Consider the following 56,767-nt stretch of genomic DNA (forward strand, 5'->3'; position numbering starts at 1 on the left):
TTTCATTTTTGCATGAACACCGCATACGAATCCGAGGGATTCGTCTCCTTCCGCATTCGATGTTGGGCCAAAGCCCAACGAAACAACATTTTTCTTTCGTTCCAGCCCTGTCCGTAGTCCATTCTAAACGATAAGAGCAGTTCTGGGCCGAAGCCCAGTAGCCCATAAATTACAGCAGGCCAATCCACAGCAATACCAAAAAAGACTGCTGGGCCGAAGCCCAACAGCCGAGAGATCCAACAGCCCCCAAAATGGGTTGGGTCCATTTAATTTGCACTTTCTTATTTCATTATCATTTGATGTGTATTATGTGACTAACTTTTTATTGTTGTTCTACTTTTAGTTAGATGAATTCGGTAAGATTAGTGGCTTAGTTTAGTATAATGGGTAGTCAGTTAAAGAGGACTAACAATTAATTCTACGAGTTATTCTTTTCTTTTCATGTTAAAACTATTTACAAACTCTAATACTTATTTGGAATAATTGATTTGCAAAATGGCATGACTATATATTTTAAATAAAGGGAATCACATTTTATCATAAATGTTTCAAAACGTCACTAATACGCAATTATAAGTATATTTTTAAGTAACTCTTCAAGTTTTGAATCAATCACGCATATTCTTAATTAAGCATAGTTGATAAAGATACTAAAAAATAGATAAAGGAAATCTATTAACTATTTTGTATTTTTATTCATAAACTGAAAATCAATTAATACCTCATTACTTAGTTCAAATATTTATTAAAACATTGCATAAATTCGCATCTTCTTCTACTTATATGTAAGTTATCATGTTTTGTAAACTCCATTCTTATTATGCTACTTCCTTTAAAACTATGAGCAATTATTATAAATTTTATTCTAAGGTTTCCCTTTATACAAAGCATTGACCTTATTTTTAATAGCTTTATTATTAGAAGTCTTTTATAAGTCTTATTATAAACAATATTTTAAATATTCTTCTACATAAATTATTATATTTTCTACAAGTCTTATTTTTCTTTTAAAAAAAATAACATCACTATTCTCATGCAAAGTTTTAACAACATTTATAAGTCTCAACATTTCCTTTGTGAAATTATTATATTTCTCTACAAATTAGTTCAAGCGGTATTATTATATTTTTTTCTGGAACCTTAGTAATATAAGCAAACCATTTTTTCTTAAAATTCAAACACTATATTCAATCTAATTAATTAACCTAAGTTTGGTCGGATAATCGTAAGTTAACGGATTCTAAAGGATGCCTAACCCCTTCCCTTTAGGATAATATAGAGCCCTTACCTAGAATCATATTGGTTACGCAGACTATTAATTGGGGTTTAGTTTTAACTTCGCCTTAGTTAATCTCTAGGTGTCCTAATTCACCGTTTAATTAATTAGGTGGCGACTCCTTAAATAAATAAACAGGAATCACCAATACGTCATACTCCTAAATCGACCCGGTTAAAATGGGGTGTGACAGCTTGGCGACTCCACTGGGGATTTTAGGCTCTTAACCATAACAACTTAGGTTAATAAATCATTTGTTGGATGATTTGTTTATTTTGCTTTATTTTGTCTATATTGTTGCTTTATATGCTTTTAAGTATTTTTATTCCTTATATGTATTTTCTGTGTAATATGTTATTACTGCTTTCCTTAAACTGACATTCCGTTCATATTTCCTCCACTTTTGGAAAATTCACACTATCACACGTACACGCGAGGTGTGCTTAGCGCACCCGCAAATTTCTTCATAGAATCCAAATTTTAAGGGAGTTGGCGCATGCGCGGGGGTGCCCGAATAACGGGGACCGCGTAGCCTTCTCACTCGAGTAGTCCGCTCGGGAACCTTGCGTCTAGTAAACCCACTCTTAGTCTACCTAGGGTAGAGCGAAACCAAAACCTTGTAAGGACATGCATCATTTTAAACCTAGGAAGCTTAATACCCTTGGTGTATTAAGTTCATTAGTCAATCTTACCAAATGTCGAAATGAGTCTATGACTCTAAGTGACACTACTCACTATCTATGTGCATTATTTGAAGGACAAATATGTGGAATATGTGGACCTAATACTCTATAGATAAATATTTCAAGGAAACTGACATTTTGTTGCAGGTTGCCGTGGAGCATTAATTAATGCCGGAGGTTGAAGACAACCAAAGGAAATTAGTGAAGTTGAAGTATTAGATATCTTAGGTTGATTTTGGGATGTATTATTAGCATGTAATAATTTTTATTCTTGCAAATTACTTTTAGGAGGAGTTGTGGAATGATACATAAAAGACATGTTTGTCCTTCAAATATTCGTTAGGCCTACCTCTGGCATAAAGAGGTCCCTTATTATAGAACGCGATTTATTATGTGCGATAATGTGTTTATGCAATATTATGTCCTTACCGTATACTGACTCGTTTTCTTTTTTCTTATTTTATCTTTTTTCTTTTAAACTTATTTTCAAAATAAAAAAAAAAAAATTGACTTGTGCTGAAGGAGAACTGACGGAGTATCCATATTTCACACGATCTAAAGCCAAGAGATCAAACTCTGACTCATCACTAACCACCTGGTTAACTAAAAAGACTCGTTCTAAAATGGAGCAAAGTTTGATCAATGCGACCACTTCATCTGATCCATCTCTTAGTTTACCGATCACAAGTAATCTCACATCCTCTAATGAACCAGAAACACATTTGGAGATCAATCCTCGTCTTGAGCAATAGTTGCTGGATTAAGCCACATGATACTTCAAAACCGGTCATTTTCTCAAAATCCGCTACATATAACTCCATCTCATGGGGTTCGTTAAACTTTGCCTATGCCAGATTCTCAAACCAAGCAAGTTATTTTACCTCTTCTCGACCAGCTCATTCCGAATCAGGCACCCACCTCATAATGCGGGTATTTTAAAATTCAATTTAGGCAACCCACATCGGGTTCGACCCTCCCTTTTATTAAAAACAAAACTCAAAAGTTCTTATTTTGATCACGAACTACGTCTGGCCTGATTCCTTTGGGATACGTAGGCAACCCGAGGCGGGTTCGGCCCTTCTATCTTAAAATTTTTATCTTCATTTTGTCCAAACATTTTGGTTCCTATAAAATACATAAGGATTTTTATACAAGACTTGGTCTTCCCACCGTTTAAATTCATGTGTCTCAGTATCTTGAAACTGGGATAAATTTTTGAAATCGGTCAAATCACTTTCAAAATTTTTCATTACAACTTTCTCACTTTTCGATTGTTTAGAACCAAGTGTCTTAGTATCTTGAAACTGGGACAAAGTTTTGAAGTCGGTCAAATCACTTTCAAAACTTTCATTATAAGTTTTTACTTTTCAATTGTACAGAATCAAGCATCTCTAGGACTGAAACTGGGACAATTTTTTAGAAGTAGCATAAAAGTGGTCTTAAATAAAAGTCCATTCATATTTCTAAAAATGTGAGTAAATTCAAAAATCGAGTCTTCTTAATCATGTTACATATTAGAGCCACTAAGTATTTCCTTTCAAAGTCATCTAAATCTCATTACTTTTATTTTCAAAATACATTTTTTTTATAACTGAAACTCCCCGGCAAAGCAAGATATGTGGTGAGACATCGAAGAACGCGGACGCGACCGAGACAAAAGTCAATTCAAGGGCCAAGTTCCCCGACATGCACAAGTCAACCAATTTTCTTTTAAACTCACAATTTTTCTTTGTTGAGACAGGTCCAATTAACATGAACACGGTGCATGTATTAAATTATGGGCGTGATCAAAAAGTTAACTTTCTTCAAAATGCAAATATTCTTCAACGTGGATGCAAAGGTAGCTTATGCCGAACGGCGGACATCGTTCCACTCATCACGAAATTTCGATTGCAACAGGGGACACAAGTTCATCTTTTCATCCAAGGGTTGTAAGTATAATTCTTTCAGACCCAACTATTTATTCTTATCACTAACAATTGTTTTAGCTCGTGACATTCATCGATGGGTCGAATACATATAATCATGGACACTGACCTTGATCACCTGTTATCGGTTACAATTCCTCAATTTCGACATCATTTCATACATATTCAAATCATTATCAAATTCTTTTAAAATGAGGGATTAAGATGTGGATATCTTTTTACAATACTATTTCTAAAGTGGACGTGGATTTACATTTACATTGTGGATGCGAGCATGGAAGTGAAAATAGAATTATATTACGGAAAATATACCTACAATTGTAGAAAGTGGATACAGATTTACGTTTTCGAAAGTAAAGTGGATTTATTTTGCGCCGTATAATACGGATGTGAAAGTAGATATAGGTTTGTTTTGCACCGTATAATACAGGCGTGAAAGTCGACGTGGATTTATATTTTGTACCGTGAAAAATGGGCATGGATTTACATTTTGCACCATGGGAAGTGGACATGATTAGGCGCCCACCTTAGAATGCGGGTATGTCAATTTTCAATATAGGCGCCCACCTTAGAATGCGGGTATTTCGATTTTCAAGTTTAGGCGCCCACCTTAGAATGCGGGTATTTCGATTTTTAATTTAGGCACCCTCCTTAGAATGCGGGTATTTCAAAATTTAATTTAGGCACCCACCTTAGAATGCGGGTATTTCAAAATTTAATTTGGGCACCCACCTTAGAATGCGGGTATGTCAATTTCAATCTAGGCGCCCACCTTAGAATGCGGGTATTTCAATGTCCAATTCAGGCACCCACCTTAGAATGCGGGTATTTCAATGTTCAAATTAGGCACCCACCTTAGAATGCGGGTATGCCAATTTTCAATTCAGGCACCCACCTTAGAATGCGGGTATTTCAATGTTCAAATTAGGCGCCCACCTTAGAATGCGGGTATGTCAATTTCAATCCAGGCACCCACCTTAGAATGCGGGTATGTCAATTTCAATCCAGGCACCCACCTTAGAATGCGGGTATTTCAATGTTCAATTCAGGCACCCACCTTAGAATGCGGGTATTTCAATGTTCAAATTAGGCACTCACCTTAGAATGCGGGTATGTCAATTTCAATCCAGGCACCCACCTTAGAATGCGGGTATTTCAATGTTCAATTCAGGCACCCACCTTAGAATGCGGGTATTTCAATGTTCAAATTAGGCGCCCACCTTAGAATGCGGGTACGTCAATTTCAATCCAGGCACCCACCTTAGAATGCGGGTATGTCAATTTCAATCCAGGCACCCACCTTAGAATGCGGGTATGTCAATTTCAATCTAGGCACCCACCTTAGAATGCGGGTATGTCAATTTTCAATTCAGGCACCCACCTTAGAATGCGGGTATTTCAATGTCCAATTCAGGCACCCACCTTAGAATGCGGGTATTTCAATGTTCAAATTAGGCACCCACCTTAGAATGCGGGTATGTCAATTTTCAATTTAGGCACCCACCTTAGAATGCGGGTATTTCAATGTTCAGTTCAGGCACCCACCTCCGAATGCGGGTATCTTATATTTCAAGTTCAGGCACCCACCTCCGAATGCGGGTATCTTATATTTCAAGTTCAGGCACCCACCTCCGAATGCGGGTATCTTATATTTCAAGTTCAGGCACCCACCTCCGAATGCGGGTATCTTATATTTCAGTTCAGGCGCCCACCTCCGAATGCGGGTATCTTATATTTCAAGTTCAGGCACCCACCTCCGAATGCGGGTATCTTATATTTCAAGTTCAGGCACCCACCTCCGAATGCGGGTATCTTATATTTCAAGTTCAGGCACCCACCTCCGAATGCGGGTATCTTATATTTCAGTTCAGGCGCCCACCTCCGAATGCGGGTATCTTATATTTCAAGTTCAGGCACCCACCTCCGAATGCGGGTATCTTATATTTCAGTTCCGGCATCCACCTCCGAATGTGGATTCAACTTTCGAAACAGGGGCTGCAAGTGTAACTTCTCCAACCCTGTCTTATTTACATATATTTCTTTATTGCTAACAATTGTTTTTAGCTGGTGGCTTTTGAACAATATCGAAGTTGGCATCACACATCAAATCGTGGAACTTTTTCTTCGGCAGCGAATTGGGGCAATTTGTCGGGAAGGATAATAAAACTTCCCGACACGGGTCAAAGATCTACCTCGAACACTCGTCTCTAATCACAAGTATTCTTTTGCAATTCAATCTTCAGAATTCTCAAGTTTCTATCACAATACCCAGTGTTATCATAATTCAGCACTGAGACAATATTTTGCAAGTATCGCGTCAATTGGGTTCACGTGTCGTAATTATCCCAGAACTACACTCGACCTGATTCTCGTAAAGCCCGAGATATGTATGCAACTCAGAGACCGGAGTCCGGTCATAATCCTCTCAAGTTTCCTTTAGCCGGGACAAAATAGGCTACTAAGTCAACGTCTTTGCCCGACAACTCTTTTCATCATTACCGGGCAAAGAGGGACAAGTTGTTGACACCCAATTTTGTCCCGTCTCTCTGCCAAAATACCTATTTTTAAGCTTCTAATATTTTTGGAAAAAAAATAAAAAATATATATTATGTTTACTATAATTATTAGCCTCTTATCAATACCGCCATTGTATCATTCTATCAATTATTATTATTTACCGTATTTTATTATTATTATTATTATTATTCACAATTTTTATCATTTCGGCATTTTACCAGCTTACGCGCACGCATCGCATTTATCTTTGCATAATTAAATAAAAAGTATTTATTTTAGTGCGGATTTTCGAAGAAAAAATAATATATATTATTACACGGCTATCATAACACCATATGATCTTATTACCCGAGTCTAATAATCACACATTTTTTGGTATTAAGTAATATTTTGTCACCTTCGGTATATTCATTAATTAAATGGGTCTTTTATTCAAATTTAAAGCCAAACTATTTCTTGCACTCGGTCCGCATTTTGACTTACCGGACTCCAAATTAAAGCCCGATTGACTCTTGGTAATTTTAGGACTAGTCCATATCCCTTGTCTCAATTTTTTAGAATAATCCATGTTTAATTTACTGGTCCGTTCTTTTAATACCCAGTCTAAAATTTGACCCGGTCCACAAATGGACCGGGTCCAATTCATTTTTCAGCTGAATAAGGAAACCCTTTTAGGGTTTCCCCATCACTTTCCTCCTTATCACCGCCGCACCCCCTCCCTTTCTCTCCCTTTCCCTTTCTCCCTCTTCCACCTCATCGCCGTCAATTATCACCACCATCACCACCATCGTCACCTCTACACCACCATCTCCCCATCGTTCTCTTCCTCCCCTTCATCCTAAAACCTAGCCGCCGCACACCCTTCCCACTGATTCTCTCTCCCACGCCTCCACTACACCCCTGACACCCCACTTCCCTCTGCTCCCTTCGTCTCCCATCTCCCCCACGTTACCTTCTGTCACTCCACTTCACCTTGTCTCCACCCACGCCTCTGACTACACCACGTGACCTCACCTGCCATATCCACCACGCCTTCCTGTTCCCCACGCCACTGTTGCCCCCACTTCGACGCTGTCCCCGTTTCCTCTTTCTTTTTTCAATACAAAGGTCAAAAGACCTATAAATGGTGGTAGGGTTGAATCGAAAAGGGAGGATTTTTGGATTCACAAAGTTTCCCAAGAACAAATTTTGTTTAGCTGCAGAAATCCCCTAAAGTTTTGAGTTTCTTTTAATCGCTTCAAATTCACGTCTAAAATTATCAAGTCTTCATCAGTTTTTAATATCGTTTGGATATTCATTCGAAAACAAAAGATTATTCTGATTCCTTTTTGTTCCCTGCAACTGATTCGAGTCCGAGTAAATTTGAAACCAGAGTCTCAAGTGTTTCGAGGTGAATCGAAGACCCCCGTACCCACTTCGCTGCACCCGGAGAAGGTATTTTCTTTCTTTTAAATTGATCTAGTATTTGATTGGATGTTTGAAACTGTTTGTGTGATCTGTCTGTTAGTCATACTTCAGTCCCGTTTGCAGTTATTTTGGTCGTGTTATACAAGTTTAGTCTGGTTCAATTGAGTTTATGACTATTTTAGCTCTATATGCTTGTTTAAATTAATCCTTATGCTGCAAGTTTCGCCTTGTTTGCTGGTGTGTTATTAGATTGATCACATGTTAGTATGAACTAGCTAGTTTGTCCATCTAGTTCGTATGCATTAGCCTTATGATTCAGTTGATTTAAACAAGTCTATCTGGGTTATGCTTTGATCTGACATGTTATCAGGATAGCCCATTATTTCTTGTTTGATATTAGGTTGGTTTAAGAGTGCCGTGTTAGTTCAGGTGGATCAGTTGTCAATGTGTTGCCTAGTTTGATCTAGTTCAGCTGCTCTCGGATTAAGTATGGGTTATATTAGCCTAGTCATTAACTTGCTGGTAGTTTTATCGTAGTCGTTAGCGTGTCTGTAGCACTTCATACTGCTCGAATTGCATAATTGGTCCAGCATCAACGTGCTTTGTGGCCTGAAACTATGCTAGTAGCTAATTATGTGTTGGCTAAGATTATTATAAACATGTTTCAAATTATGTTCATGTCCTGTTCAAATATGTTTGTCCAGATAGCTTTAGGTTATTAATATTTTTCATATATGTTTCTTTGGCTTATTGGGTTTTGATTCCTGTTTGTTAGGGCATCAGCATTTGTGTAGTTCGACTGCTGCTTAATGAAGTAGCTTGACTTAATAATCATTTTCTGGGATTTCTAACAGACTATAGAGTTTAGTTTGGCTATGTTCCATGTGTAGGAGATGTTCTTCCAGCTCAGTACTTAGGATGAGGCAAAATATGTTTTAAAACTAGTTTCCTTCCTTTTCCTTAAACTAGAACCCTCCTCTTCTCCCTCATATCTTGGGTGATTTCTTTCGAGACTTTATCTGAACATTATGAACTTGTATAAATGCTTTGTGATAACATCATGTTAAATAAATCATGGATATAGATAAGTCCTGAGGACTGCTCTATTGATGTATGACCCATTATAGTGATCCTACTTTCTTTTAAGTGGATCTGTTATGCATATTTTAGTTTCATCGGTTAATCCTGTCGGAGTGCTTGAATAATGATTCCATAACAATGCTGAACTTGATATATATTTGGTTTGATTTATGGTATATGGTAAGGTGTTTGTTAAAATGACTCATGATTAGGATTTGTTTGTGTTTGATGGAATCTGCTCTATCTTAATGAATTGGAAGTCTAGGAATTTGTATACAGGGGACTGTTTGGGTATGGACAAATGTTTGAGTTAGAGAATCCCTATCTCTAAAGACTCCTAATTTTCTTAAAGTGATCTGTTTGTCTAGTATATATCGCTCGTTATGTAGGAAACGTGATTGAATACCATGAATATGAGCTAAAATGTGATTGAATACCATGAATATCCTTCCTGAATTCAGTGGATATTCGTATGCCATGTCTAGGCCTGATATGTGTTGTGCACTGCCAATACATTTAATCTATATTCCGAGCACCTTCAAGTGAATGAATTAGCAGATCTACTACTGTTTGAATTTTTGTGCATTGCTGCAAGTATATTTCAATTGGTTTATGTATATTACATATATTGTTGGTATATCCCTATTTGAAATAGTTATGAATATGTATACATAGTGTATACATAATTCGCTGATTGTTTTGCAAGTCTATATTTCATGTGTCTTAACATCATTTATTGATCATCTACTAATCCTTTTCCCTTTCATTTTTGCATGAACACCGCATACGAATCCGAGGGATTCGTCTCCTTCCGCATTCGATGTTGGGCCAAAGCCCAACGAAACAACATTTTTCTTTCGTTCCAGCCCTGTCCGTAGTCCATTCTAAACGATAAGAGCAGTTCTGGGCCGAAGCCCAGTAGCCCATAAATTACAGCAGGCCAATCCACAGCAATACCAAAAAAGACTGCTGGGCCGAAGCCCAACAGCCGAGAGATCCAACAGCCCCCAAAATGGGTTGGGTCCATTTAATTTGCACTTTCTTATTTCATTATCATTTGATGTGTATTATGTGACTAACTTTTTATTGTTGTTCTACTTTTAGTTAGATGAATTCGGTAAGATTAGTGGCTTAGTTTAGTATAATGGGTAGTCAGTTAAAGAGGACTAACAATTAATTCTACGAGTTATTCTTTTCTTTTCATGTTAAAACTATTTACAAACTCTAATACTTATTTGGAATAATTGATTTGCAAAATGGCATGACTATATATTTTAAATAAAGGGAATCACATTTTATCATAAATGTTTCAAAACGTCACTAATACGCAATTATAAGTATATTTTTAAGTAACTCTTCAAGTTTTGAATCAATCACGCATATTCTTAATTAAGCATAGTTGATAAAGATACTAAAAAATAGATAAAGGAAATCTATTAACTATTTTGTATTTTTATTCATAAACTGAAAATCAATTAATACCTCATTACTTAGTTCAAATATTTATTAAAACATTGCATAAATTCGCATCTTCTTCTACTTATATGTAAGTTATCATGTTTTGTAAACTCCATTCTTATTATGCTACTTCCTTTAAAACTATGAGCAATTATTATAAATTTTATTCTAAGGTTTCCCTTTATACAAAGCATTGACCTTATTTTTAATAGCTTTATTATTAGAAGTCTTTTATAAGTCTTATTATAAACAATATTTTAAATATTCTTCTACATAAATTATTATATTTTCTACAAGTCTTATTTTTCTTTTAAAAAAAATAACATCACTATTCTCATGCAAAGTTTTAACAACATTTATAAGTCTCAACATTTCCTTTGTGAAATTATTATATTTCTCTACAAATTAGTTCAAGCGGTATTATTATATTTTTTTCTGGAACCTTAGTAATATAAGCAAACCATTTTTTCTTAAAATTCAAACACTATATTCAATCTAATTAATTAACCTAAGTTTGGTCGGATAATCGTAAGTTAACGGATTCTAAAGGATGCCTAACCCCTTCCCTTTAGGATAATATAGAGCCCTTACCTAGAATCATATTGGTTACGCAGACTATTAATTGGGGTTTAGTTTTAACTTCGCCTTAGTTAATCTCTAGGTGTCCTAATTCACCGTTTAATTAATTAGGTGGCGACTCCTTAAATAAATAAACAGGAATCACCAATACGTCATACTCCTAAATCGACCCGGTTAAAATGGGGTGTGACACTAGTTCACATAATCTGCTGAGGAAAAAAGCAAATGGGGACTAGCATGATAAGAGAATATGGCACAAGAATTTCTCTTTGAAAGTCAACTTTCACCTATGGAGAGTCATCAAAAATAGATTGTCTGCAGATAACAACATTGGAAGGTTCAAAATTCACGGGCCTTCCACTTGCTGTTGCTGCACTGTCCACAAAATAAAAACAATTGAACATCTATTTGGCCAAAGTGACATAGCTAAGGAGCTATGGACTAAAATATGTCACCCTTTGGGAATCAAAGTTCTGAACATCCCCCTCAGACAAATGATGGTCCATTGTTGAAGATTAAAGATTAAGAATCTTGTATCAATGCTTGTCAAAGGAATTCTCCCTCAGGTGATTTGTTGGGAGATCTGGAAATTTAGATGCAATATCAGGTTCAATTTCATTAAGTTCAACAGTGCTATTTCAGTTAAAAACATCTCATCACACATTTTTCAAATCACCAACAACCATTTTCCTCTACTGAAACCAGAAACTGATTGGTATGTTTTCGCCAACAAACTAAACAATAACTACTCTAAGTTGACTATCAAGACTGTCAAATGGTACCCTCCCCACCTGGTTTCATAAAGCTGAATAGTGATGGAAGTTTCAAAGGGGATGATTGTGGGGGAGGTGGTTTCATCAGAAACCACAGAGGCAACGTAATTCATGCTTATAACATTAACTTGGGTAAACTGACCATCAATTAGGCTGAGGCAAAGGCGCTACAACATGGTGTACAATGGTGTTTGAACATGAGAATGGAAAACTTCATTTTAGAAGTTGATTCCCTTCTGTTAGTCCAAACTATTCAAGGTAAAATAAAACCACCATGGAACATCTCTCAAATAGTGACTTAGATGCAAAACATGCTAAATCAAAACTTGTTCCAAATCAAGCATTGCTTGAGAGAAGCTAACCAGGTAGCTGACAAACTTGCATAGGTCAGCCACACTTATAGTGATTTAGTTTCTTACAAGTAATTCAATGAGTTGCCAGATCTGTGAAAGGTATTCTAAATGTGGATAAATGGTGTCTCCCAACTATCAGAAGCAGAATTAAGAACAATAACCAATACCAATTTGATCCTCCTTGACTTTTTCCTAGACTGTTAGGTTCATTAGAAAATCATGTAATACAGAAGGCATCAAACATCAACTAAAGAGAGATGTTTGATGCTGACTGTACTTAGGAAGCATGAATCATATAGGTATCTCATCCTTCTGTATAGGAAGAGTTCTTCCATTTCCTTATTTATTCTTAATATACATTTACATATTTTACTCTAACTGTATCTTTTTCTTTTTAACTACAATGGATATTTGTTTCAGTTGTGTATTTTTTCTCTCTTCAGGTCAAATCTGTAAAATTTAACTGAAACTCTACTATTTTAGCCAAATAGAAAGATAATTTAGCAAAAGTAATAGAGTTTTAAATGGTTTATAGAGAAAAAAAATATGTGTATTTGTTCGTTTCATGTAATGATTATTTATTTTGTTGAGTGAAATAGTAAAATACTTGGTTAGAATTCTTTTGTTTTTAGCCAAAATAATGGAGTACAAACTCCAAACAGCCTCATTACCCGTCAAAAGGTGGAGGTAAGATATGCATATACTCTACACTCTCCAGACCCCACCTGGTAGGATTATATTGGGCATGTTGTTGTTGTTCTTACTTAGATGCAATAATTATTTAATTTAATTGTGTATTTTTTCTAGACAAATTTTTAAAAATAACTTAATTATAATATTTTTATCTTTAGTCAATGTTGTCCCAAGTTTTTACAGATTGACTAAAAAGATGATCTAAATAATTGATGGATTTAAAAAGAAAAAATACATATTTTATTTTAAAAAATCAACGTCGAGAAAGAAAATCACGTAAAAGTACATGGGTCACACTTTCATGAGTTGAGAGTTGCAACCTTCTAGGGAATCAAAATCTTGAAATGTCATTTTTAGGGAGGTAATTAAGCCATCGGAAGATACAAGTGTGCATTAAACAAAAGTGGTCAAGTTCATAAAGGTCCCAATTTATTCTGCCTTATTTAAATGATATTTTTGTTTTTAAAATTCTTACAAATATAAACACAGCAAAAAAGAACTCGCTCTTATCTATATGCTCTTTTTTTCCTTTTTCTCTCTCATCCTCCTTTTACGATACCATGATTCATTGTACCTAAACTAACAAATAATATGTACTATTTGAGAATAATATAAAGAAAGAAAGCTCATAAAAACTCTACTTATGAATGCACCAATTGTTAAAAGCAAATCAGAAAAGGTTATAATTAACATGAACTCTAGAAACATACACGAGAGGTTGCAAAAATTGTAACTCTTAGATTTAATGTGGTTCATTGATTTGAGAGAGAAGAAAATTCTCATTATTTAAGCAAATTATCTGACTTGACATATATTAATTATTATAGTTATTTAAAATAGGGCAGTTAATTCGGTAAAATTTATGCACAATTTAACACTATATGTAGAATAAAACCGGTACTACAAGTTTTGCCCATCTAGCAAATTTGTGTACAACAAGACATGTTGGTTTTGCTAGATTTACTTATCTGACAAAATTTGTGAATATTTTGACAAAACAGGCATATTAACAAACTTAATTTTTTGTAATTATTATTTAGACTATTTAGTGCAGAGTCTATCTTTTCGAAACTTTTAGCCTAAAAATCATTCTATTTAGGGAAAAAGCTCAAATATGCCATCAAACTATCCGAAATGGCTCATCCACGGTACTCGTTAACAATTGGGTTCATTTATGCCATCGTCGTGACACATTTGGTTCATTCATGCTATTAACCATTAACAGAGTCCTACTATTATCAGTTTTGGTTAATAAAATGAAGGGTTTAGATAATGTCACGTGGCAAAATCTGGTAGTAGTAGTAGAGTTCTGTTAGTGACTAATGGCCGAAAAAGGGCCTAATATATCCCTCATTATACTTTAGGTCCAAATATACCCCTGACGTTATATTACTGGTTCAAATATACCCCTCCTCCATTAAAGTTGTCCACTTTGAACATCTTATCCTACGTGACACTGATATTTGATAAGGTGGATGCCATGTGGCATTGCCACCTCATAACCCCTAACCCATTTTACCCCTCTCCACTTCCACCACTAAAATATCCACCCCTCCACCATCATTGCCACTATTGTTGTCATATAGTTAGAGCTCTAGGAAAAATTGTCCTTTCAATTCTCTTTTAGAGCTCTAGAGAAAATTGTCCTTCCAATTCTCTTTCTATATATCTATCTTATACTTCAGATATCTCTTACAGTGGCGGAGCCACATGCATCTAAGGGGTGTCAACCGACATCCCTTCGCCGAAAAATTATACTGTGTAAATACGTAAGAAAAACTTTTTTATGTATATATACTATGTGTTGAACCTCCTTAATTTCGTTGTATATTTAATTTTTTATATTTTGACATCCTTTAGGAAAAATTCTAGTTCCGATACTGATCTCTTATACTTCATATATGTCTTGTTGGGATTGGAGGCGGGATTGAAGGATAATATGGAGGTACAACTTTTCCCTCCTTTACTCTCAGTTTCCTTTATGCTGGAGGCATAACATATGGTTCTGTCTCTCAACACCATACGACTAATTGGTTTTTTTTGCACGGATCGCCCTTCTTTTGGGGTGGTCTTTAAATTTTGTCCCTCATATTTGTGGTCTTTAAATTTTGCCCCCCATATTGCTGGTCTTTAATTTTTGTCCTTCGCGTTGCAATCCTGAGCTTCGCGCAGAAATCATGAGGTTCTGGGTTCGAACCCCCGCTCAAGCATAAATTAAAAAAAAATCGCAAGGCAAGGTTTGGGTGGTGTGTATGCCGGACCAGGCATACACTTGTTAAGAAATAACCAAAGTTATGCCGAACCCGACATACTCATGCCTTATGGGCAGACTTGGCATAAGTATGCCGGGTCCGGCATAACTTTGGTTATTCTTTAACAAGTGTATGCCGGGTCCGACATACTTATGGGTAGACTTTTAGTTAAGTCTTAACTAAAAGTCTTTTCCTAGTTATGTCTTATGGAGCAGACTTTTAGTTAAGGCATAACTAAAAGTATGCCCCATAAGACATAAATTTTCCTTAAGACATAGAGTTTTCCTTAAGGCATACATTTTGCCTTATAAGGCAGAACTTATAGTTATGCCGGGTCCGGCATAACTTTAGTTAATCCTTAAGGAAAAGTTCCGCCTTATGGAACATACTTTTAGTTATGTCTTATGGGGCACACTTTTAGTTAAGGTATAACTAAAAGTTTACCTTGAAAATTAAAAAAAAATATATATCTCAAGGCAAAGTCTGCCCCCATCGGCAGACTTTTGGTTAAACATAACTAAAATTCTGCCAGTGGGGGCATAGCGAAATTCAAACTCTGTCTTGCGATTTTTTTTAAAATTTTTTGACTGAGTGGGGGTTCAAACCTGGAACCCATGGGTTTTAGCCGAAGGGCAAAATTTAAAGATTACAAATATGAGGGGCAAAATTTAAAGACCACCCCAAAAGTAGAATTGCCCCGCCTAATTTGTAGAAAGCCCAACTGAACCGATGGTCAAGTTTGAATCTTTTGAGAAGAAGTATTTTTATTAGTTAGAAGGCAAAAGTCATAAATTGACCCTTAAACTATACCCCAAAAGTCATTTTCACACTTAAACTTTAGTAGTGACCTATTACACACCTAATATATTAAAAAGTGATATTAATTACCCCTCCGGACACCCAAACCCAAGCGCGTGTGTGCTAAATTTTTTGTGCGCGTGAATAGTTATTTATTACGCATTAAACTTTAAAAAAAGAAGGAAAAATCATTAAAATCCAAATCCCTCCACTTAAACGGTCATATTACCCTTTACCGATACATCAAATATACCCGATACATCAAATATTAAGAACCCTAATTTGTGTCTCCCAAATTCGGGAAATCTGCCCCAATTCGAACTCAAGCTCAGATTTTTGAAGCAAAGGTAATTCTTGTCTCCATTTTTTATTAGTTCCTGTCCAACTAATTTCCCCTTTTGTTTTCCATTGTAAAGCTTCTTATTCTACATTGTAAAGCTTCTTGTTCTTCGGTAGGAACTGTTTTTTTCAATTTGTTATTGTATGTTTTTTTCATTTTTTTGTATTAGTTCCTGTGTTTTTCCGTTGTTTTTTCCGCGTGTGAGTAGCTTCGTCTATGCCTTTGGATTTCGGGTAATGAAGGTTCCATAATGGCTAGATTTGGCTTGTCTAAAATTTGTAAGGAGGAAGATGATCATGAGCTTTCTGAAGTGCGATGCAATCATGGATTTTTAGTGCCTTTGATGACCTCTTAGACCCCAAGGAACCGGGTAGAAGATATTGGACTTGTCCATACTATGGTGTAAGTGATTTTTCATCAAGAATTGAACTTTTCTAGTTGGAAGTTTTATGCCTTTTGCCTATATTTGATTGATTGTAGGTTGCTAGATCATGTGATTTTTATTGTTGGAAGGATGATGAGATTGATCCACGATCCAAATTTGTGATTCCTAAACTAGTGAGAAGAATTGGTGAACTTGAAGCATCATTTGAAGCTTCCGCAAAAGTTGATGACAAGCCTATTATGTCTACAAAATCTGTAGAAAGCAAAATTGATATGCAAAGCATAGAGATTGAAATGGATAATTTTGAGAACAAATTAAGAAGATGAAAGAAAAGGAGAAGAAGTGGAGAGCAAGCTGGCCAAGTCCAACACAAGGGAGACAATACTTTGGATTGCCTTGTTGTGTATTGGCATTTTAGTTTTAAGTTTTGTGTTTCAAAGCATGTACTTAAGAGGTCATTACATGAAGTTTCCCTAAGAGGTTAGTGTACTTGTTAGGTCTTTATTAGAACTTGTTGGTGGTATTGGTAATGCTAATTAGAACGTCGTGGGGCTATTGGTAATGTCTATTAGAACTTCTTGGTGGTATTGTTAATGTTTGGTTTAGTTTGATTTTTGGAACCCTTAATGTTTGGTATTGGCAAGTATGTATCAAAATTCGGAAAGCGGAAAGTAAAGAAATTAGGAAATAAAACATAAATAAATTACAAGCCGATAGAAATTTCATACATAAACTTTAAAAGTGACAAACACGGAGATCTAATCTATCACTATGATCCCCCTCTTTTTCTTAACAATGACGACTACGCGGTCCCTGCCTTGACAGGCTTGGAAAAACAACACATTCCCTGCCCTCAATCCGTTAGCACCAATAAATTGTTTCCAGCCTTGGGATAGACACGTCTATGCACCAACTTTGTACTTCATATGGTACGCGTGATGGTCATCGAGAACAACAGTTTCGTGGTCAAAGTTTGGAAGAAACTCCAAAACGTTATTAGGAAGGATCTGCAAAAAATACACGTTATTACTCAAACTAAAACAATTGAAAATAAAAAATGATCTCGTCATTACGAAATTAACACTTACGAAGTCATCATTTTCAATGTATGATCTCGTTAACGTTTTCTCGAAGTAAGCCAGCATTTTGGACTGAAGACTCATCTTAGAGTGAAGGCTAGAATGGATGAGAGTTTGAGTGAAAGAGTTTTGAGTGAAAGTTGGAGAATGAATAATTAATTGTGAGTGAATTAGGCAGAAAATTCATCTTTGTAACCTAAAATTCTGCGAAACTCCTTAACATGGTCACCCATCATCTCTGAAATCACCTTGTTTTTTGCTCTCCTACATACAGTCCTCCCAACATAAAGATCCAACTCCTTTTTAATAAGCTGCTGGAACTAAAAAATTCTAATGCTTGGTTGTTCTTTTATTCTCTCATTATAGTGACTGGCTAAAAATTTGGAGTTGCAAAGTTTGTTTCTATTTGTAGGTCACATTTGTGAATTGGATTGTAGTTCTTCACCACAAAATTGTAAGTCCTAGAGTCAAAACTGGCAAATAAAAGCCAAGGACAGCCCTTTGTACACCTAACCCTTATCCTTAAAGGTTCATTAACATGTTTTTCAATAGCAACATGTTCAGCAACTGCATACTTAGTAACAGCAGCCCTAAAATCATCAACACACTCAAATTGTAGACCTGTTTCCCATGTAACCTTCCTGCAAGTTTTATCAAACACAACTCTTGTTTTTACCTCCCTTCTTCTTGCTTTTGTTCTTTGTTCAACTACTTCTCCATTATCATCAGTACAGTCATCTGGATCAGTCTCAAAGCTAGCAACTTCATCAGAAGGGTAATATGGCTCATCTCCAGCCAACTTGCCTTCTAAACCATCTCTAGTACCACCTTCTTATTCATCAAACCCCACATCTGCTCATTTTCTTCCTGTTCCTAACTTAACATGTGTAGGAACAAGAGGTCTTTCACCCCTCTTCCTTTTTTTTCTTCTTTCCATCTCTCTTTTCCTCTCTAAAAGCCCTCAGCTCCTCATCTATATCACTCCCACTAACTTCTACTCCTTCTTCTTGAACAAATCCTTCTAGACCTGATCCTAATTCATCTCTATCAGACTCATCATTATCAATTCCAATTCTGTTTTGTGAAGAATCAGTAGTGGTAGGCAGTACAGTGGGAGGACTTGGATAATTAAGGGTTGTCGTAGGACTAGCTGGAATAGGGGGAATGGATTGGAGGAGTAGTAGGTTATTGAGGTGGAGTTGTATTTTCTTGGATAAGAGGAGAAGTGGGAGGATCAGTAGTTTGGATAGCCTCATCAAAAGCTGCATTTTGCACATCTCTCACATGAGATGTTCCCTCACTACCCCCTTTTTCAAAAGATACTCTACTTCCCCCCCCCCCCCCCCCCCATCCCACATGGGTTGCATATTATAATAAGAGTGGGGCCAATTGAGCTCTTCAACCATGTGATATACAAATGCCTACAAAATATCCCTATGCCCCAAACATGCTGCAATTCCCATTGTATCCCTATCTGATGTTATTGGTATCAAGGGTAAACTTTTAGGCAATCTAGCATAAAGTAAGCATCTCCTGGGTCATAGCCTAAATCTCTCACACAATCCATCAATTCAAAGTAGGAAAATTTATCTATGTCCACATCATAAATATCAGTAACTTCTCCCCCAACATATCTTTCTTTACCTTTACCCTTTAAAAGTCCACCATGGTAAAATCTCAAAGTAATCAGTTCGAAAGACATTTTACAACCTGAAAATTGTACAGTTCGATTTAAGAAGTAAAGTCACACACAACTACGTATTACAACATATTGGACATATATAAGCATCAAACACAGTAGAATTGAAGAAGAAAAAAAGTCTAAAAAAACCTAGTTCTAGTCGCAATAAACAATACTAACATTATACCACTTTTATAAACACAATACTACTTTTTTTAAACATATTCAAGCATTTACCATGACATTTACACAGTATAATCGATAAACAACTAAACATGTAAAAAACCCTAGATGTAGTCGATTTACACAAAATAAAGTAAGAGAACAGGCTAACCTTTTAACAAAAGAGCTTTATCTAGTCGTGAAATATGTGTGATCTTCACGAAAATCACCAAAAACACCAGTGCAACCCTTAAATCAGTAACCCTAACTTCGATTATAGGTGTAATAAAGAGATGAACTCAACAAACACAAGAAAATCCAACAAATATTGTCCAGATTGTGTTGAATCTCGTCAGAAGTTGAAGGATTTCATATGGATCAATTGGTACGTAGGGTTTTTTTAACGGGAGGGTGAAAGAAAGAGTACATTAGGTGTAAATCGGGTGTGGTAAATGAAATGGAGGGTGAAACGAATCAGGTTTGGGTTTAATGGATCGGGTCGACGTAAATTAATTCATTTAATACGTGGCAACACGGTAGGGCGAGTGACTACCACGTTTTTATTAAAACTTGGGTTTGGGTGTCCGGAGGGGTAATTTATGACTTTTGCCTAGTTAAAACATGTAAGAATGGACAAAACCCATGTTACAATGGAATTTATGTATATTGTATATATATTTGTATTGACTATTCAAGGTTAATTGAGTCCCACAAAGCAAGTAACATAATAAATTGGTACAATGAACCTAAATCAAACGACTTCGACATATCTGAAGAATAAGATAGATATATACAAAAAGAATTGGAAGGACATTTTTTTTCCAGAGCTCTAACTATATGGCGGTAAAGGTGACAATGGTGATGGAGGGTGAAAATTTTAGTGATGGAAGAAGGGAGGAGTAAAATGGGTTAGGGGTTATGAGGTGATAATGCCACGTGATATCCACCTCATCAAATGTCAGTGTCACGTAGGATACGATATCTAAGGTGGACAACTTTAATGGAGGAGGGGTGTATTTGGACACAAAGTATAACAAGGGGTATATTTGGCCCTTCTCCGGGCTAATAGCATATATGACCCAAAATGATAACGGCGGTGACATTTTTTAGCCCAACTATTAACGAGTAACATGAATGAACCTTTTCTGATAGTTCGATGGCATATTTGAGCCTTTCCCGTATATTTTATCTTATACCAAAAAAAGGAATTAAAACACAATAAAAATTTATCTACACCCAGATATTTATACAAAACTGCACTTCTTTACCATAGTTAAGTAATAAATAAGGTAAAAATGTACATTAGTTCATGGCAAAAGTCATAGACAACCCCCTAAACTTTTTCACGTATTCTTTATGGCTACCTAAACCTAAGCTTATTCCAATTTGCCTACATGGCACCTCATCTTTGCTGCACTCAAACTGGGCGCGTGAAGGGCATTTATATATTTACAGGCCAATCAAAAAATGACATGTCAACAAATTAAAAAAAGCCAAAATCTGAATTAAAAAAAAAAGAGGAGGGGGGGAAATCCCCTTGTCTTCCCCAATTCTTCACCGGCCAAATCCCCTCGAAGAACTCAAACCTTAAATAATCCACAACACAAGAAGAACAAAAATATCAAAATAGATTTCCGTTGTTTCTAATTGTACCATGGTTGGATTTCTGATTTCCTTTGCAGTTACAAATGCGGATTTTTGAGTTCGAATTGCGTGAAGTTAGCGGGATGAAGACATTTGGTATATATAAGTTTGGGGCTAGCCCATTGTTTCCGGTGAATGGATCAAATGGAATGGAGAAAAAGAATGGGGAATGGCTGGATAGATGGGTAGGGGTGTAGAAAAAAAAGTATTTTTATTTTTTATTCACAATTCAATTTTTGAATGATTTTTTTTAGTCTAAATTCCACGTGTCCTCATTTAATTCGTAGTTTTGCACATCATTCATGAGTGGACTACACTCTCTTTATATTTTTTCCTGATTGTCAAAATGGTGCTTAGGTGGTATAAATTCAAAATAATATAGGTGTCAAATTAAAACAAGTTTAAATTTAGATAGCCATGAAGAATATGTGGAAAAATTTAAGGACTGTCTACGACTTTTGCCTTAATTCATTATAATTTGGTGATGGAAGAGTATGCAAACACATACATTATTGGTTTGCATAAAAGTCGTGTACCGGTAAGCATTTACTGAGAACACCCTGGCTAGGAAAAAATTCCTTTTCTAAAATATTAGAGAACAAGCTTCTTACACTTCTAAATTAAAAAATAATAATCTTAACTTAAGAGATTTAAAAGTTGCAAGGGATTATTAATTTTAAACACGAGGTTTTAAAAGGAAACCGAAGAGATAATTTATATAAAGCACGAGAGATTATTAATAAATTGCTAGAGATCAATTTCTTTAAACAGAGGAAATGGTTTCCTGTGGGCACTTATAATTTGAATGGAGAAAATGACTCTTTCAGATATTTTGTGTGTTATTTTCAGATCTCTTACGTATAAAAATGGAAATCTCTTGTACAATAGACAAAAACTAAAATAAAAATAAAAAATTAACATTGAAGATTTTAAAACAAATCAAAAGAGATAGTAGTTTATATGAAAATTGAGAGATCATTAACAACAACAACAACATACCTGGTGTCTCCCAGAAATGGGGTCTGGAGAGGGTAAAATGTACGCGGACTTTACCCCTACCTTTATGGGTAGGGAGACTATTTCTGATAGACCCTCGGCTCGAGAGAAAAACAAGATTCGAAGCATGACATAAAAAAAAAAAAAAAAAGTAAACAGATACAGTAGTAGACAGACAGGCAAAAATTGAGAGATCATTAGTAACTGAAAACATTTGGAATTTAACGAGATTATTAATTTTGAACACATGAAATCTCAGTGTGTACGGTAAAACCGGATATGAGTCAAACCGGTGAGACGAGGAACCGAAGGAAGAAGAGGACGAGAGCATACATGAAGACTTGTATTCCGAATCGGAGGAACGCTTGGACCGGAGCTAAGCAGAGGCACCATTTGGTCCGGTTTTTTCACCACCGGGCCGGTCGAGGCCGTTAGTCCGATTATCCGTGGTCATTGGTCCGGTAGAGCCGTTACGCGTGAGCCACGCGTCGGTAGCGTCCTGCCATGGTCAACCACCAACCATGCGTGTGTCAGTACGACTTGCCTAATCCGTTCAGAGTTGTCCTTCTCTGTACCTTTTAATGATTTGTATTGTATGAGGCCCATAGAGGCAACACTATAAATAGAGGTCATCCCCGTCCTTTGAGGGGGTTGGCTTTTTCATCTTCCAAGAACACTTGTAATAGAAAAACATATATGCAATCTCTCTCAAATTGCAGACTCGGTCCGTAACAATTATTTCCATTTCCATTGTGCTTCTTCAAACAAGTATTGCATATCATTTAGCAACACTAATACACTTCATCAACTGCTTTGCTACATAACGTTCATATACCCCATTTCCCCACGACATATTGAGATCCAAGCACATATCCTATACCCACTAACAAATTCAATTGATTATCCAAATTCGGGATAAACACTCGTAGCAACAAAAAATAATTTATATAATATTCTAGGATTACCTATGGGCATATCAAGGAGTTTGTATCAACTATAAATGCCAGAGTATATATGTAAGGAGGAGCTATAATAGGTGTGAGAAACTCACAAAGAAATAAGAGGAGTTACCAATAACCGAAGATTTATAATATTAATCTGATACCAGTACTTGTTTAACTAGTTATGGATGACCTACCCAATAGAATACAAAATGCAGTACACCTTGGTGTGTCAATTGACGAAAGATACATGCTATATGCAAATGATGGTGTGTCAATTGACGAAACTTTCAAGGGAGTCAACCAAAATTTGGAACTATGACGAAGCACTTAGAGGGCAATGGTTTAGGATACATAGAAGAAAGATCATATGATTGCAAGTACTGTCCCCATAACAAGAATGATCTCTGAGAACCATTAACATATCAAATTACATCAAAATCTAGGAAATACAGCATGCTGCACCATACAGCTGGTAGAATTGCTCCAGAAATGATAGTAATAGAATAAAATGTTGATGACATACCTGCTGCACTTTAGTAGCAATTTTCTGGTATAGATCATTGAGCTCTGACAAATACATCTCCTTCATAGACTTTATCTGCATTAAAAAATTTCATTAAGTCAATTGTGCAAATGTCAAGACTGGATTCCCATGTGGATAGGTGATAATTAGATCACCTGTTCAATGCAGTAGAGAACAAACTACAGAATCTTCATGAAAGAACCTTCCAGATTAAAAGGTTAAAAGTGAAGGGGAAGAGGAAGACTACACCTCATTAAAATCCATTTTGCACGACATGTGAGGGTCAATTTCCAAGATGTGATCATAGACCAGACCAGCCAGGAGGAACTCGAATATACTTTTCTACAGTTGGTTGGGAGATATAATATGGTTTAATGAAAATCATCATTTTTTTGTTTTCACTTTACATCTTTATTTCAATGAAGCAAAGTGAGGGGAAACAATGGAATAATACCGATATATTTGGCTTCACAAGTAAAAAAACATGTTGATGTTGTATGCTTATTCTTGGAGAGCTTTAAGTATTCCAACTTAATCCTAGCTAGTAAGCCAAGTCAAGTATTTAAGTAGAAGAAAGTAGAGGGAGGACCCATTATCAACTGCGTTTTGAAGCAGGAAACGACGAGTTTCTCGGTTATCCAAAAAATTGGAAAAACAAATATACCAACTAATACAGATGAATGGGCATCTTTTCACACAGAACAACATTTTCTCATAGCCATATATTCAGGTTAATACTTCTTGCATGAATAGGTTTACCCTTGAAACTAGCAATAAAAAAAATTAGTTTCCCGGAAATAAAGCAAATTAGGGACATACCATGAGGACCCTAACCTGAACTTACGGACATATTACCTCAAGAAGTCAGATAATACATAACAACATTCAACTATCTAGAATCACTTAATCAAAAGAAAAAAATAAATTGTAACAAGTCAATTTATCGAATCTACTTAACTTCTCAATTAGGCCAGTAGAAAATGTAAAGAATTGCTAGAGCTATAACATCGGATTGAGAAGGCCTCAAAATGAAGGGGCATAGACAACAAGAATTCATATAGCCTACCCTAACTTGATTGCGGCATAGTTGTTGTTATTGTTGTTTCTTGAGTACTTCACTTCTCAATTGAGAATATATCAATTTCTAACACGTTATCTGTAATGTGCTTAATTTTCTATTTCTTCTACGAATTGGAATACCGTAAAAGTGCCTTGCGGCAAGGGGTATGACCATGAATTTGCTGAACGTTTATTTTGGTAAACCTCCTCTATTACTCCATCAACCACAGGAAGTATTTCACAGCATTCAGCTACTTCTTATATTGTTGTAACCAGTCAGTTTATCAAAATCTACTTCACTTGTCAATTGCCAAAACATCAATTTCCAGCAATTCATCAGTAAATTCCTCAGTTTTCAACACCCTGTGTAGACAAAAATACCATTGGAAAAACCATACCTTTTGGTAAACCTCCTCCTGCCAATCAGCTGCATTTGCATTTCCCGTCTGAGCTGTAGAATCTAAAGATGCTACAAATAAACCGAGAGTTGAGGATAGCACAAATATTGAAGGGCTTGACTCCTTACAGCATTGTGTTGGATATTTAAGTAATATTCGTACTTTTTTTTTTTAATTGAGAAACTATATTCATGCACTATAGTTGTCATCCAAATGTCCTTGTGTAAGAAAGTTAAGTTTCTCACTCTAGACCAGGACGACTGGGTATTTGGTAGTATACTAATATTAAGTAAATTTAAAAATACAATAAGATTTTCATCTTTTAATTAAAGATCAAATGCATCTTTCAGATCTCATTCTTTCTGAGTTTCCATGATAGTATGGTTAAGCTGATCAGAACAGCAAGATCACTTGGTGACATTCCACCACTCAAAGACTAGTCATTTTTACTTTAAAAAATGTAAAACAGCGGTTAAAATAGTGTATTAGTAAAAAATGTAAAACAGCGGTTAAAATAGTGTATTAGTCCTATACCTTCACATACAAGGCATGAAAGGTGGAAATATCTAAGAATGAGACCGCTATAGAATGATTTATGAGACCTAATTGAAAGCTTTAATTAAGAAAAATACATACTTGATGAGGCTTCTGGTGCGGCTCTTTGTGATTGATATAGCTGCTTCTGCTGTTCCATTGCATTCTGATGTTGAAGCAAGGGAGCTGATGTTTGAAGCCTCTGTTGCATTTCCCTTTGCAATTGATTCGTCTGTTGCTGCAAACCCAAAGGTGGTTGTAACTGTCCTGGTTGTGATTGACTCTGAGACATCATTTGCTGTTGTGCTGGCTGTGACTGCGATTGTTGACCATGACTTGGTAACAAGGTTGTAGCACCCTGCAGCATTTGTTGTTGTCCAGGAACTTTTGATTGTTGCAACATATGGATAGGGTGCTGATTAGACGTCAAGCCAGGGTTACCAGGTTGTTGACTTCCAGACAACTGTTGCTGCTGGACCCCAGCAATATTACTTTGAGACCCCAACTGCTGCTGATGCATATTTTGAAAGTTGTTTTGCTGATTAAACTGCTGCTGCTGCAGACTGTTATAGTTGTTCTGTTGGCTCACTAGCCTCTGCTGCACATCAGGCATCGGATTCTGTCGGCCCATCAGTTGGTTCTGCTGGAGGTTTGCAACATTTGTCTGTTGTGCAATCAGCTGCTGTTGCTGTTGCTGTTGTTGTTGTTGATGCTGTTGCGCTGGTAAAATTGGTTGCTGTAGCATTGACGATTGTTGTTGATGAAAGATGGGAGCCTGCTGTCTCATAACTGATTGTTGTCGTTGGTGAAGTACAGATTGAGTTGGCTGTTGAACGGTAGACTGTTGATTTTGCTGAAGGTTGGACAAAGAAGTTGATTGCATTGAAGAAGGTTGCATCATAGCTTGCTGAGAAGATTGTGTCTGAGTAGGCTGTAGAAGGTTCTGTTGCTGTTGTTGCTGCTGGTCCTGCGGCTGCTGCTGTTGCTGCATGTGAGATTGCATCAAGGACTGTGATGTGTTTCCCGGCTGAAATTTCTGCTTCATCATCTGCTGCAGCTGCTGCTGGTAAAGATATTGCTGTGTTGTCTGTGATTGCTGCTGTTGCTGTTGAGAAAGAACCTGTTGTTGTCTTCCCTGCATCTGCCTCTGAGAATTAGGAATCATATTGTGAGGCATGCCTTGACCAATGGCACTTCCTACTGAGGTTTGACCAACATTTGGCATAGTTTGCAAATTTGGATTCTGGCCCCTAACATTTTGCATGGCACCCTGCGTCAAATTACTCACAGGAGGAAGTGCGGGAGTCAAACTAGCAGAATTTTGCAGCCCAGTTGATGCCATGTTGTTCTGAATGTTTTGCTGCATCAGCGGTTGTCGTGTTTGATTTTGATTGGCCAGTACAGGAAGTTGCTGTGCTTGGCTGTTAACTTGGGACTGTATGCTGTGGGATCCTACAGAAATGAATCAAAAAGAAACAGTCAAGATGCTTTCAAATAACTAACAAACATAATAACATTAGAAGAAAATACAAACAAGCAGCAAAAGTTAACACGTATTTTGTAGTTTAAGATACGAGAAACAGAAGTCATTGCTTTGTGAAAACTGATTCCATAATACTAAAGAGAACTTTGACTCCGTTACTTATTAGACAATTAAACATTCCAAAATACTAAAGAGAACTTTGACTAAGTTACTTATTATTTAGACAAATAAACAACAGTACGTAGTACTTCAAATGATCAGCTTTTCCTCTGTCCCCCCCTTTTTTTGGGCAGCTAATCTAAAAAAACAGTGGGAATGTAGCGAAAGAGCAGGGGTTGGACTCTGACCTAGAGCACAAACAATACTAACTAGTAGTAGTCACCTAAAATATTATAGATAAGTCAAGGATTAGTACAATGGTTCAAGCTTCTAAAATTTACAGTACCCTTTGTAGCTACAGGAGCAAAAAATTTCAACAGCAGAATGAAGTAATTAGGTTTATATAAAACGTCACGTCAGACAAGATTTGCCTATTTGAAATACAGCACAAGAGATTTCATTGCTCACCTGGGCCAGGGGCACTCTGACCACCATTTGCAGCATTGGGCTGAGATTTTGTCTCCATGGCCAGCATCTTTAAAGATATTTTCCACAGATAATCTTGCTGCAATATTAGATAAATTTAACTAAAAATGCATACACCATGTCTAAACGAATGTAAGTTTATACAAGCAGGAATAACAACGACAACCAAGTGGAGAACAAATTGCATCATTCAACCAATATTTGATTTTTGTTTAGAAACTAATAAAGATAAAAACTAACTAGAAAGCAGGTAAAGTGAACAATGACCTTCACAAGTAAAGAGAAACAAGAGATATGGAAAATAGTGGAATGATTAATATCAAGAAACAATAGTAATTATCTACCACTAATTAATAATGGGTCAAGCAATTAGCCTTGGAATCTTAATTACCACTAACGTCTCTCGACTATTTAGCGGGTTTATCGTAGCTAGTTCTCTCGAATCAAGCTAACAAAAATTAATCACATTCCAATTTTAGGCCACACTTGGGTTCTTCCCATCTCTAGGTTGACCCCATTAGATGAGGTTTCAAGCCCCAAATCGCGTTAATTAATCTAGCCCAATCCCTAATTTCCTCTCTCGATTTTAATAAAAAATAATAGGGGATGTCCTAGGATTAGCTGCTCCCTTCGGAAAGCAATAGATGCACATGATTAATTACAAAAACTAAAACCCATTCATAAACTAGAAAGCATTTATTTACTACAAAAGCAATTTTTCAATCGGTTTCTTCCCGGTCACTTCTCAATCACATAAACCTATAAAATTGAAATAAACCATAAATGCACTATTTCTTAATTAAACATAACAAAAATCTATGCATAAAGAAGAGATAAGTTGGTAAAATACCAACGTATCAGCGTGCAAACAACAACAACAACATACGGGTCGGGGGAGGATAGAGTGTACGCAGACCTTAACCCTACCTCGTAGAGTAGAGAGGTTGTTTCCGAGAGACCCAAGGTTCCTTAGGTGTGCAAAGGCATTAAAAATTAGGTCTAGGTTATTTTTATGTGGTGGTTAGTTCTAAAAATTAATGTAATAAATAGATTTTATAAAACTATGTCGGTTAGTCAAATATGAAATTAATTAATTTAAGTCCATATAACTTGACTGTATTCATTTGTGTTGACAAATAAGGGCACCGGGCCGCCCTTTTTTGTTGACAAATATAGAGTGAGCATTGAAGAGCTTGGGGAAATATAATTAATATGATACTATAATATTTACGTGTCAATACCAGAATTAACCCTGTTTTTTTGTTCTTATCATCAACTGTAATAGGTAATTTTACATAACAGATCTCATGCTTAAGATGAACTGATACATGTAATATCATGCTTTTCCATTAACCCTCAGGGGTTGGCCTGGTGGTAATTGGCTTGAGCCTTGGGGTTTGCTCCCCGTCAAGGTCTCAAGTTCGAAACCCACTGGGTGCAAACAATTTCTGAGGGTCATCGGACTGGGGTAAAACCCTGAATTACCCATGGTGCACTTGCGGGAAACTCTTTGCCGAGGGCCTGTGCACCCCCAGGATTAGTCAGGGCTCAAAGAGACCCGGACACCCGGTGCTTAATAAAAAAAAATAAAAAAATATCATGCTCTTCCATTTCCCTGTTATAAGAACATTGATGAGAGCAAAAATAAGTGAATCCAATTTTTTTTTTTTTAAATGACAGCAATGTCTTAGTAAAAATGCTAAAAAAGTGATTAATGTGTTCATTTAGAAGCGTGAAATTCCACATAAACATAATGGTACGGTACAGACAACCATCGGCATTAGTAATTGAAAGATTTGTCTCGCACTTGAGAAGTTAAGCGGGGCGGTGTAGTGCAGGATGAAAACAACAAATTATATTTCGCGGCCAGGGCCGGACGGGTTGAAATCTTCGCGGGCTTATGCGGGTTTGCCCCGCAACCGCACCGCTCCTCTCCGCTTGCCATCCGTAAGACAACTTGTCTAGATGACTGGAAAGATGAATGCAAGTCTATACAAGCGGGAATAACAACATCAACAAAGTGGAGAACAAATTGCATCATTCATGTTGAAAAGTCCCACATAGACTGAAAAAAAGATGGGCGGTTTCCTTATATGGTCTTGGGCAATCCTCCCCTCGTGAATTCAAATAAATCGAAATGAGTTTAGATGACATACCTGACTTGTAGCAGCATTATATATCTTTTCTTCAAACCTTATTGCAATTTTCTTGAGTTCTTGTACGCCTTCTTGCCCAGAGACAGGAAGATGCCTCTTTAAGGTCTCCATTCTATACAACCATATCAACAAAAAATCAGCTTAAACCATTAATAAGATCCCAATCTAGATAAACACTTCTCAAATATGTTAAAAATAATTCCACATTACAACCTGCTACGAAAGGCTAAAACTTGATTTCTCTAAACAATATCAATAGTTATAATCCATCCAATTAAGCACTCAAGGGTGTGGCCTAGTGGTCAATGAAGTGGGTTGAGAACCATGAAGTCTCAGGTTCAAATTCCTGCGGAGACAAAAATACTAGGTGATTTCTTCCCATCTGTCCAACCACTTGTTGCTGGTTAGAGGTGGCAAGTATCCCGTGGAATTACTCGAGGTGCGCCCTAACACCACGGTTATCAAAAAACAAATAATCCATCCAATTAACTCGAGCAGCAACCAATCATTTTGACATATCTAAAAAAAAAAAAAAAAAAGGTAAACCACAGCAAGCAAAAGTTGTAGGTTTTCCACTTGAACTAGTTCCTTACCCCCTGCCTTTGTGGGGTAGAGAGGCTGTTTCCGCTGGACCCTCGGCTCAAAAGAAAAGAAGAATTCGAAGGCAGGGTTGCAAGAAAATAAGACGCCAAAATAATAGGATACAATCAAATGAAGCGACAGATAGTAATAATAAATACTGAAGAACGACGAAACCACTCGATTACTAAATAATACTACTCATAAGGAGAAGGAAAGACTAAAAATTGTTTTCCCTAAAGAATATCAGTAGATATAATCCAATTAACTCTAGCAGCAGCCAATCATTTCAACATATCTAAAATAAATAAAAAAAAGTAAACCAAAGAGTGAAAGTAGGTTTTCCACTTGAACTGATTACCTAAATTGGAAATATCTAGCGCTTAAACTTCCAACTACCCCACCCAGTAAAACTAATAGAATTCCCCCCAATTCTATTAAAAGCTGAAAAAAACAGGTCTCAAAATTGACTTATCAATACTTCTACCTAACTGATAAAACACAAAGGAACCCTAAATTCCAAAATGCAAAATCTTATAACAAATTTAAACAAGAACCGATAAAACACAAAAGAAACCCTAACCCTAACCCCTAAATTCCAAAATGCAAAATCTTCAACAAAATTATAAACAATTAACAAAAGTTAAATAAAAAAATTACATCTTGTGGACAATCCTTTGACGAGAATCGGGTAATAGTTGAGTTCGCCATTCACCGGAATCCATAGTTCCAGTCGGAGCCCCGGTCGGATCTCCGGTAACATCATCGGCTTGACCTTGTTGTGGGCCCCTCCAATTATTCCCATCCATTTCAATTTCAAATCAAAATTCCCAAATTTAAAAGAAACAAAATTGATTTTACAAAATTTTGCAATGAGAATAAAGAATCATCATAGATTATAATGGGTCGTTTGGTGCACGGCCAAAATTATCCCGAAATTATAATTCGGGACTAATTTATCCCATATCTCGGTAGATGGTATATTTCAAAATAAATTTATATTTTTTATTAAATATGATATAAAAATTAATGTTGGATATTCTAACTTATACCATATAGCAAACACTATTTAAGTGTATACGTATCGTCTAAGGAAAATTGACTTAAGTCGTAGTATTATTTAATAAAATAATACTTAGGTTAAAAATTGTGTGTTATGTCGGCCTTTTAAATAGTGTCTGATTAACGTCTACGTGTCTGTATCTGATGTGTCCAGCCGCCTTTTGAGTCGATATGTTTGGGCCATTTGATTATCCCAAGTCCCAACTAGTTACTACTACAATGGAAATAAGTGGTGAGGTCCTGTATAAATAAATTTTTGCATGTTTGTGACCTTCGTTTGCCAAAAAATAAGCACACGTGTTTGTCGCTCTTTGAATGTGGATTTCGACGGGTATCTACAATTTTCATTAATTGTCCTTAACGGATGAAGTCGCATGTCGTCTTGTTTAATAAGCTTGACAGCAAATAGGCAGTTTGTTTTCGCTTCAAATTATCTATATTCAATTGTTTTTGCTAATTGTACTCCTTGTTTAATGCTTCATGATTCTATGGTGAGGAATGAGGTAGGTTTCATGAATATTTCAATATCCACTTTCCTTGCTCATCTATAAAAACTCCGCTAAAAGCAGCATCCCAAGTGTGTGTCTTCACGCTGCCATTAGTATTCAATTTGTGTCTTCGCGCTGCCATCAGTATTCAATTTAAGCTTTCCTGCATAGGAGGAGACCAAGCGATTAATTTAACTTGTCTAACTACAAAAGTTTTTTGAGGAAAGGCCTCGATAAGTTCCCTAGTATAATCTCTAATATGACTGTCGGTAGACATTGTTCTCAATCAAATTTCTATTTTTTTTTTTAAATGGGTTGATTTGGACTGTTATGTAATGTAAAATTTTCATTTTAATTTTGATCTGCTAGTTCACATGAAATTTCACCAGTTGAGTTTCTTATGATTCGTTACTCAAAGGTAAAATAAATCGCGATCTCTCTAACTTAACGATTTTAATTCAATGCATAATTGAATTTTATGTTAGCTTAATGACCCTCTATAAACTTATCAATTTGATAGCCTCATCCTCTTGGATGCTGATATAGCAAAAGATCATGAATACTATCTCTTTTAGGCACTTAAAATTAGGGGTGGGCGTTCGATTTTTTGGTTCGGCTATTTCGGTTTCGATTTTTTGAAGGTGGACACCGAACACGAAACCCAACTAGTTCGATTCAGTTCTTTCGGTTTCGGTTTTTTGAAGTTCGGTTCGGTTTGGTTTCGATTTTTTCTTATGATATTAGAAGCCATTTCATTTACACTAATTCATATTCTCAAAAGCAATAAAACATAAAACTGATAAATTGAAATCAAAATCAAACAAACAGGACACATAAGAACATAAAACAATAACCATGATATAAGATTACTAGGTGTTATATACATACAGTAAGAATAATTAAGAAAACACATAAAGGACATTAATCCTAAAGACACATCTTATTCATCTTCCTTTGTTAAGAATATTACAATTGGGTCTTTTTTGAGCTTAAACTTAATGGGCCTGGACTATTTTAAATTTTTTGGGTAATGTATTAAATTTCGGTTTAAACCGAAACACTAAAGAACCGAACTCTAAAAACCGAACACCGAACTGAACACCGAAGTTTATGAAAAAGTAAACCGAAACCGAACCGAAAATCCGAAAATCGAAAAATCGAATTAATTCTGTTCGGTTCGGTTTTTTGGTTTTCGGTATTTATGCCCAGCCCTACTTAAAATGTAAGAAAATAATAAATAAATAAATAAATAAAACTTCTAAGCAAGGTATTTTTCCAATTAATCATCGAATTGATATCGGATTTGGTTCATTTTTAATACTTAGATTCTATAGATCATGGGTAGACTAATTATGGGACGAAATTTCAGTTTTGCCCTTAGTGGCTCGGGGTTATCTTTTTGGGTTTCGGACTAAAGTATAGCAATATGAGTATCGTTGGACTCGTATAACTCTGTAGAGCAATGATTTGACTATATTGAACATGATTTTGCAATAAATTTACGAATTTGAACTTCGAGGTTTGAGATTGGGTTTTGGGTTGACTTTCTGAACACGAATCCCTTATATGGCAATATGGATAAAGATAGAATCGTATTCTTATGTAAATACTGTATTTAAACAGATTGAGATCGTTCGGAGGCTCTACAAAGGTCAAAGCTTCGTTGTGATCGTTGGACTACAAATCAGAAAAGTTGAGACCTTTCTTGACCTTATTTAACGTGTCATGGTTGGTTAAAATGGACTAAATAAGAGGGAGTAATGGGTTAACTAAGGGGGTCCGGATACTTATGAGATTATCGAGTATCGGTGCCATGTTATGGGTTTTTGCGTATATTTACATTGTATAGTCCGGTCTGAATGTCATGCTTTGGGCATTAACTGATAGCGTTGATTGAATTGTGATTCATGATTGGGACATGAGATCCCTTGCTTATTGTTTCTATGCTTATTACATGTCTTACTTGTTATTATGTGCTCTCATCACTCCGAAATGCTCGTTTAAAAGTGGAAAATAACTAAAGATAGTGTTTTTATTGCTTAGCTTGATTTCTTATTGTTGTGTATGTCAAATTAATGCTTTATACAGTATCTCATGCGCATTTGAGGATACATGTGTAAAGTTTGAGGGGAAATGGTTCCGGAAGGAGTGAAGCTGATGATATGAGCCGAATTGGCTAGAGACAGGTAATGTGAACTTATGGGCTAAGTATTGTGATTTGGAAGCATAAAAAGGCTAGGAACCCGAAAGGAAATGATTCTGGGTGATGTATGGACCTTGCGAGTCCCTCATGGGTCACGATTCATAATATTTGAACGTGTGTATACCGATAATGGAAAGGCCTTGCATTGTGATAGCATATGCATATCATACTATCTCATTGTTTATGTATTTGGATGACTTGTCTACTTGATTGTTTGATTCATACCCTTTGGCTTGTTTGGCTAAATAAACTACTTAGGACATAGAGACTTCTCATATTTAGGCTTGTAATTTGTGATTATCCTTATTGTATATAAGATGGACTTACAACGATTAAGTGTGGAAGTAGTATTCAGAAGACCAACCCTCATCTCCGTTTTAGTTAGGGTCAATCGACGATGCTGCTAACTACACGTTGATTTCCCTTACTCACTCTATATTCGCTGCGCCTTTTTGTGTGCAGATTCTGTTACTAGTACGAGCGGATCTCGAGATGACGGCGGTCGTTGAAAAGGCTATTCGGAGGATTCAGGGCGAGCCATCAGTTGATCCGTGGCACCAGATTACTCATCTATCTTTATTTTTTTCTTTCTATTTCTAGACAATGTATTCGGGATGTATCCCATACTTGTACTTTCATCTTAGTCGTTCTTGTACTAGTGACACCACGTTTTGGAATTCCAAGCACTTATTCTGTATTTATTATGATTATCAGAATTATTAAGGCTTTAAAATGACTTGTATGATTCTTGTGCATGTTTTTACTTATTGATTGGTTTAAATGGGTTGTGGATGGCTTACCGACTTAGTGGGAGTTGGTGCATTCGCGGCCTTAGAATTTTGGATCGTGACATTTTCCAATTGTTATTGTCACATAATCAATTATAATGATTTATTTGTTCCACTATATTTTTCCTTATTTATTCTTAATATAGATTTACATATTTTGCTTCAACTGTATATTTTTCTCTTTAAATACAATGGATATTTGTTTTAGTTGTGTAGTTTTTTCTCTTCAGATCAAATCTGTAAAACTTAACTGAAATTCTACTATTTTAGCCAAAGTAATAGAGTTTTAAATGGTTTATAGAGGGGAAAAAAAAGAAGAAGAAGAGTATTTCTTCTTTTCATGCAATGATTTTTATTTCAACAATGTATTTATTTTTTCGGGTCAAATCATAAAATACTTGGTTAGAATTCTTCTCTTTGTAGCCAACTGTTTGTAGCCCAAATAATGGAGTGCAAACTGCATATTCCTTTTTATCTCTTACTTAGGTGGAATAATTATTTAATTTAATTGTGTATTTTTTTAGACAAATATGTAAAAATAACTTGATTAAAATATTATTATCTTTAGCCAAATACAAAATAGTAGCCAAAATAATGTTGTCCCAAGTCCTTTTCGAAAAAAAAAAAACACACCTAAGCTTGAAGTTAAGACTTCTATGCTGTTCGATTTACAGATTGACTCAAAAAGATGATCCAAATAATTGATGGATTAAAAGGAAAAAAATACATATTTTGTTTTAAAAAATCCAACGTCGAGAAAAAAATTACGCAAAAGTATGTGTATCACACTTTCATGGGTTGAGAGTTGCAACCTTTTAGGGGATCAGAATCTTGAAATGTCTTGTTCGGGAGATAATTAAGCCATCATAAAATTCAGCCGTGCATTAAACAAAAGTCGTCAAGTTCATAAAGGTCCCAATTTATTATGCCTTATTTAAATGATATTTTCAATTTAAAATTCTCGCAAATATAAATACCCCAAAGAAGAATTGCTCTTATCTGTACACTCTTCTTTTCCTTTTTCTCCCTCGTCTTCCTTTTACAATACCAAGATTCATTATACCTAAACTAACATTAGTCAGTAGGTGTTGGTCATGCGATATGAAATAATGATTTTGTTTTTTAATTTAAATCACCATTTATTTATGTAATTTGTATAAATTGCAACTTCAACTTCATGTCATGATTTTAAATCCAAAATGATATGATTTGGAATTCAAATCATGATTTTGAATTTTTTTTACATGTAAAACTTGACTAATAAGTTTATATTTTGTAAAAATAGATCCATGAGTTGGTAGATATATTTACCAACCATTCATATCAAATATTTTAAAAAATCAGCAACCATGCGGGAGGGTTATATTAAAGAGTAGTTACACTACAACTCATGTTCAATTTTCCTTTTTATTGAACTAAAGTTCGATCAATTGATGTTGTATTTTTAGAAAGGCCTTATAGTAACTTATTAATTTTGTTATGAACTATGCTTTGCTCATTCGGTAAAATTGTATAAGAATCAGGATAGTTTTGATGATTTTCAAAACTTGTGAGGTTTTTATGTCTGCGAAAAAAATACAACTTAAAGAAATCTAAATTACATGTCCAAACAAAACTTCAACTTCAAAGCACTAATTTTATATCATAATTTCAAATCATGTCCAAACAGCTCCCAAGATTCATTGTACCTAAACTAACAAAATTCATTGCATCTACGCTAACAAATATTATATACTCTTTGAGAATATTATCAAGAAGGAAAGCTCATAAAAACCTCTACTCATGAATGCACCAATTGTTAAAAGCAAATCAGAGAAGGTTATAATTAACATGAACTCTAGAAACATACCTGAGATCTTCCATAAATTGTAACTCTTTAATTTAATGTCGTTCATTGATTTGAGTGACAAGAAATTTTTTCACTAGTTAAACAAATTATCTGACTTGACACATATTAGTTATAATTATTCCAAATACGGGCAAATTTTGTTAAATCGGTAAAATTTGTGCGTAATTTAACAATATATTGTAGAATAAAGGCAGTAATATAAGTTTTGTCCATTTAGGCCTCATTTGTTAATATTAAGACGTCTGAATGTGAATGCACATCTGAATTATTAAGATGTTGTTGCTAGATCTGAACACTGAATGATTAAGACTGTTTGTTTTTTAACATCTGGATGTGAATAATATATTTATTTAAACGTAATAAATATACAATTCAAATAAAAAAGTAACTAAATATTAGACATTAAACACAAATTTAATAAAATAAAAATAATTTTTGATTAAAAAATGAAACATTAATTAATGTCCTCTAGTAATGGTGGAGATGATTTGTAGTGGTGGTGCGGGGTGGGTGGGTGGTGGTGGTGCTGGTGGGTCTGGGGTGGGGGTGGGTGGTGAACAAGTTGAGGTTGGGTGCTGGGTACGTGGGGGTGGTGTTGGTGGTAGTGGTGAGTGAGGGGGTAGGGTTGGGGGTGGCTAGTGCATGATGGGAGTGGGAGGTGGGATGAACCCGGTGGTAAAAATTATGCATACAAAATACCTCGTATTGATATTAAGATTTTGTTTAAGATCTTAATAATTAAGACCTATTCAAACCAAATAAGTGTTTAGATATTAATGTAAACAAATGCACTTAAAGGCCCAAGGTCTGAATCCATTAAGTCCAAACCAATAAGGCCCTAGTAAATTCGGAAAAGGGCCAAAATTACCCTTGAACTTTCGAAAATAGTTTATTTATACTCTTCGTTATACTATTAGGCCAATATACCCCTGAACTTTCGAAAATAGTTTATTTATACCCTTCATTATACTATTGGACCAATTATGCCCCTTATCATTTCCCCCTTATAATTACACCCAGTCACCTGATGTTGGCACGATTGTCAGGTCATTTCAGAAACTTTAACTTTTCTTATTTTTACCGAATAATTCTTCTTTTTTGTTTTGTTAATCTCAACCAAAATTGTTTCCACCTTCTTCGAATGAGTCTTAATTTTCTCTAATCGTTCCTCAACATGCACTCAAAGACCTATTAAGAATTTCAAGAGCATGGGTGCACTATACTATCATTACTTTTAATGCTATAAAATTGTGCCATGACAAGGACGTGATAAGTAAACTATAATTAATATTATTATCACAAAAAAACATTCAGCTTACGATTATTCTTAATGAATTTTTATATTTAAAAACGATTAATCATAGTATCATTATTTAAGAGAACACAGTCTACGAATCAAAGAAAAAATTTGGATTAAAAAAAAAAAAAAAGTGACCATAAAATATTGAGAAAAATATGACCTTTGTTTGTAAAGTGTTGCTAACGATTCAGACAGAGAGAACATCTGGGAGGAGATGGATGTTTCTAATCTGGGAGGAGATGGATATTTCTAACTTTTTAGGAATTTTAAAACTCAAGAATGAACTAAAAAGAGGGTAAAAAAAAATGCCCCAACGTATTAGAAATGGCTCAAAAAATGTCCTCAACCCACCTATTGGATCAAAATTGCCTTTTCTTCCATCTATTAGGACAAAAAATGCTCTTAACGTTAGATTAAAGTCTAAAATTTCCCCTTAGATTAAAGTCTAAAATTGCCCCTCCTTTTAATGGAAGGTGATGTGGGATATATAAATTTTCTAATTAAAATATGTGGCATTATTTTTATTTGTCCTCATGTAATAATGATATCCAATTCATCCACAGTAGAATTTTTCACATTAACTTCCGTTTAAAGGAGGGGTAATTTTAGACTAAATTTAATGTTAGGGCATTTTTTATCCTAATAGGTGGAAGGAAGGACAAATTTGATCCAATAGGTGGAATGAGGGTATTATTGAGTTTTTTTTAATAGGTTAAGGGCATTTTAACCCTTTTCCAAAATCTATATATAATATAAAGCTAGGCATAGACAAGGTGATGTGGCACCTCTCTATGGCCACCATTCTTATTTATCTTTTTTCTCCTTTTTTTGCCATTTTATTCTTTAACTTCTTACAAAAATCTACTAATTAATTGGATAATCATAAAGTAAATAGTCAAATAAATTTTTTGTTGCAACAATTGGACCACGTAAAACTTTTTAATAAAGCTCAATTAACTCTCTCATTCAACCCACATTAATGAAAGAAAAATTTCCAAGAATTACAGGTACTGTTTTTTAACCTTTCAAATTCCTTAGTTATGGAGGAATAGATTCCGAATAGTCTTCAGTAGTCACTACACTTATAAATACACCACAAATAAAAATATGCAACCATGCAAAAGGGGAATCAAATTTCCTCAAGTAGCTGAATGTTTCAGAAATCTATCCTTCACAATGCTCCTTTCTTGTGGTCATTATATATTTTGATTTTTTTTTTATGTCATATCGCCAAAGCATATTATTCAACTTTCATTAATTAAAGTTTGATCTTCTGTTTTGCAGGAAGTGGCTAAAAGATAACTTCAACGGATTTCTGCGAACAAGCTTTCGGCGTCCCGTTAATCATATGCTTGAAATTCACAGAATTTATATTTGGAATATGTTTTCTTAATATCTGTTCTTTTCCTAATTGTAAGTCAATATTTTATGTATATGTTAGAATTATGTTAAGCTTTTCACTTATCAAAAGAAAAAAGATGCTCAATTTTTCAATTATTAAAGTAGAGTTGTAGAATTTTAGAATGGGAGCCTTGTCCTAACTGGTAAAGCTGTTGTCATGTGACCAAGAGGACATGGGTCGAGCCGTGGAAATAGCCTCTTGCAGAAATACAAGATTGTACCCCTGTGGTCCAGCCCTGCCCCGGACCCGCGCATAATAGGAGCTTAGTACACAGGTTGCCCCTTTAGTTGTAGAATTTTAATACTACTCGATCATCTTAATTATATGTTGTTCATAAGTGTTTTCTAATTATATATAATTTGAATTCATAATTGGCCTATTGATCATTTCAAATCTGTTTTTCTCGACCGCGCAAAGCGCGGCCAAATTCACTAGTAAAAGTATCAAAGAAAGAAATGAATAAAAGAGAAGCATCAAAACAAGAACCAAAAAAGATCATTGTTTTTTGCGCGGATTGTCCTTTTGGGGTGGTCTTTAATTTTTGTCCCTCAAATTGGTGGTCTTTAATTCTTGTCTTTCACCTAATACCCCAAGGTTCTGGGTTCAAACCCCAGCTCAGTAAAAAAATAAGGAATTTCGCAAGACAGAGATTTGGATTCACGAAGCAGAATTTTACCTTCAAAACTCTGCCTTAAGGCAGAGTTTTTAAGCAAAATTCTGCCTTAAGATAAAATTCTGCCTTACGGCAGAGAACAAGTTGATTTTGCAGGCTGAGTGAAAGTTGTGGCTAATGCTGAATGGAAGAACCGAACAACTGGCATAAACGAAGCTCAATAAAGGAGAAGGAAAAGCTAAGAAAGAGGAGGAATCCTAAAGTGACTACAATTAGCTCCTATACAAATAAGCTAGGCAATGGTCAGGAAGCAGTAAGCTCCACAGGCCATATTAATGTGTAAAATTTTCAATGCTACTAAGTACTACACTCAAGCTGGCTACACAATGACTGAAGTTTTTCACATGCACAAATTCTCTACCAAGCAGATCTATGTGAAGCTAAGAGGGCAGTTCCAAAGAGACACCTGAAAGAAAAATTCTGCCTTAAGACAGTTTTGAAGGCCCAAAAACTCTGCCTAAAGCATGCAAAATTCTACCTTGCAATTTTTTTTTTAAATTTTTGACTGAGTTGGTGTTTGAATCCGAAACTCAGGGATTTTTAGTGAAGGGTAAAAATTAAAGACCACCAATTTGAGGGACAAAAATTAAAGACCGCCAATTTGAGGGACAAAAATTAAAGACCACCCCAGCGAAGGCCAATCCTGCAAATTGACCAAAAAGAAAAGAAAGAAAGGGAAAAAGAGAAACAGAAAGACCGAAACAACACAAAAAACATAAGAGCAACAAAAAAGTGGAAATTTAATGAAACGAGAGGGGACGGGGATTCGTACCCAAGACCTGGTTATCAATGGTGCACGCGGCGCGACCATCAATGGACCAAGACGTCCTCTTTAGCATGGGTTCCCACATAAAATTTAAATAATTTATTAGAATAATTGCAGTACTTTATATAAGCTAGGAAGGGGTGATGGAGAACCTATACCCCTCCATGTAAATCTGCCCCAGCATGCACTAAACGCTCATAAAGTTTAGTACTAGAAATCAATCCATCAAAACTAAAACCGAACCTACCAATACCAGAAGTAGCAATACCGAAACTACCACAACCATTCCATACATAACCTAGTCCATCAAAACTACCATCTAATATATCCCCCTCATAAGTCTCTCAAGCTCAGAAGCACTCTGACCACCACTTGCAGCATTGGGTTGAGATTTTGTCTTTATGGTCAGCATCTCTAAAGATATTTTCCGCAGATAATCTTGCTGTAATATTAGATAAATTTAACTAAAAATGCATACACCATGTCTAAACGAATGGAAAAACGAATGTCAGTTTATACAAGCAGGAATAACAACGACAACCAAGTGGAGAACAAATTGCATCATTCAACCAATATTTGATTTTTGTTTAGAAACTAATAAAGATAAAAACTAACTAGAAAACAGGTAAAGTGAACAATGACCTTCACAAGTAAGGAGAAACAAGAGATATGGAAGATATTGAAGTGATTAATATCAATAAACGATCCATTACAAGTAATTATCTACCACTAATTAATCATGGGTCAAGCAATTAGCCTTTTATCTTAATTACCCACTAATGTCTCTCGACTATTTAGCAGGTATTTCTTAGCCGGTTCTCTCGAATCAAGCTAAGAAACATTAATCACATTCCACTTTTAGGCCACATTTAGGTTCTCACTATGTCTAGGTCGAACTCATTAGATGAGGTTTAAAGCCTCAAATCGCGCTAATTAATCTAGCCCAATCCCTAATTTCCTCTGTCGAATTTAATTAAAGATAATATGGATGTCCTAGGATTAGCTACTCCCTTAGGAGAGCAATAGATGCACAAGATAAATTAGATAAACTAAAAATCCATTCACAAACTAGAAAGCATTTAATTACTACAAAAGCAATTTTCCACTTGGTTTCTTCCCTATCACTTTTCAATCACATAAACCTATAAACTTGAAGTAAACCTTAGTAAATGCACTATTTTCTCAATTAAACAAAACAAAAATCTTAGCATAAAGAAGAGATAAGCAGCGTGCAAACAACAACAATGTACGGGGCTTGGGGAGGATAGTGTACGCAGACCTTAACCCTACGTCGTAGAGTAGAGAGGTTGTTTCCGAGAGACCCTGGGTTCCTTAGGCGTGCAAAGGCATTAAAAATTGAATCTAAATTATCTTTATTTGGTGGTTAGTTCAAGAATTTAGTGTAATAAGTAGATTTTATGAATCTATGTCGGTTACTCGGATATAACATTATTTAATTTAATTCCATATAACTTGACAATTTTCATTTTGTGTTGACAAATATATAATATCATGCTCTTCCATTTCCCTGTTATAAGAACATTGATGAGAGCAAATATAAGTGTATCCAATTTTATTTCTTTTAATGACAGCAATGTCTTAGTAAAAATGCTAAAAAAGTGATTAATGTTTTCATTTAGAAGCGTGAAATTCCACATAAACATAATGATATAGTACAGATTACTGTCGGGGATAGTAATTGAAAGATTTATCTAGCACTTTGAGAACTTAAGCAGGGCAAGGTGGTGCTGGTTGAAAACAACAAATTATGCTATGCAGGGCAGGGCGGAGCAGGTTGAAATCTTTGCGGGTTTGTGCGGGTTTCCCCGCAACTGCACTGCTCTGCTTGCCAGCCCTAATACAAAATGTCTAGATGTATGGAAAGACGAATGCAAGTTTATACAAGCAGGAATAACATCAATAAAGGGGAGAACAAATTGCATCATTAATGTTGACGAGTCCCACATCGGATGACAAAAGGATGGGTGGTTTCCTTATAAGATCCATTTCTTTACAATTCAAAAAAATGGAAACGAGTTTAAACTACATACCTTACTCGTTGCGGCAGTATAGGTCTCCTTCTCAAGCCTCACTGCACCTATCTAAAGCTCCTGTAGTTCTTCTTGCCCAGAGACAGGAAGATGCTTCTTTAAGATCTCCATTCTATACAGCCATATCAACAAAAAATCGACTTAAAGTATTAATAAGAGCAGAGAGACAGGAAGATGCTTCTTTAAGATCTCTATTCTATACAGCCATATCAACAAAAGATCGACTTAAAGTATTAATAAGAGCACAATCTAGATAAATGCTCTGTAAACATATTAAAAACAATCCGACATTAAGCCCTGATATGAAAGACTAAAACTTGTTTTCTCTAAACAATATTAGTAATTATAATTCAATTAGCTCGAGCAACGACCTGTCATTTCAAAAAAAAAAAAAGGAAGGGGGCAGCTAGGTGCACTAAGCTCCCGCTATGCGCGGGGTCCAGGAAAGGACCAGACCACAAGGGTCTTGTAAGGAGCCTTACCCTGCATTTCTGCAAGAGGTTGTTTCCAAGGCTCGAACTCGTGACCTTCTGGTCATACGGCAACAACTTTAACGATTACGCCGTGGCTCCCCTTCACTTGTCATTTCGACATATCTAAAACAAAATGTAAGGCACAAAGAGTAAGAGTAGGCTTTCCACTTGAACTACTTCCTTCAATCAACACCAAAATAAGGAATATATAGGGCATAAACTTCCAATTAACCCACCCAGTACCAGTAATAGCAATCCCCCCAAATTCGCCTGGATATGAGTTTCCACAAAATTGAAATTTGAAAAAATAGGTCTCAAAATGACTTATCAGTACTACAAAAACAACAACAACAACAACATATCCAAAGTGATCCCACAAGTGGGGTTGGGTCCCACAAAGTGGGGTCTGGAGAAGGTAGAGTGTATGCATACCTTACCCCTACGGAGGTAAAATTGACTTATCAATACAACAACAACAACAACATATCCAGAGTGACCCTTGAGGTCTCACAAAGTGAGGGGTTTGGGGTATAGTATATGCAAACCTTCCCCCTGAATGGGTAAGTAAAATCGAATTATCAATACAACAACAACATATCCAGAGTGACCTCATATTCAGACCTTACCTGATACAGAATATGCTTTGAGGGTTTGTACAACTGGTTGGAGAAGTAGTACTTGTTAGTTAAGCCTTTGCTATTTTGCATTGTTGCTTACTTACAGTTTAGTCCTTTTATAGTTTTACAACTATTTTCTGTATTTGCATTAAGGGCACATTGGATGCCTTAGCTGTAGATAGTGACATTCAAAAGGTAATTATAGTTTTTTGTCTTTTAGTCGAGAGAGGGGTATAAGTCCTATAATAGCTCATTTCCATTTCCCGGAATTGAAATCTTAACCTAGTTATTGTAACTTAGCCGTAAATTAGCTTATTTTCTTTCTCTGTTTTTTCCCTGAGTTTCTCCTTTGCCATCAGTGGTATTAGAGCACCTTCTTGGCTCTGTGGCATCAATGGCAGATGAAATGAGAGAGATGATGACCTTGCTCCAAAGGATGTCACTCGATATGGCAAACTTTACTAGTCGGCAAGATCAACTGGAGGATAATCATGAGCAATATCTCAGAGCTCATGAACAAGCCTTGCGCGAGCTCAAGGAAGCTGTTAATGGTGGGAAACGACCGGAAAGAGATAAAGGATCTCAACCCCTATCGGGTGAGCTTTATACTCCATCAGGGAGTCCATTTGTTTTTAGTGATATGTCCTCTCCTTTCTTAACTTTACCAGTTACTCAAACCCTTAATCAATCACAAATTCAAAACCCCCCTTCTTCACTGTCCAGACCTAAGCAATCTAACCCTCAAAACACACATACCAACTAGATTTTCAATAGCCAACCTCTGAGCACAACTATTCAAACTGCAGGTTTTCAACCTCAGGATTTCCAAACCACCACAAGAGGCCAATACCAAAATCAAATTCCTCCTCAGAGCACTTCTTTTGGAATGCAACCCTCTCATATTCCTTTCACCCAGAGCACCCAATATCCATCTGCTTATTATGCCCAACACACTCATGTTCCACCATCATTATACCACCAAACCCTCTATGTTCAACCCCCACAATACCAACCTAGTCCAACCCCCTACCCTTTTCAACAGAATAATAGTAACATGCCCATTCCAATTCCTGCCTTCACTAAATACACAAAAATTGAATTTCCTAAGTTTAATGGAGAGGATCTGAGAACATGGTTGTATAAGGTTGAACAATTTTATTCTGTGGAAGATATTTCAATCCATCAAAGGTTGAAATTGGTGGCCATTCATTTTGAAGGAGATGCATTACAATGGTATTAAGGGTATTTGAGAGGTAGGGCTCATTTACCCCTTCCCACTTGGGAAGAGTATGTTTATGCATTAGCAGACAGATTTGGGGCGGAACAATGTGACCCTATGACTGAGTTGATGAGGGTGAAACATACTGGTACTGTTAATGATTATCAAGCTGCATATGATAGTGTGATGACTAGAATAAACTTGCCAGTGGAGTATGCAATTAGCATTTTCTTGAATAACCTAAAACCTGAGATAAGTGATGCTGTTAGAATAGGCAATCCTTACAACTTACCCCAGGCCTATTACTTAGCAAGGTTACATGAATCTAATTTTGCTGCACAAAGTAAAGCCACAAAAGAACTGTTAACAAAGAGTTTAACAGGTCCAATACACTCCCACAATAGGGGAAGCTTTGGTTTCAGCCTTAACTTTGTGCAAAAGAGTAACTCCACCAGTAACTTCAAGAAACCTGTTGCTCCTGCAGCAGCAAACTTTAACAATACCAAAAAGAGATGGTTGACACCCATATAAATGAATGAGAAAAGGGCTCAAGGGCTGTGTTATCTCTGTGATGAAAAATTCACACCTGGACATAATTGTAAGGCTAAGAGGCACCTATTCTCATTGGAATTGGAACCTACAGAAAACACTCTCGTGGAAGAGGATCCCTTGGAGGAGGGACCAGAGGTGGAGGAAGTGCCAAATGAAGAGACTATAGAAAATTGTGCTATTTCTCTTCATGCACTGAATGGGACCAATAGTTATAGAACACTGAGAGTTAAGGGATTTACAGAACAGGAAACTCTCAACACTTTTGTTGATTGTGGATCAACCCACAACTTCATAGATGAGAGTACAACACAGAGGTTGGGGTGCAAGCTAACCAAGATCACTGCTCAAGCTGTACAAGTAGCAGGAGGCAAGGGGGATATCTTAACTGAATACATGTGCAAGGGTTTCCAATGGTTGATGCAACGGATCATGTTCCAAGATGACTTTTATATTTTTCCTATTGACAACTGTGATTTGGTATTGGGTATTAAATGGCTATGTCCTCTGGGAGATATATCATTCAACTTCAGCAAGTTAATGATGAGATTTGAATATCAAGGCATGCAAATCACATTGCAGGGAATACAACCAAGTTTCAAGGAAATCAGTGTTGAATCCTTGGATAAGACTTCATCAGATGTTGCTCAGATCTTTATGATTAAAGTGAAACCAGTGGAGGCTGTAATGACTAGGAAAGAGGGTACAGAACTAAACAATACTCACTTGCAAGTTCAAAATTTGTTGCAAGAGTATGCAGGCTTGTTTGGAGAACCTTAACAACTGCCTCCCACTAGAGGAGTGTTTGACCATCACATTCCCTTGTTGGAAGGTAGTTCACCTATTAATGCTAGACCTTATAAGTATTCTCTCATTCATAAGGATGTGATTGAGCAAATGGTTAAGGAAATGCTTGATCAAGGGATAATTCAGTATAACTCAAGCCCATATGCATCACCTGTGGTATTGGTTAAAAAGAAAGACGGCTCATGGAGGCTATGTGTGGACTATAGAGCATTGAACAAGCTCATTGTGAAAGATAAATTCCCTATTCCCATTATTGAAGAGTTGTTAGATGAGTTGGGTGGTTCTCAAATTTATTCCAAGATAGACTTAAGGGCTGGTTACCACCAAATCAAAATGGCTTCATTAGATATTCCTAAAACTGCATTCAAAACTCATTCAGGACATTATGAGTATTTGATGATGCCATTTGTCTTAACCAATGCTCCATCTAGATTCCAGGTCCTAATGAACCATATATTCCAAGATCACCTCAGAAAATTCATTCTGGTATTCTTTGATGACATTTTAATATATAACAACAGCTTGGAGGAATATCTAAATCATCTCAGAATCACATTTGATCTCCTAGTACAAAATAAGCTATTGGCTAAGGGGAGCAAATGTGTTTTTGCTACAAATAAGGTAGAGTACTTGGGGCATTATATTTCAGCTGAAGGAGTTGCTACAGACCCTAAGAAGTTTGAAGCAGTGCAAAGTTGGCCAACACCTAAGACTGTTAAGCAACAAAGGGGATTTCTTGGTTTAGCAGGATACTATAGGAGATTCATAAGAAATTATGGGGTAATCAGTAAACCACTTACTGAATTACTCAAAAAGGATAATTTCAAATGGGAGGAAAAATCAGATGAAGCTTTTTGCATATTGAAAGTGGCTTTAACTATTGCACCAGTGTTAGTGTTGCCTAATTTTTCACTAACCTTTGTGGTAGAAACTGATGCATGCAATGTGGGAATTGGTGCTGTGTTAATGCGACAAGGTCAACCAGTGTCCTTCCTCAGTAAGGGACTTTCTATTCAGCAACAATCATTATCTGTATATGACAAGGAGTTGTTGGCACTTGTTATGGCTGTTGGGAAATGGGCACAATATTTGACAGGGAGGACCTTCATAGTCAAGACAGATCAAAAGGCTTTGAAGTTTCTATTGGAACAAAAATTGCATACTGGATCTCAGCTGAAGTGGATCACAAAACTCATGCAATATGATTTTTGTATTGAGTATAAAAAGGGAAATGAGAACAAAACAGTTGATGCCTTGTCAAGGTTACCTATAGTGGAGTGGGCTGCTATGACCCTATCTACTATTAGAACTCAGTTGTTGGAGTTAATCATGAATAGCTGGGAGCAGGATTCCAACTTAAAAGATCTGATTCAGATTATTAAAGAAGGAAACCCTACAGTAAAAAGGTATACCTTCTTACATGAGCAACTCAGGAAGAAAGGAAATTTAGTGATTGGTCCTGATCCACAACTAAGGAAGGACATCTTGCAGATGTGGCATGACTCACCCACAGGTGGTCATTGTGGGATTGACCATACTTATAGGAAACTTGCAGCTTTATTCTATTGGAAGGGGATGGGAGAAGATGTACAGAAGTACGTTAAGACTGTGACATATGTCAGAGACATAAGTATGATAACTCTCCGTATCCTGGATTGTTACAACCTCTAAAGGTACCAAAAACAACTTGGGGAAGTATAAGCATGGATTTCATAGAAGGGTTGCCAAAGTCTAAAGGTAAATCAATTATTTGGGTGGTGGTTGATAGACTAACTAAGTATGCACATTTTATTGGTCTATCACATCTATATTCAGCTAAGGATATTACAAAACTGTTTATGGAACATATCTACAAATTACATGGCATGCCAGAGAATATAGTCAGTGATAGGGACCCAATCTTTACTAGTAAGGTATGGCAAGAATTGTTCTCTATGTTAGGAGTGGCCCTTAACACTTCAACAACATACCACCCCCAAACAGATGGACAAACTGAAGTTGTGAACAGATGTTTAGAGACTTATTTAAGGTGCTACTGTTCAGATTCTCAGGTGGATTGGTTTCTTTACTTGGCTTCTGCAGAATGGTAGTATAACACTTCCTTTCACTCCTCAATTCAAACTACCCCATATGAGGCCTTATATGGTCAGCTCCCACCACTTCATTTGCCATATATTGCTGGGGAATCAGCTATAGAAGAGGTGGACATGAGTTTATTAAATAGAGAATTCAAGTTGCAACTCTTAAAGTACCATCTCACTAGGGCACAACAAAGGATGGTGGAACAAGCTAACAAGCATAGATCAAATAGGCAGTTTACAGTTGGAGAATGGGTGTATTTGAAGATCCAACCCTATAGGCAAGTCACTTTATCTGGGCATCATTTCACTAAACTGTCTGCAAAATATTATGGGCCATATCAAATTCTAGAGAAGATTGGACAAGTTGCTTATAAATTATCTCTCCCTGCTCAACTGTTACTCCACCCTACCTTCGATGTCTCTCAACTTAAACCCTGTCACAATGTTCCTTCCACCATATCACACCCACCTATCGTATATTTAGCCAGCCCTTACTGTCCTAAACCCCTGAAGATACTTGATAGAAGGATGATACAAAAAGGGAACAAAGCTGTAGCTCAAGTGCTGGTGCAATGGGATCAATTGATAGCTGATCAAGCTACTTGGGAGGACTACAATTCACTGCTAACCAGGTTTCCTTTATTCCTTCCTTGAGGACAAGGAAGCTCTTAACAGGGATGGACTAATACAGAATATGCTTTGAGGGTTTGTATAACCCGTTGGAGAAGTAGTACTTGTTAGTTAAGTTAGTTAAGCCTTTACTATTTTATATTGTTACTGATTTACAGTTTAGTCCTTTTATAGTTTTACAACTATTTTCTGTATTTGCACTAAGGGCACATTGGATGCCTTAGCTGTAGATAGTGACATTTCAAAAGGTAGTTATAGTCTTTTGTCTTTTAGCTGAGAGAGGGGTATAAGTCCTATAATAGCTCATTTCCATTTCCAGGAATTGAAATCTTAACCTAGTTATTGTAGCTTAGCCGTAAATTAGCTTATTTTCTTTCTCTGTTTTTTCCCTGAGTTTCTCCTTTTCCATCATTACCCCTACGTTGGGAGGTAAAATTGACTTATCAATACTTCTACCTAACTAGTTATATTCAAAAAACTGATATAAACATAAAGGAACCCTAACCCTAAATTCCAAATGCAAAATCATATAACAAATTAAAAACAATTAACAAGTTTGCAAAATTAAATGCAAATTACATCTTGTTAACAATCCTTTGACGAGAATCGGGTAGAAGTTAACTCCGCCAATCACTGAAATCCATAGCTCCAGCAACTTCACCGGCCTGAGCCTTGTTGTGGGGCCCTCAAATTATTCCCATCCATTTAATAAAAAATTCCTTTCTAAACAAATCGAAAATTCAAGTTTATTGCTTCGATTAAATAATTATATATGTAGACTAGGGTGTTATTTTGGCCTTTTAAATAGTAGTAGTGAAAAAAGTACATTAATGTAATAGTGTCTGATTACTAAAGTACATTCTCCCGATTAACATCTACGTGTCTATATCTGATGTGTCCAGCCATCTGATTATCCCAACAAGTAGGGGTATAATATGAACCGGATTGATTAGGATTTTTTAAATACCAAATTAAACCAATTGTGTTGGGTTTTTTAATTTATACACCAAATCAAATCAATAAAATTCGGGTTTTCAACCTCAAATTTTCTCGGGTTTTTCGGTTTTTTTTCCAGCAAAAGTCTTTATACAAAACGTATAACTTTTACTTCAAATATTTATTTATTTCTGGTAAGATACAAGTATTTAATTTAGGTGTTTATTAAGAAAAATAACACAAAATGTGAGATTAGTGATGACATTGTATTAAAATATTCAACAAAAAAAATAATAAAATCGGTTAAAATAAATATTGCTAATTAATAAGCCATAAAGAAAATGACCATAATCTAAAAATACTAAATCATGCTAAAATAAGTACGGCTAATAAGTATTAATTACATGACAAAGAAAAAAATTAAGTTACATATTTTCACTCTCTAAACGAATTATCCAAAACTAAAGAATATATATCCAACATTATTGTCATTCCTAGTGATAGAATTGAATTTATTTTGTTAGCATTAGTGTTGAGTTCGTTTTGGTTTGGACTTTATTTGAGTTGCTAACATCCATGGGATATAAAACTTATTGACATTTAAATCTAAGTTACAAGCTTGAAATAATATGATGAAAGACAAAAAACTACGAAAAAACTTAAGAAATATTTATAAATTACATTACAAACAAATATTTTTATGTATAAAATATTTTAAAAATTAAATACATGTAATGTCGGGTTGGTTTGATTCAGTTTGATTTTTTTTTAGCTAAAACCAAACCAAATCAATTATGATCGGGTTTTTTTTTCCAACACCAAACCAAGTCAAACCAGACCACAAGTCGGGTTTTTTTCTCGATTTGAGTCGGTTTAGCGGTTTATCGGTTTACTTTGTACACCCCTACCAACAAGTATAGTTTTGGGAATTATTATATAAAGTGATTATAATGATTAAATTTGGTAATTGTAAGAAAAAATAAAGATAATTTTATTAAATGGGTTATTTCGAATTGTTGTGTAATGTAAAAATTTCATTTTTTTTTGTCTGCTCGTTCACAAGAAGAAATTTCACCGGCGCAGGGTGTTCTTTATAAGGTTCGTTATTTAAAGGTTGAAATAGATCGGGACCTTTGTAAACTTGATAATGTCACACCCCTACCAGGAGTATGACGGGCTCCGACCCGTAGGCCGGGAACCACCTGACTCATCCGTGACTTTGAACATTATAAACCATAACTCAAAGAATATCTGCACGCAGAAAAGGCCCAACATAGGAATATCCACTCATTCAGCACATATGTACATATGTAGACCGACAAGGCCGCCACAACGTAATGTATTTCATAAAGCCGACAAGGCTAACAGTAAAGTATCAAGAGCTCAAACTAAGGCTGACAAGGCCACCAAAATATTATACAACAATATGAACCGGTGGAGCTATAAAACATCTAACTGTACACACACGTCTACGAGCCTCTACATAGAATACAAATGATCATAAGGACAATACCAAATAAACTGCAGGTTCGAAGTAAGTGGAGTGCTCATGAGAATCCGCTAATGGAACACCTACGGGTCTGATCCGTCTTCCTACCTACCTGCGGGCATGAGCGCAGCGTCCACAAGAAGGGACGTCAGTACGAATAATGTACTGAGTATGTAAGGCATGAATAACAACATAATATAGCCATGAAAGGTAACATGGAATAAAAGAGATAACCTGTACATCTGGATGCCTCATAAGGCGGATGCCATGCATGCTTAGTCTTTAAAAAAAATATTTTTATACATATACATAGTACCATGCCCGACCATTAAGGCTCGGTGTCATATATATAGTATCATGCCCGGCCATTAAGGCTCAGTGTCATATATATAGTATCATGCCCGGCCATTAAGGCTCGGTGTTATCATCATTAGCCCGCGTCCGGGGCAATATCATAACATGCCCATTGCAGTGGTGTGCACATCTACGTGTCATGCCTGGCCGAATATAGCGCGGCGCGATGTGAGAAAATACATACATATATATAAAGCATGCATGAGAGCCAAATAAAAGCTATAAGTACATCGGAGTGACGTAAGGTCGGTAACCTCCGATTATATTATGGAATAATCATCATCGCTCTATCTCACCTTGAAGGAACAATTATTATAAGGCGAGTTCAACAACAATGAATAAAAATCAAGAAAATCACGAAAATAACTCAACATTTTCATATTCACATTGAAATCATAAGCTTGAGACTTTTAAACATGAAATCATCATCATCGTCGTAATCATCATAGAAACATTCTCATCTTTAGCATCGTCATTAACATTGTAAAAACATGTCCGTTGTTGTTGTCATAAAAGCTTATAGAATCATAAATCTTTGACTCGGAAAATAGGGACATTTTGGAAAACATTTATGGATTATCAAGAAAGAAGTCATGCCTTTGAATCATGAACTCTAACTTTTGGAAGTAAGGAGGTTATGAAACATATGTAGGGAATTATAACATAGAAGTTTCTACAAAATAGGATCATCGTCATCATAAAACATACTTATCTTTAGCCTCATAAGAACTCTAAGAATCATGAATCTCTAGCTTTTGAGAATAAGGACAATTTAGGAAACATGTATGGGTTCACAAGAAAGGAATCATGCCTTTGGAAAGAAAGGGTCTAGCCTTAACATACCTGGAAGATAATTTCTCGACTTCCAACTTACTTCCTGTCTTGCAATTCACTTAATATTATTCGTAGTCTCTTAATCTACATGTACAACCATTCATACTATTGTTAGGATCATCATCATACGCTTGTCTTAAGCCCTTAATTTAAATCCATTTAGAATCTGCCGAAATTCGGGCAGCATCTCCCCTGTTTATATGCCCAGTCAGAAATCATAATTCAACAACCAACAACAATACCAACATCCATAACATCATCTCCAACACCATTATGTATCATAAAACATCCCTCACGATGTTTTCCAATTTTCACAACTAGCCAACCCGCTATACGATTATTTAACGACTTTATCTTCGTGAATAAACCAAAAATAATATTAATAAGCAGAGATTCATACCTTATTCTTACTAGGACAGCAATATCTTCAGTGTTTGGTAAGAATCCAAACCGAATCCACCGCAAAACAAGACTACAAACACAATCACGCTCTACCCGGACCTAAACTACTACTCCGCTACTTAAAAATTGCTCACTTTTTATTCTCTCACTCCCTCTTCTGATTTTTCTGGAATTTTCTAGGCAAAATCTGATGAAAAAAAGGGGTTATTACCATTTATATAGGGTCAAATTCGGGGGGTCACTGTAGCAGTTATTGTAGCAAGTCGGTTACTGTAGCAGTACTGTAGCACGCGTTTCTGCTTTGTCAGCCGAACTTGTAACGTCCATAATTCTCTACTCCGACGTCGTATCGATGAGCGGTTTATTGTATTAAAAACTAGACTCGACGAACTTCGTTTTAGGCTTTTGAAACACCTTAAAACTCCTAATATACTAGGAGATATGTCCCTCCAAAATTGATTAAAAATCTACCCAAAATCCTGCCAACATTTCTCAAATTTTCATCAAACTTATTTTTTTCAATTTGCTTGATCTCGAAATCTTTCGAAACTCTCCATACATGATATTTATCATTTATTATACTTGATAATGGCCATGTTCTTGTGTTTCAAAATAGTCTTTCCCGATTACGACTTACGAGATCGTAATTCATCCTTTACTTCATTGTTACATACTTCTCATGGCTTGTACCTTCCAAAACATCATGGGACGTGTTGCGTCCAAACGCACACGGAAGTATATGTAGTCGTACAAGTAATATAGTGATTTTAGAAATCGGATGTCAACCCACAGGGAATTATGATTAACCGTCAACTAAATTAAACTATCCAAATTATCTATACAAGAGATGAAATTCGAAGATTGTGATTATAAACTAATTGAAGATAAAAGAGACAAATAGTGAACTTCAACAAAGAAAGAGTGGGTTTTTATATTATCAATGAGACGAATGTTCCAGGGTTGCGGTTGGTTCACCAATCCTGTTGAGTTTTCGAACTATTTCCCTTTAATCGAATCGTCGACGATTGCTAATTTACCGAATTATTAACTCTCGTAGTATTCTCCCGAACTACTATTCGCCTATTCAAAACAGTTCGCCGCCTATATTCCTATGGAATTGACTTGTTAAGAACGCAATTCGTTTATGGTATTTAATTGAACGCGGTGCCTAGGTATATTCCTATCCTAGCCACAAATCCTAGCCCAACTGTAGGGATAATCAGATCACGCTCTCTTTAATCCTTCTCTAATCTAACAACATCTTTCCGAAGCATGTATATTAGATAGTCGATAGAACCTAATTGTTGGCCAAACAATCAAGCAATTATGAACAGAATTAAAGAAGCAATCAAACTCAACAACTCATATTAAGATAAGAAATAGTCACCAAACATCAATAATCATGGTTTACCACAACCGTAGAATGAGAAGTTTAGCTCCACATAGACATGGACGAAAAGCAACAAATCATTCAAAGAAAATATACAAACTAGTAATAAGGAGAAGAAAAGATAAAACCCAATAATCTCCGGCCTCCACGGCGACTCCTACTCTCTCTAGGTCAAAAGTCGTCTATTTTAATGTAAAAACGGCTATTTATAAGCTAGGGCAAAATATGAGATAAGTGGGCCCAATCCCGATCTAAATAGGACAACTGACGCCGCTTGTGCGCTGGCTGTGCATCGCATGGCCATCGCATAACCTCTTTTATGTTCTTCTTGTGCGGCAGATGACCAACGCATGGTCTATCTGAGATTCAGGAATGGTGTTTTTGTGCGCTGGCTGTGCGGCGCATGACCAACGCATGAGACCCTTCAGTGGTCAGATTTTGCCTTCAAGTGCTGGAACTTTCTTCGCAACGTTCAATCGACGTACACAACCTCGGAATCACTCAAAACTGCCCGGAATACCCTTCGTTGGTCCTTGTTGTACCTATTCATATAAACATACCAACATAAGCTCATATACAACAATTCGCATTCAAAACTGCGATGAAAGTGCTAAGAAGTAAAGTGTAAATGACACTAAATCTAGATATTTGTGCCAAATATCAGGACGTCTCCGATACTCCATTACTACAGTGATATACGTGGCATGCTCATGCTCATGCTCTGAAAGTGCGGGGTGTAATAGATAACTTTTATTCAGTACGTACTTGAACTTTATGTTGGATAATAACCTCTCATGAACTTGCCAATTTGATTGTCGTGACCACCTGGACGCTAATGTGGTAAAGAACTAAAGATCATGAATACATTCTCTTTTTAGGCACGAGGATGTAAGAAAAACCAACTTCTAATTATGTATTTTTTTCAGTTATCAATTGTCACATAATCAATGATAAATGGTTACATAAGAGGTAGGGGTAGGCCGAAGAAGTAGTGGAGAGAGATGATTAGAAAGGACATGACACAGCTTCAGCTCACTAAAAACATGACCTTAGATAGAACATTATGAAGTTCAAATAGGTAGAACTATCTTAGCTATTTCATGTTTTCTCTTTAATCGACCATTACCTATTCACAAGGAGTTCACATACTTAGTTGGACTGTCTAATATCCCTAGAAACTTCTAACTTTTTGGATCTTGAATGAATAATTCATTCTTTTATTTAATCTTAACCAACAATGCCTCCACTTTGTTGAATGAGCCAATTTTCTCCAATCGTTCCTAAACCATGCCTAACCATTCTTCAACATAGCGTATGTAGAATTTCAAGAGGATGAATGCACTATACTATCATTAGGTTTAATGCAATAAAGTTTTGCCAAGACAACACTTAGGACCCGTTTGGCCATGAGAATTTTTCACGTTTTTCCGATTTTTTTTTAACTTTATTTGAAAATCAGTGTTTGGCCATGAAAATGTCAAATACAACTTGAGTTGTATTTGGAATTTGAAAAACACCAAAAACCTTATTTTCAATTTCATTACATTCGGACAACCAAATATTCTTTGCAAAAACTATAGCCAAACATAACTGCATCTTCAACTCCAACTTCAAAATTCCAAAAAGAGTAATTAATTTTTGGTTTTCATGGCCAAACGCCTACTTATCAAGTATATAATAATTAATATTATTATCACAAAAATAAAATTCAACTTATAATTGTTCTTAACAATTTTTTATATTTGAGAACGGTTGATAATAGTATCATTTAGGAAACACACTCTACAAATCAAAGAACAAGAAAAGACAGCATAAAAGAATTGAGAATGAACAAGAAAATATCAGAACGTCTCCGATACTCCATTGAAAATGAAAAGAGAAGCATCAAAACAGGAACCCAAAAAGGAAAAGAAAGAAAAAGGCAAAAGATAAATAGAAAAGACTGAACAACAACAAAACAAAACAATAAACCCATTATAATCCCACAAGTGGGTCTGGAGAGGGTAAGATGTACCCAAACCATACCTCTACCTTTATGGATAGAGAGGCTGTTTCCGAT

At 35.9% G+C, this 56,767-nt stretch overlaps 2 protein-coding genes across 11 annotated transcripts; one reads left to right on the plus strand and one right to left on the minus strand.

The window, feature by feature from the left end:
- Positions 1–16,014: 16,014 nt before the first annotated feature.
- Positions 16,015–17,127, plus strand: LOC132613424 (uncharacterized). Of its 2 annotated transcripts, XR_009571946.1 has the most exons (3): positions 16,040–16,144; positions 16,421–16,539; positions 16,618–17,127. XR_009571946.1 is itself a non-coding variant. In XM_060327446.1 (2 exons), the coding sequence occupies exons 1-2, from the start codon at positions 16,453–16,455 to the stop codon at positions 16,846–16,848; spliced, it is 318 nt and encodes a 105-aa protein (XP_060183429.1). In that variant the 5' UTR covers positions 16,015–16,452; the 3' UTR covers positions 16,849–17,127. The 2 variants fall into 2 exon arrangements, 1 of the variants encoding a protein (XP_060183429.1); XM_060327446.1 differs by having other exon boundaries at positions 16,015–16,539.
- A 67-nt stretch (positions 17,128–17,194) lies between these two features.
- LOC132613403 (mediator of RNA polymerase II transcription subunit 15a-like) lies at positions 17,195–49,926 on the minus strand. 9 transcript variants are annotated; one of them, XM_060327410.1, is made up of 7 exons: positions 31,006–31,385; positions 29,767–29,878; positions 27,593–27,689; positions 25,645–26,994; positions 25,009–25,079; positions 23,552–23,626; positions 17,195–17,529 (listed from the first exon to the last, which is right to left on the minus strand). In XM_060327410.1, the coding sequence occupies exons 1-7, from the start codon at positions 31,152–31,154 to the stop codon at positions 17,425–17,427; spliced, it is 1,959 nt and encodes a 652-aa protein (XP_060183393.1). In that variant the 5' UTR covers positions 31,155–31,385; the 3' UTR covers positions 17,195–17,424. The 9 variants fall into 9 exon arrangements, with proteins under 9 accessions (XP_060183393.1, XP_060183396.1, XP_060183391.1 ...); XM_060327413.1 differs by lacking the exon at positions 17,195–17,529 and adding an exon at positions 19,273–19,311 and having other exon boundaries at positions 31,006–31,383; XM_060327408.1 differs by lacking the exon at positions 17,195–17,529 and adding an exon at positions 22,245–22,583 and having other exon boundaries at positions 31,006–31,388.
- Positions 49,927–56,767: the final 6,841 nt, after the last annotated feature.

The sequence above is a fragment of the Lycium barbarum genome, chromosome 10 (genome assembly GCF_019175385.1).
Source record: "Lycium barbarum isolate Lr01 chromosome 10, ASM1917538v2, whole genome shotgun sequence".
Classification (NCBI taxonomy): domain Eukaryota; kingdom Viridiplantae; phylum Streptophyta; class Magnoliopsida; order Solanales; family Solanaceae; genus Lycium; species Lycium barbarum.

Bases quoted from the DNA above. Each gene is read 5' to 3' on its own strand.
- LOC132613424 (XM_060327446.1), top strand. From the start codon at position 16,453: ATGCAATCATGGATTTTTAGTGCCTTTGATGACCTCTTAGACCCCAAG. The intron at 16,540-16,617 runs GTAAGTGATTTT...GATTGATTGTAG, and splicing joins GGACTTGTCCATACTATGGT to GTTGCTAGATCATGTGATTT.
- LOC132613403 (XM_060327407.1), bottom strand. From the start codon at position 31,154: ATGGATGGGAATAATTGGAGGGGCCCACAACAAGGTCAAGCCGATGAT. The intron at 27,690-29,766 runs GTATGTCATCTA...CTAATATTGCAG, and splicing joins ATAATGCTGCTACAAGTCAG to CAAGATTATCTGTGGAAAAT. The intron at 25,080-25,644 runs GTATGTATTTTT...GTTTATTTGTAG, and splicing joins CGCACCAGAAGCCTCATCAA to CATCTTTAGATTCTACAGCT.